Source organism: Macaca fascicularis, chromosome 13, assembly GCF_037993035.2.
Source record: "Macaca fascicularis isolate 582-1 chromosome 13, T2T-MFA8v1.1".
NCBI classification, from domain to species: domain Eukaryota; kingdom Metazoa; phylum Chordata; class Mammalia; order Primates; family Cercopithecidae; genus Macaca; species Macaca fascicularis.
The window spans coordinates 77065844-77135428 of record NC_088387.1 but is presented as its reverse complement, the minus strand read 5'-3'; the positions used below and the strand labels follow the sequence as shown (position 1 = coordinate 77135428).

The 69585-nt window shown below is 51.0% G+C and overlaps 2 protein-coding genes, 1 long non-coding RNA gene and 1 pseudogene across 9 annotated transcripts; 1 reads left to right on the top strand and 3 right to left on the bottom strand.

Moving 5' to 3' along the window:
* Positions 1–14785: 14785 nt before the first annotated feature.
* On the bottom strand, positions 14786–15994 carry LOC107127135 (uncharacterized; annotated as a pseudogene).
* Positions 15995–22098: 6104 nt separating this feature from the next.
* LOC102131263 (uncharacterized) lies at positions 22099–32703 on the bottom strand. 5 transcript variants are annotated; one of them, XM_074010904.1, is made up of 3 exons: positions 32298–32703; positions 28825–28971; positions 22099–25070 (listed from the first exon to the last, which is right to left on the bottom strand). In XM_074010904.1, the coding sequence occupies exon 3, from the start codon at positions 23395–23397 to the stop codon at positions 22840–22842; it is 558 nt and encodes a 185-aa protein (XP_073867005.1). In that variant the 5' UTR covers positions 23398–25070; positions 28825–28971; positions 32298–32703; the 3' UTR covers positions 22099–22839. The 5 variants fall into 5 exon arrangements, with proteins under 5 accessions (XP_073867005.1, XP_045225333.2, XP_073867006.1 ...); XM_045369398.2 differs by having other exon boundaries at positions 22099–23856; XM_074010905.1 differs by lacking the exon at positions 32298–32703 and adding an exon at positions 29792–29884.
* On the top strand, positions 22285–61486 carry SIX3 (SIX homeobox 3). 3 transcript variants are annotated; one of them, XM_065527115.2, is made up of 4 exons: positions 22285–27931; positions 35599–36409; positions 38077–38236; positions 60223–61486. In XM_065527115.2, the coding sequence occupies exons 1-4, from the start codon at positions 27877–27879 to the stop codon at positions 60337–60339; spliced, it is 1143 nt and encodes a 380-aa protein (XP_065383187.1). In that variant the 5' UTR covers positions 22285–27876; the 3' UTR covers positions 60340–61486. The 3 variants fall into 3 exon arrangements, with proteins under 3 accessions (XP_065383187.1, XP_045225330.2, XP_005576031.4); XM_045369395.3 differs by lacking the exon at positions 60223–61486 and adding an exon at positions 38615–39560; XM_005575974.5 differs by lacking the exon at positions 60223–61486 and having other exon boundaries at positions 38077–39560.
* On the bottom strand, positions 33663–34972 carry LOC107127134 (uncharacterized). The gene is made up of 2 exons (XR_012421760.1): positions 34693–34972; positions 33663–34341 (listed from the first exon to the last, which is right to left on the bottom strand). It is a non-coding gene; the product is annotated as an uncharacterized lncRNA (long non-coding RNA).
* Positions 61487–69585: the final 8099 nt, after the last annotated feature.

Sequence of the window (69585 nt, the reverse complement as noted above, 5' to 3'; positions counted from 1 at the left end):
GTCTCCTCGGCGCCGTGGGAGGGCTGCTCTCCTCTCCAGGGAGCTGAAGCCCCAGCAAGGCAGGCAGCCCAGCTAAGGAGGTGCAAGGACACAGGTGCTGCTGCAGCCAGAGACGGCAGGAATGCGATTCTTCCCTGAAGCCAGAGCCTGCCGCCAGACAGGGATGTGTCCTGTGATGACACACAGTTGTTTTTTTGTTTTTTGTTTTTTTTTTCTTTTAAGTTTTTTTTTTGTTTTTTTTTTGTTTTTGTTTTTTTTTTTTTTTTTTTTTTTTTTTTTTTTTTTTTTGAGACGGAGTCTCTCTCTGTCGCCCAGGCTGGAGTGCAGTGGCGCAATCTCGGCTCACTGCAAGCTCCGCCTCCCAGGTTCACGCCATTCTCCTGCCTCAGCCTCCCGAGTAGCTGGGACTACAGGCGCCCGCCACTGCGCCCGGCTAATTTTTTCTATTTTTAGTAGAGACGGGGTTTCACCATGGTCTCGATCTCCTGACCTTGTGATCCGCCCGCCTCGGCCTCCCAAAGGACACACAGTTTTGAGCATTCTCAGACCGTGGCTTCCAAGAGAATAATCCCTGCACTTTTTTCTTCTGGCCTGGGATATCATGAGTGGGGGAGAGGTTGAGAATAAATCATTTCTTTTTCTTTTTGAGACAGAATTTTGCTCTTTTGCCTAGGCTGGAGTGCAGGGGCGCGATCTAGGCTCACTGCAACCTCCGCCTCCTGGATTCAACGGATTCTCCTGCCTCACAGCCTCCTGAGTAGCTGGGATTACAGGTGCCCACCACCACGCCCGGCTAATTTTTTTTTTTTTTTTTTTTTGTATTTTTAGTAGAGACAGGGTTTCACTATGTTGGCCAGGCTGGTCTCGAACTCCTGACCTCAGATGAGCCACCCACCTCGGCCTCCCAAAGTGCCTGGATTACAGGCATGAGCCACCATGCCTGGCTGAGAATAAATCATTTCTAATACTGGGCAATAATAATTCCCTGACTGCAAATTATAGAAAGTTTCCAAATTTCCACGTTACTCTCATCTGCATTACCTCACCTGACCCTCACAATACTCCTGTGATTAGTATTCCTGCTTTATAGAAATAGGATGTGTGGTCTTTGGAGCTGAGGGGTGTGACTTTCCCAAGCTCAGATATCCAAGTGGAGAGGGGAATTAGAACATAGGTTTCCTAACTCTCAGTCTAGGCTGTTTAAAAATGCTAAAGGAACTAAGACTTTTTTAACCAGCAAAGGAAATGAGGATGTGCTAGAAAATACACGTTAGAGGCCGGGCGCGGTGGCTCACGCCTGTAATCCCAGCACTTTGGGAGGCTGAGGCGGGCAGATCACGAGGTCAGGAGATCGAGACCATCCTGGCTAACACTGTGAAACCCTGTCTCTACTAAAAAATACAAAACCAAATTAGCCGAGCGTGGTGGCAGGCGCCTGTAGTCCCAGCTACTCGGGAGGCTGAGGCAGGAGAATGCCGTGAACCCAGGAGGTGGAGCTTGCAGTGAGCCGAGATCGCGCCACTGCACTCCAACCCGGGCGACAGAGCGAGACTCCGTCTCAAAAATAAAAAATAAAAAAAGAAAGAAAATATACGTTAGTTTTATGTCAATCCTTTAGAAGAAAAAGGCTGTATAAGCAAACAGCATAAGATTTATTTTTTTAAGTTTAAATAAACCATAATTTTGTCTTCAATTTAACACCTCTGGAAACAATTGAACCAAGTAACCCCAGGCTAGGGAAGTGCCACATAGAAGGTGCTTGGCAAATTCTTGTTGAGAGAATGGCTGAATATTGACCTGAATTATAAATCGCCTTTGCTGGCTTTTTTCACTCATCTTAATGATGAAGAAAATATATTTTAACATGACACAGTTTCACAAAATGCTCTAATATTGGTATACTGCTATACTTTTTAGTTCAAAAGATCTTTCCTTTGGGAGGCCGAGGTGGGCAGATCATTAAGTCAGGAGTTCAAGACCAGCCTGACCAACATGGTGAAACCCCGTCTCTACTAAAAATACAAAAATTAGCCAGGCGTGGTGGCGGGCGCTTGTAATCCCAGCTACTCAGGAGGCTGAGGCAGGAGAATCGCTTGAACCCGGGAGTTGGAGGTTGCAGTGAGCCAAGATCGCACCACTGCACTCCAGCCTGGGCAACAGAGAAAGACTCCATCTCAAAAATAAATAAATAAAAATAAATAATTAAAAAAAAAAAAACTTTCGCATGGAGCATCTCAATTGATCCTCAAATGACCCTCCAAAATAGACAGTTTTATAGGTGAGAAGACTGAGGTTTGGAGAGATCAATTGTTTGCCCAGGGTCAGAAACATAGTAGGTGAAAGAACATTTTTAAATGTACTAATAAATTGGAAAGAAACTAAGAAATACTCAGAATCCAGAAGCTAGATGAAAGTGAAAATCCACAGAAATAAGTGGAGCACTAAAGTTCACCTTGGTCTTGAGGATATTTGCCAAACCAGGTAAACTTTAGTTTTTAGTTTTCACAAGTTCACAAGGCCAGAGGGAAAGGAGAAAAAGCCTAGTACATACCCAAGGTGGGGAGTATAGCTGATATTCCCTATCCATAAAGCTGACACTGGCCAGGCATGGTGGCTCATACCTATAATCCCAGCACTTTGGGAGGCAAAGGTGGGAGCATAGCTTGAGCTCAGGAGTTTGAGACCAGCCTGGGCAATATAGGGAGACTACCCTCTCTACAAAAAATACAAAAATTAGACAGACTTGGTGGCATGCACCTGTAGTTCCAGCTACTTGGGAGGCTGAAGTGGGAGGATCACTTGAGTCTGGGAGGTTGGGCTGCAGTGAGCCATGTTAGCGTCACTGAACTCCAGCCTGAGGGATGAGGCAAGACCCTGTCGGCCAGGTGCAGTGGCTCAGGCCTGTAATCCTAGCACTTTGGGAGGCTGAGGCAGGTGGATTGTCTGAGGTCAGGAGTTTGAGACCAGCCTGGCCAACATAGTGAAACCCCGTCTCTACTAAAAATACAAAAAATTAGCTGGGTGTGGTGGCAGACGCCTGTAATCCCAGCTACTAGGGAGGCTGAGGCAGGAGAATCACTTGAACCCAGGAGGTGGAGGCTGCAGTGAGTCGAGATCGTGCCATTGCACTCCGGCCTGGGCAACAAGAGCAAAACTCCATCTCAAAAAACAAAACAAAACAAAACAAAACCCTGTTTCAAAAAAATAAATAAATAAAATAAAAATAAATGATAAATATAAAGCTGACATCCAAAGTTATTGCACTATCAGTGTAAAGATGGAGGAGAAATAAACCAGACTGTACTCTCATGACAGGGACTATAAAGAAAATCATGCCTCTCCAACTTTCACCCTAAATAGAGGAAGACAATTATTCTGACAGTTTATAACCATAAACCAGCCCTTCCATGGGATTGCACTCAAATTCATACTCCCTGGGTCCAAGAGGCCCCAAATTAAGAATTTGAGAAAGTGAATCTCTAAGTTAATAGTAGGCCCAGGTACCTAGGGGATAAGGTGCTATCTCTCTGAAGGAACTTTAATCCAAACCTCAAAGAGTTCCCACAGATAAAATTTCAAAGATATGAACTCATAGTCAAATATCCTAAAGCACTCAAGGAAGCAAAGCACCATGAGCAAGAGCCAGCAGACAGCAGAACTGGATCCACAGTAATGTCAGGTATTGAAAGTATCAGATATAAATATAAAATAATATGTTTAAAATAAATTTAAAGAAATAAAAGGATTAAAACTATGACTAAGAAAAGTCTATTGAGCTGGGCGCGGTGGCTCACACCTGTAATCCCAGCTCTTAGGGAGGCAGAGGTGGGAGGATAGCTTGAGCCCAGGAGTTTGAGACCTGCCTGGGCAATATAGTGAGACCCCATTCTCCACAAAAAGGGGGAGCGGGGAAAGACAAAAAAAAAAAAATAGTGATAGGTGTAAGAATAGTCTCCTAAGGAGATTGGGAAATGATTCAAATGGAGCTTTCGTCAATAAAAAATATATGATCATTGAAATTAAAAATTCAATAGATGGCTTCAACAGAAGATTGGACATACTGAAAGGATAATGAACTAGAATATAGATCTGAAAAAAAATCCAGAATGCCACTCACAGCAAGACAAAGAGAGGGAAAATGTGAAAGAAATGTTAAGAAGCATGTAGAATACAGTGAACATATCTTACATGCATCTCAAGAAAATTACAGAGGAGAGGAGAGGAAGAATAGGGCAGAGGTGATGTTTTAAAAACAAGAATTTTTCACAGATTCTAAAGCCTCCAAAATGCCAAGAAGGATAAATGAAAGTTGAAATTAGATGGCAGAGTAGGCTCTACAAATTAGTATGACCTACAGAGATATTTGGGTTCTGACCTTGTTCAAGTCTCACATCGCGTTTAAGACCAAGCTGGGAGTGATGAATAAGAATTGTGTTCATGCACAAGAAGACTATATTATACTGTACTGAACTTTGTGGTCGTATTACATATTGTATAGCACCAAGATTGTACACAAAATTGGTCTTAGAAGGGGAAGATGGTTTTCTAGAAAGTCTAATATGACCTTTGCTCACTTAGAAATTGTCATCCACAACAGTGTACTCCTTTGTGAAAATTTGGTTCCAGAAAGTATTAGTCCGTTCTCACTGCTATAACGAACTACCTGAGACTGCATAATTTATTAAGAAAAGAGGTTTAATTGACTCACAGTCCCACAGGTTTAACAGGAAGCATGACTGGGAGACCTCAGGAAACTTACAGTCATGGTGGAAAGGCAAAGGGGAAGCAAGCAGTGTCTTCACATGGTGGCAGGAGGGGCAAGGGAAGTGCCATACACTTTTAAACCATCAGATCTTGTGAGAACTCATTCCCTATCATAAGAACAGCATGGGGGAAATCTGCCCACATGACCCAATCACCTCCTACCAGGTCCCTCCCCCAACACAGGGAATTACAATTCAACCTGAGATTTGGGTGAGGACCCAGAGCCCAACCACATCACAGAAGCTTACACCTCTGTCTTTCTCTGCTGTGTACTCTCACTATACTGACTCCTATCTGTATCATGTAGATAAGCAAACCTCATCTGAATTATCTGTGTGATGTACACGTCTGGTTTTTCTACCAATTTGAACCCACTGCTGATGTCTTCAATTCAGGGGCCATGTACATGCCCATACACATCACAGTGCAATTGCAGAACACAAAAGACAAAGAGAAAATCTGAAACACAGCCAGAGAAGGCTGGGTGCAGTGGCTCATGCCTTTAATCCCAGTACTTTGGGAGGCCAAGGAGGGCAGATCACCTCAGGTCAAGAGTTTCAGACCAACCTGGCCAACATGGTGAAACCCAATCTCTACTAAAAATACAAAAATTAGCTGGCCATAGTGGTGCACACCTGCAATCCCAGCTACTTGGGAGGCTGAGACAGGAGAATTGCTTGAACCTAGAAGGCGGAGTTTGCAGTGAGCCGAGATTGCACCACTGCACTCCAGCCTGGGCGACAGCAAGACTCTGTCTCAAACAAAAAGCAGCCAGAGAGAAAAAAGTATTATTTTCAAAGGAATGATAATTAGAGTAGTGACTGCCTTCCCAGCAGCAACAATGGAAGCCAGAAGATAGTGGAAAAAATACCTTCAATGTGCTGAAAGAAAACACTTGGCAACCTGAAAGTCTATACTTAGAAAAAGTATATTTCAATGCATTTCCGGACAAACTAATTTTTTTATTTCAACAGAATCTCACTAAGAAAAATTAGAAAATCCTGAAAGATAAACTTCTACGTCTCAAAAATTGTGAGACACAGCCAAGGCAGTTCTTAGGAGGAAAATTCTAACCTGAAATGATCATATTAGAAATGAGCTAAGGATCTGACTCAAGGAGGTGGGCAAAGCAAGGGATCTGACTTCAGCCTGAGTCCTTGCCACAATCTGAGATAACTATGTCTGAGAATACTTAGAGGGGTTGGAGCATAAGTAGTGACAAACTGATGGAAGCCCACACAGTAAGAGATGACACTGTATTTTCATGTTCCCCAAACATTTTGGTTCTGGGAACTGGAGTGGCAAGGATGGACATAAGGAGAACCTGAACTTGAAAAATGGGGGCAGAAGTAGAACTCTCTTGGTCTTCCCTCAGGGTGAGGGGCCCTTAGATTCTGCCTGTGTCCTGGCCTCTCTGAGTCCAGGTGTCCCGCTCTGCGGGAGCCAGCAGAGGCCCATGAGAGTGGAGGCAGAATGATTCAGAACACTCCCTGAATGCAGGGTACAAATATAAATGAGGCACAGTTCCTAAAGGGTGAAATTCCCTTTTTGAGATAAGGATTGCACATAAGGAAACTAAACATCTTTTCACTACACTCAAGAAAACATCTATCTACCTCTGGTCCTTTCTAAAGAAGGATGTGACTTTACTGTCTGCCTTTGGAGGGAATCCACGAGTGGATGGGAATCATCCTGACGTAATTCACAACGTCTGGTGGCCAGAGTTGATGGAGGCTATTTGTTTAACACCCACTCCCCTGGGCTCCTAAATCTTGTGTCTGACACTGATTGACCATGTGATCTTGAAACAAATTGCAACACTTCCCTGGGACTCCCAGTCTCAGTCTGGCTGATGTTGTAACTATAATTGAGCTGGAAATGTGCTTTGCTGGGAAGGTTTATGAAATACAGGATGCTGGCCAGGCTCGGTGGCTCATGCCTGTAATCTTAGCACTTTGATAGGCCAAGGCAGGCAGATTGCCTGAGTTCAGGAGTTCGAGACTAGCCTGAGCAACATGCAAAACCCCGTCTGTACTAAAAATTCAAAAAAAAAAAAAAAATAGCTGTGCGTGGTGGTGTGCACCTGTAGTCCCTGCTACTTGGGAGGCTGAGACATGAGAATCAATTGAACCCAGGAGGTGGCAGAGGTTGCAGTGAGCCGAGATCATGCCACTGCACTCCAGCCTGGGCAACAAAGAGAGACTCTTTATCTCAAAACAAAATTAAAAGACAGAAAACAAAAAGCAAACAAAAACCATGATGCTGTTCGTCACCAAAGCCTAGCCTCCTTTGGGAGCCTGGCAGAAAGCCCCAGCTCTCTCCTGGCGTCCTGCAAACATTCCTTCCTGTCAGACCCAATGGTCTGATCCAACAATTTGAAAAAGGAGTGAAGTTAGGAAAATGTAATTCTTTGTGACCTGAAAGAATTCACATCCCTCTGAGTCTCTGAGTTGCAGTTGTTTTGCTGATTTGTTTTGTTGTTGTTGTTTATGTTTATCCCCTTTCTCCATAAAAATAAAGCGTTTGGATCAGAGGAATAATTCTTAAATTCCACTTCATTTACAATCACCTGAGAGACATTCAAATGCACTGTTGCCTGGGCCCCTTCCAGGCTGGTTGAATCAGAATCTCTGGGTGAGGGGCCCTGGCTCTGGTATTTTTTATAAGCTCCCCGGTGGATTCTGATGCATGGCGAGGGCTCAAAACCCCAGCCTGGGGGATGTCTGCAGTCCTTTCCAGTTCTCTGATTCTGTGACCGACGTATCTAGAAGGCTGCAGCCTGTAACCCGTTGGGATGCAGCACAGATGAGTTGTGTGAGTCACACCACATATGCTGTGAACACAATGCACTCACTTTGGTCAACATTCTGAGAGTCAGTATCCCAGACTCCCTCAATCTCTACAGAATTGCCCTCTGGTGCCCCTAACTAGAGTCAGAATCCTGACTTATAAGGTCACTCTGGTGTTTTAAGGCACAGGAAAACCAGACCTAAACTAATAACTGAACAACTGCTATGTACCAGGCACATACATCTATAATTGCTAATCCTTACAACCACCTTCCAAGACAGGTTATATTATTTTCAGTCTACAAAGGAAACAAGGGGTTCAGGAGGGTTAAGCAACTTTAATAAAGCAGTAGCTGGTGAACTAGGGCTGAGATTCAAGCTCAGGTTCTGGATCCAAACCCCATGTTCTTTCCATTATACTCACTTGGCCAAAGCTAGGGCCATGACTTGGCCAGGAGAAGATAGTGTTACCTAAGGCAAAACCACTGGGTTCAGCTACACCACTGGCTATTAAAGGTCCGAAGACCCACAGTCAGGTGTGAGCTGGGTCCCATGGCCCGCTCGGCTCCAGGCCTCCCTGTGAGGGGAGACAGTACCCTTGTCTAATACACATCAGGCTGCCAGCCTCAGTTTGTATTTTTACAGTCCACTAATTAGGCCATTTTAACTAATTTGTTTGCATTTTGTATGAGCAAGTTGGGCTTTTGGATTGACTAATGTAATTGCAGCTGGTTTCTGCCAAATACAAATTACTCAGTCTAGTGTGGGCTAGGGAGAAAAGCAAATATTTAATAGACATCAATACCCTGGTAGCTTTTTAGTGGAGCCTTTTTTTTCCCCTATGGAAAGTTGAAGTAATTTCTCCCGCATCTGATTGAACTTTCATGTTGGGGAATTACTTTTTAATCATTTTTTAAAAAATAATGAGGCAAATGCTTTAGTGGCTCTGTTGGGGTTTATCTCTGATCCATTTGCCCCTAAGCTTGGGAAACTCACGGGACTTTTACGCGTCCAGCCCTGGATCCCCACAATCCCTTTCTGCGTGGGCTACTCCAGCAACTGCCCATCGGTCTGCATCACAAATTGTCACAGCCGAAAGGGGCCTGAGAGATCATCTAGGTCAGTAGTTCTCGAAGTGTATTCCTGGGCCGGAAGCATCGGCCACACCTGGGAACTTGTCAGAAATGCATATTCTCAGGCCTACTGAATCAGAAGCTCTGGCGGTAGGGCCCAGCAACCTGCGTTTTAACAAACTCTTCAGGTGGCTCTGCTGGAGGCTGAAATTTGAGAACCACTGATCTAGTTCAAGCATTCCATTTTACAAATGAGGAAACTGGGGCCTGGCAAGAGTCTATGCTTCTGGTCACAGCAGGAACTGTGCCTGTTTCACTCATTGTGCATCCCCCAAGTTCAGCACAGGGCCTGGCTTGTGGTAAGCACTCAGTAAATCTTTGCTGAATAAATGAATAAGGGAATGAATAAGCCAGAACTAGAAACAACATCTCTGAATCCTAACTCACTCCACCAGAGCTTTCTCTTGCCCCAGGGAAGGATGGAGGCATGGGGGAAGAACTGTTTCTTGGTTCTTGCTTTGTAAGAGGCTTGAAACATTGTGTCTGTGGCCTGTCCTGTTGGAGGATGGCAGCTCTACCCCTACGATCTTGCTCCCGAGCCATGGACCAGTCTGGTTCACTGTCCCTTCACCAGTGGTTTCACCAAGCCCATGCCCCACTAGGAATTGTGTCTGCTGCTTTCATAGATCCTGTCATTGTGTGAGGCATAATCAGGCTCCCTGCCTGGGTCTTAGATTCCCCGACCAATAAGCTCAGCTCAGAGAGTGAATGGGGAGAATTCAAGTGAGATCCAATTCATCGAAAAAGAGATTTCTAAGGCGAGGGTCCTAGGAAGGTGGGTCTTCAGGTTCGGTTACTAGGTCCTATGAAGCCATGGAAGTGGGGGTTGGGGGAGGGAGAGAGAGAGGGAGAGAGGAGATAGAGACAGACAGAGAGAGAGAGAGAGAGAGAGAGAGTCGGTCCTCAAAGATTGCATTTGCAGACGTGTAGAGCCATGTTGCCTGGATCTGGGTGAGGTAACCCTGGCTGCCTCGGTCCCCCAGCCCTGGCCTGCTGACCCTTTCTGAAATGAGAAGAAGGGGAAGGCAAACAGTGTTCAAGAGTTTTTGAACAAAAAAGGAGATCTCCCAGGGCATGAGTAACAGGCTTCTGAGAAAATTCCTGGGTCCCTGATCCTGTTACATTCTATGAACTAACTAAGCAACTGAAAGTATCAATCCACATGGATCCAACCACTAAAGGAGCTTATGTTCTTTGAACCTCAAGTTCAAATGGCTCTCATGCCATACAGCTACCCAAGTCCCTTATCTTTGATTGTCTACATGCCTGTAGACCCCACAGAAGAGCAGGGTGATCTTTCCAATGCTGATAGCAAACTCTTTGGATACTCAATGCCTTCATAGTTATTGCCACACTTCCGTGAGACCTATCCTTAGGAAAGAACTTGATAAACTCATTCACTTACAGGTGGTAGACACCAGTAAAAGCTGCGATTTCCACCCCCTTGGAAGATTTAAGCTGATGATTTTGTACCTTAGTGCTAGCTGTTAATTCCTAACTTGTGGTTGACTAACCCACACCTTCTTCTCTGGGCCCTGCATATTTTGTATTTTTATCATGCTCTTTGGGGCTCCCAGTAGAGGGATAAAGAGATTTCTAGTTGCAGACAGATTCTTACTTTATGTGTTCTTGAGTTAAAGAGTTCTATTGTAAAGGATAACTTTACTAACAGAAAATTATTGGGCACCTACTGGGGCAAGGCAGTGTTCTAGATGCTAACGGTGAAAAAGACAGATGAGTTCCTGCAACCCTGGGTTTACATTCTAGATCAAGAAAATGGAAAATAAACAAGTTAACAAATAAGTGAAGAACATAATTTCCAAAGGCAAGAAGTGCTGGGTGATCTGAAGTAGAGTAACTTAGGAGCCAAGTTAGATGTGTTCCTCAGGGAGAGCCTCTCTAAGGAGGTGCCATTTGAGCTAACTGAACAGGAAGGAGCCAGCTCTGGAATGTGAGGGAAGAGCATTCCGTCTGAGAGAAGGGCCTGGGTAAAGCTCTGGAGTCAGAGGTGGACTTAGTGTGTTCAGAAACAAAGGCCTGTGTGGCTAGATGTGCATGTCCTTGAGAAGAACAATCTTAGGGGAGGGTTGGGGGCAGGTGGCAGACTGTGACGACATCCTTAGTTCTCTGGAATTGTTTTATGATGAAGGGAAGCAGGTAAATGGGCTGGAAACTGGAGGGGGTCATCAAGTTCAAGGGAGGAATCTGTTGTGGTGATCTGGTTTGTGTGTGGACTTTTTTTTTTTTTTTTTTTTTTTTTTTTTTTTGAGATAGAGTTTCATTCTTGTTGCCCAGGCTGGAGTGCAATGTTGCGATCTCGGCTCACCACAATTGCCGCCTTCCGGGTTCAAGTGATTCTCCTGCCTCAGCCTCCCGAGTAGCTGGGATTACAGGCATGCGTCACCACACCCGGCTAATTTTGTATTTTTAGTTGAGATGGGGTTTCACCATGTTGGTCAGGCTGGTCTCAAACTCCCGACCTCAAGTGATCCGCCCGCCTCAGCATCCCAAAGTGCTGGGATTACAGGCATGAACGAGCGCAGCTGGCCAGGTGTTCTTATGGAAGCGGGGTGGATGTTGATAGGGATGATCAGCACACATTCCTATGTGAGAACTCCCAACCATGACCCTCCTACCCTCTGCGGAAGGGCCAGGGAACTGATAAAGACCCCCACCTACTGCTCCTTCATCCCTGCATGCTGTCTATGCTGGCAGACACTCAGAGAAGACTCTCAACCCCCAATTCGTGCTGACTGCACACCACCTTGAGCTGCAGTAGATACTGGGGTCGTCTTGGAGCCCCAGTCCTTCCAGCCTGCTCTCTGCCGAGACTTTCCCAGCTGAATCCCATTATGTCTACATGTCCTTACCAACCTGGTCAACCCCAGGAGTTCAAGCCACCCAGTCCGTTTCCCAGATCTCACCCAACACAGCTATGTACATCCTAACCTGGCTTAGGTTCTACCCATGTCTTCCAACCCTCTAAACCCTTCCACTTAGGCACACTGGAAATCAACACAGCTCCTACTGCTTCAGCAACTTCCCTGCATGCTTTTCTCCTCTTCTCATATAACTGAAGCCCATTTGCTCTGAGGACTTGCCACCCTGTCAGGTGGAGGTTATTTTATCTCCCACATCTCCTAAACCAGTGGGTCTGGAGGTGAGATGGGGCTGTCTTGTTCCCATTACTACTTCCAGACCAATCTCCTCTCTCCTTCAGAGTCCTTAGCTATTGAGGACCTAGACCTCAATCACTTCCTCTCCACGGTATAGACCGTCACAATCTGGGTGGCCTCCCAGTGTCTTAGCCCCCTTGACTCCCTCACTTATCTCAGCCTTCCTCTCCCATAGTCCTGCCCCCAGACCATGCCATTACCAGAAACTGCCCCATCTCTGGAATCTGGACAGCAGGCACCTCACTGTCTGAGCTCCTATCTTTCGAGCTCTCTTATTCTCCAAAAATGCTTTGTTCTTAGGGAGACCTGCAATCCATTCATTGACCCCACCACATTCTCCCACTGTCCTTCACCTTCCTCTTTCGTTATTACCCTTCTCACCAGCTTCAATTTCATGACTCACCATTATCATTAGTCACCCCTTGCCCACTTAAGTCCACTACCTCTCTCTCCCTTTATCGTACTTGCTTGGCAAAACCCCAGCAATGATTAAACCCAACCTCTGACTCACTCTATGCTTGCACCAGAGCCCACAAACATTGATGAAGAATGTCACACCACGGTGCTGCTCACTGCATGCGCGTTAAATTCATGACCACAGCACTGCCCAAGCATCCTAACAAAATGTCCTCGTTCGCTCATTTCCCCGCTCTCTACAATTTCCCCTTGGTCCTTAATTCTCCATTACTCCCCACCCAAACTTTTAGCTTGTTTCACACTTCATTAAGACAAAGCTAATAGAAACAATGGGTAGGAAACCGGGTGCAGTGGCTGACGTCTGTAATCCTAGCACTTTGGGAGGCCAAGGCGGGCGTATCACCCGAGGTCAGGAGTTCGAGACCAGCCTGGCCAACACGGTGAAGCCCCATCTCTACTAAAAATACAAAAATTAGCTGGGTATGGTGGCACATGCCTGAATCCCAGCTATTCGGGAGGCTGAGGCAGAAGAATCGCTTGAACCTGGGAAGCAGAGGTTGCAGTGAGCTGACATGGTATCATTGCACTCCAGCCTGGGTGACAAGAGTGAGACTTAGTCTTAAAAAAAAAAAAAAAAAAAAGGGGTAGGAGGTAGAAATGCCATCCTTTTCCTGCCTGCATTTGTTCCCATTTTCTGCTTTACTGCTTGTTACAGTGGATGAAGTGTCCTCACTCGTGAAGACCCATTCCTTCATTTGTGTTCTGGAACCTGTTGCCTGCTTCCTCCCAGTGGATTTCGTTCCTGCCGTCCCCGCCTTGCCCCTCTAGCATTAGAATCATCAGTTTGTCATCTCTACTGGACCATTCAAACATCCCCTATAATCTCAAACAGGGATTAGCAAACTCTGTAAAGGGCCAGATAGCAAACATTTCAGGCTTGATGGGCCACATGGTCTCTGTCGATCGGCTTTGTGGTTGTAGCAGGAAAGCAGCTATGGATAATGTGTATAAATGAATGGCCATGGCTCTGATCCAATAAGACTTGATTTACAAAACAGGTAGCATGAGAATGAATTTGTTCCATAAGCCATAGTTTGCCTAATCAAGTGTAGTATGTAGCCTGTTACTGGGTTAAACAACCATGTGCTCTGTCAATAAAATTATGATGGAGGCTGGGTGCGGTGGCTCACGCCTGTAATCCTAGCACTTTGGGAGGCCCACGTGGCAGACTGCTTGAGCCTAGGACTTTGAGACCAACCTGGGCAACATAGTGAGACCATGCCTCCACAGACAATAAAAAAAATTAGCCAGTCGTGGTGGCGTGTGCCTGTGGTCCCAGCTAGTCAGGAGGCTGAGGAGGGAGGATCACTTGAGCCCAGGAGGTCAAGACTTCAGTGAGCCAGATAGCTGGCAGGGAGGGAGGTGAGAATGTACAGGGTCCAGGGTGATTTTTGACCTTCAGACATCGATTGCATAATCAATGTTCATTGATTATTGTGCTTTCATTGGGTCACAGCACAGACACGCACAAATCAGCCAGCTCTTCCCTGACTATGGTGGTGGCCTAGTCCATTTGGGCTGCTATAACAAATATGTTTTTATTTTCATGAATGTTTTGTACATGTCCATAAGTTATTTTGGATATAAATGGCAAAATATAGGAGATAGCCGTGTCCTATTTTTATTATTGGCTGTTCAATTGGCTGTTTCATTTTTTCCATTATTTCTTTTAAAAAACACTTGAACAGTTCTTTCCAAAATTGGTGGAGATTCTGCTATCTCTCACGTGATGATCACAACACCTGGATTAGGGGTTGGACTCCAGATGAGATCTGTGACTGTTCGGTTCCCTGGGATAGGGTTGGTTTTGTGTGTGTGTGTGGTGTGTGTGTGAGAGAGAGAAAGTGTGTGTGTACATGTGCAGGGGTGCTCTGCAAGGGTCTCACCCAACAAATAAAACAGCCTTCATTTTTAGCCCATAATTACAGTCTGCATGCAATAGTTAATGCAAGGTTGCCTTTAAAGACATTCTCATACACTCTAGACAGCTCTCTTTTACTTAGCCATTTCAGAGCACAGATTAGGAAAAGCTTCACTGAAGTCCCTTTGGTTGAATATGTTCTCTGCTTGGGGAAACCATGGCCACTATGAATAGAACCCTGTTTGCTGCCTCTTGTCACTCTCCAATAGTATCTCCAGGGCTAAGACACTATGGTAGAGAGTTGACATGTCTTCTCTTCTGTGATGTCTCGACCTGCTGAGAACAATTGGTGCAGGTATCCCAGGGCCTGAGTTAATCCAGGATCCGTCTCATCTCTAGGTAGTTAACCTGGGGTCCTCTGCACTCTGCCCTTGCAGGGGTAGTGAATGTCAACACTCTTTCTGCCCTACCATGCCTGGCCACTGGGAGTATAACTGATTTCTTTTCTTTATCATATCCCTTCTGGAATAACTAAAAGATTTCAAAAAGAACTCAAAACTGAGACACAATAAACACACACACAAATTGTGGCATTTACAATTTTAGATTATTAGATTGTTGAGTCTCTGTGTGCCCAAAGACCTGTACAGAGGGCTTTGGAGGAGTCACAGTAGGCCAGGAGTCAGAGCGGACGGTTTCTCAACCCAAGAGACAGGAGGTCAAACCTAAAAGAGAAGAAAAGCCAAGGATGATGTTAGAAAAAAAGAACAAAAACAGAAGGGAGCCTGGGAGGGGCCCAAACTAAGGTGTCTTGAAGGAGATATCAAAATTAGAGCTTGAGTGGGGCTTAAAGAGTCAGAAGTAAAACCAACGCATCTCAATCTGTAGCATCTTGTGAAAGGTAAACCTGGCTGGCACAGTTTTGGGGAGTACAATGCTTTTCTTTGGCTTCAGGAGACCCCCTTTCCCAACTCCTTCGACCTTCAAACATCGATTGCAGAATCAATGTTCATTAATTATTGTGCTTTCATTGGGACACAGCACAGACACGCACAAATCAGCCAGCTCTTCCCTGACTATGGTGGTGGCCTACTCCATTTGGGCTGCTATAACAAAACACCTTAAACTGGGTGGCTCATAAATAACAGCAATGTGTATCCCACAGTTCTGTGTACCGAAAAGTCCGAGATCAAGGAACCAGCAGGATCAGTGTCTGGTGAGGGCCCATTTCCTGGTTCACAGATGGTGCTTCACATGATGGAGGGGGCAAGGCAGCCTCTTTTATGAGGTTCTCCCTCCATGACCTAATAAAGTCCCAAAGTCCCCACCTTCTTACACCATCACATTTGTGATTAAGTTTCAACATATTAATTTGGGGAAGACACAAACATTCAGAACATAGCTGGTGGGCAAAGGCCGAATCCCCCTTGGGGCATGGACCAGGGGATTGAGAACATTTGGAAAGGGAGAACTGGAGTGAACAAGTCATGTTGAAGGGTGAGTGAGTGCCCATAGGCCACCATCCTGTGAGTAGCATGGCAGTGGACAGGCACACAGGAAGAAACTGGCAGGTCTTTCCAGTGGTGATGTGAAACTCAAAGCCATTGGAAAGATGGCCATGTGTTCTGAAAATGAATCACCAGGGAGAAAGGAGACTCTTCCACCCAGACATATGAGATACCTCTCACCTTCCCAATTATGGCCGATATTTGGGAGTCAGTTCCCCCCTCCACTGCCCCCCATGGGGGAGAAGTCATGGTGATTTTGAACCTTGGAGGAAAAGAATAAAGCCATTACTGAGAAAGCTGGGTGTATGAGTAGATTACACCTGCATGGTGGCCTGGTCACAGATTGCTCATACCTCAAATATCCTGAGTAGGAAAGGAAGGAGCAAAAATGGAATGATGATGATGATGATAATAATAATAAAGAATTAGCTGATATCAGATGTTTTCTCCTTGGTTTCTGCTTGCCCAGGTCTGACTGGTGCAGCTTATAATTAGTCTCTGCTTGCAGATGTGTGGTTCCAAAGACTTGTGGATTAAAGAGAAACTCTAGAATTTCTCAGTACCTGACAAGTTGTAACGTGAAAAGCTACACTTAGTCCATTAAAGATTTTTCAGTGACATTTGAGTGCAGCTTGAGAAATATGCCACCTTGCCATTTATCATTTTCAGGGCATGGGTGTCGGAAAGGAGTTTGCTATGAAGAACAAAACAAAATGGATTGCATGTGTAGAGAGGTGAGCTGGCGAATACTGATAAATGTACTTCACTGAATGTCAGCAAATGTCACTTGAGAAGCCATTTGCAGCTACCGTAACAGCCTCCCAAACCCAACAAAGAGTAGCAAAAACGGGCAAAATGAACTGGGCGTCTTGCTTCCGCATGAATAAGCAATCAGCCCTCTCAGAAGTTACACCAGAAAGTTGTTAAACTTGATAGAAGCAGCTTTTTCAACCATACTGACGCATACTATAGATTGCTACAGAGGGCTGGAGACCTTCTGAGGACGTCAGCGCTGTGACTCTGGGCAGAACTTCATAACCCCTTCTCTTCCAGGTAGGTGCCTTCCTTTTGTATGTGCAGCCACTGGCTGTCTCTGAGACATATTTTCTGGGTTTTCCTACACCAGCTTGCTGCTTTCGCTGTGTCTGCAGACCCCTCTACTCCCTATCTACTCCTAATCTACCCTCCCTTGCAGTGTAATCTGGGAGTGGCTGCAGATGTGACCTGGGATGCAGTCCTCACGTGCCATATCAAGAGAAGACTCAACAGAAACACCCTTAAGCCAAAATTTCAGTCTCTCACTCAAGAAAATAATTTTCAATGTGTCTCCTGGTTAATGTGAAAATTGGAGTAATGGACTCAGCTTCTGGTTCATTCTTGGTGACCTGGCCGAAACTTTCCCTCTATGTGATTTAGGATTTCTGGAAGGTGGGGGCCAGTGTTCTTCAGAATTCAGCTTGGGTTGAGATGTTCCTCTCTTCCTCCTCAGCTTAGTGAGTCTCCAGACTTTGCTGCAGAAAAGTAAATGGGAAAGAAGATCATATTCTCAGAAAAGCTCTCCAGGGAATGTGAGACTAATTAAAATAAAATTCCAGCTCCTCTTCATTTTCTAATCTCTGGGAGCTCCTCCTCCTCTTTAACACATACGAGGTCATCCAATACTTTTTTCCTCCATTATACCAAGAGACTTTAACAGAGTAGCCTGAATTTGTCTGGCCTTGTGAAATATACCACACACATGCACGCACGCACGCACGCACGCACACACACTGCCCACACAAACTGAGGTCAGTTCAGCTTTCATTGGTGCAATGCTGTGGTACAGGACTCAGATACAAGAAGCTCTTTGTTGAATGTACATCTCAGACTGTGTCCCTGAATGTGCTAATGGACACACTTCCCTCTTCACACTGTTCTGCCATATGTTTAGCCTGTGTACATTGGAAATGAACACATTTACAACCAGGAAAAGATGGGCTCTTGGGAAAGTGAGCTTCCCTCAGATGAACTCGGAGGGGTGGTGCAGGAAGGAGGGGTCGGAAGCTAGCTCCTCTTCAGTCAGACTCCTTGCAGAGTTCTTAATTCTCTTGGTGTTTCCTCCTTTCGAATTAGGTGCTTCCCATGGAAGGGCCTTTACTTGGGTCTCAGGAACTCACAAGCCATCTGCTTATTATTGAAATTGAATTACCCTCAACTTGTTGACTTTCACATCAACAAGTTTAGTTTAGGAAGAAACAGTGGCATGTTTAGGAGAGAAAAAAGGAGAAGAAGATGAAAGTCAGATCTCTGGATCAGCGGTGGAGGTGAGGGAAAAGTGGAAGAGATCCTCCAGGGAGAATGAGATGTGCAATGTTCTGCTTGAGGCAGGACCCATAATAGAGCCTGGCAACACTTTACTCAGTTAAGGCACTTTCTGAAGAGCAAATCTCTGCTGTGTCCCAGTGTGGATTGCATGTCCCAGACCCAAAAAGCTATTAAAGCATAAAAACATGTTCTAAAGAACAGACAATGTGGGTACAGATTTCTCATTGTGCCAGTATTATTTTCTTAGTTGCTGTAATTTTAAAATTTGTGTTTTAAAGCTCAAGCTAATAAGCATCTGTTCCCTGGTGTGAAAAGAAACTGTTCATAATTGATTAATATCACACGAATCCTGTAATTGCTGGAGGCTAGAGCTATGTAAAATCCTACCTTCCTATTGTTTTGTCTTTAAAGAACAAAAACAAAAACCTTGTCGTATAGACAAGGGTAGCCAATATTGTCTCTGTCTTTCAGTGAGAAAAAGCAAAGCTGGTTTGGGTGAGGTACTTTACGCACTAATTAGTGGCAGTAGCAGGTTTCCTTGTTTTTAATCCAGAAGCTGTTTACAGTGGATTCTTCTCTGCTCTATTTAAAAACCTAACAAGCCCCCTTTAACCATTTTGCATTGTGGGATGTTTCAAACAAAATGTTAAATTGCTACCACAAGAGGAAGATTTGTTAAAATACAAAACTCCTTAGAATTGCAGTAATCCCCTCATTCTTGCAAGAATGTAAACAGGACATCAGTTCAGGGAACATTTGCCCATGGAAAAGTCTCCTCTGAGCAAGAAACTTCACCCACTGCATGGTAGCAATGGGCATCATTTAATCGGCTCTAGACATTCCCATCTCAAACTGAGCTACCCTGTCCTTGAAAGAGTGGAAAGATACATTAAAGTGGGAGATTAATAAGCAAATTTCAGGTTAACGCTGCAGGCAGGCCATCCTAAGGAGAAATGTTTAGAGGAATTTATTATCAGACTTCCATGTAACATATTCATTCATTCAAGTAGGCACTTTTAAATGCCTACCTTACGTCAGACCTGACATAATATCTTACCTGGATAGCAAGTTTGTTTAGAAGTCATACTCTTTGCCATCTAGAATCACACTCTCTATGCTCAGCTCAAACCCCATCTCTTCCAGGAAGCCTTCTAAGATTTCTCCCATGGTTGTGCCCAACCAGGACACCCATAAAACAGCATTGTTCTGTGCTGTCCTGAACTGGGTACATCTTTCTCCCCAACAAGTGTTAGTTCCTTGAAAAAAGGGTCTCTATCTTATCTCTGCATCACTGAGATAGTCTTTCCTAATCTACTCTTTAAAATGAGATTTAAGGCACTGAAAACCGGGTTATCTCTCACTCACACTGAGATCTAAACCACTTTGGTGTGAATACATGGGAAGCAGCCTTCTCCTCCTTGGCTACTGATAGTGTCTGGATTCAGTATTCAATGAAGGTCGTACCAACGATGTAGGTTGGGAAGGAAGTGGATGGGTCCATCTGGATAATCTGGGTGCCATGCAGGAAACATCAGACTGGTTAATTTGGAGGAATAGGAGCTGAATTATCCAAACAATTGTGTAGATGCAGCCTTTGCTGGCAAAGCCATTTTCCCCACCTCTGTATCAAATATGCTTTAGAGATTTGGGAGTTGACACCGCATCCAGATATAGTGGGAGAGAAATGGAGAACATTCACATTTTGCTCTACAGTTGCCAGCCTTGAGGCATCCAAGCTTATTTCCTACTAAAGTAACTTATACTATTTCCCAGTGGGAAGAGTTTGGTGTAGGAATCATTACATCTTCCCTCTCTTGTTTCTGCCCAGGTAGTCACAGGGGAAAGAATACCTAGCCTCGCCAACCCCATACAGCCAATTTTATTGAAATCTAAGATTTTGCATGAGATCTGCACATGTTAATGACTTGTGATGAAGAGATTTTCATTTTTAAATCAGGGATTCAGAAATTCCCTTCCTTCCTTGTGATGCCAATTATTTTCATGTGGGCCTTTCAGGGAAGAATCTTTAAAAGTTTCAATCTTTTAATGCAAAGAGTCCCCCAAGCAGGCAGAATACATCCTGTCAGAGCCAAATGTCAGGCCAGAAGAACCTGTGCTTCGAGTCACTTGGCAAATGCACAGAGTTTAACAAGCTCTATTTTTTCCCTTAAAAATACACAAAACTCACTTAACATAATTCATAGTAACCCTTTTTTATTTCAAATATTTCATTTCAGTTCCTTAAATTGTTGCCCTGCCCAATTAGGGGGGAAAAATCTGCTTTCATTTTAAGAAGCAAAATATAAAGTTTCTAAAAGTAAGGATAGCTGAAAAGTTTTTTCCCCTCTTAAACTGACATTCAGAAAAAATAAATTTCTATATTCATTTACTTCTGATGTGAGAGCAGCAATGCCACCTTTGTTCAAAGAAAGTTTTTGAAATGATACAAATCTCTATGTGCTTGTTTCTAGAATTAATACCCATCTGTTCACTGTAGCGGTGGGATTTTCTACTAGGGGAATCCGCATTGGGAGAAGTATCCCCGCCTTGGGAGCATTTAAGGAAATTTTAATATCCAAACAAAAGCAGTATTACCATCACTACCCACTCCCTCCCTTCGAGGAAAAACAATTAATAATTTGCATATGCTCATGACACAAATTAAAGACAAAGGGCCCCTCACAGGCCGTGGGCACTACACACCACTCCGCAGGCTGCAGAGTCCCAGCGCCGAACGGTTGTAGCTTCCGAATGAATAGCATTAAGCTGCACCACTAAAGCGAGGTGTTCTAGGCCCTCTGGCCCATTCCCATCAGAGAATCGAGTTTCCCCAATCAGAAACATCTCCCAATCTTTCCGTAAGCTTTTAGGGGGAAAAAAAGAACATATAGTTCCAAGGGGGGAAAAATACATATATACTTTGCCCTTTTTATTTTAATAGCCAAACATTGTAATGCTAGCTAAATAGAAATTCTTGTCTGTTAATAGGTTCCTTTAGTTTGTAATAAATAGGAATGCTAATGACTAAAATTTAGTATTTGGTATGCATTAGCTTTTGTGAGCTTTTCTTTACCGTCCTCATTGACATGCAATATGGCAAGCTTCCTTTGAAACATATTTATAAAATAACTACAGTATAATTAAACCAACAAAGCCATCTTTTAAGTAAGCTTAATAGCACAGGTTTTTTTTTCACCTCCGTAAAATTTACTTTAAAAAAGAAAAATAGTTATGCCTGAATCCCACTGTATATTTTATTCTGTGCATCTAATATTTCCTTTGCATCTACAATCTATGCATATCTAATTCTTTCTGACAACTATGATTATTAATAAAGTGCTTGTGAAAGATATGCTTCATAGCTTCTTCAACAAGAATAATGTTTTTTTGTTAATGGAAATTGTAACATATCTTGACAGATACAATATATAAGATGTGCTTTTTTCTTAATTGTTAATATTGCTGTGCTGAATACACAAGGAGCAGATCAACAGATATGGCAGGTAATAATCAGAGTGGATGCCATTTTATACAATGTAACTAAAAATATTTTAATGATATAAAAGCAATAGATAAATAAAAGCAATTATGTTTAATTTTGCTTTTGGTGTGCCGGCAATTTTTGGTTGTTGCTGCTGTTGCCAGTGCGTTCAGTAGAGTAGGAAGCTGGAAGCGCAAAGCAACCGGACCGAGGCGGCTCTGCCTTCTTGCAGCCTAAGGGTCCTGCAAGCCGCCCTTTCTCTCTCCGCAGCTTCAGTGATCCAGGCTCGCAGGGCCCGGCTGAATGTTAATTTGGGATACACAGGAGCTCAAGTTCACTGAGTTTTCCGCAGTTTTGCAAATCCTTTTCCCTCTCCCTATGCCTCGCGGTTTAAGACCACGCGATTTCCCAAAAAGAAAAACTCAAAAGATGCCAGGCGCCGGGCTGGAGTCACTTAGAGCCAGCTCTGGCTGCTCCTCCGCTTCCCCGACCCCGGCCGCCGCTCGGCCCTGCCCCTCGCGCCTCGCCCCCTTCTCCAGAAACTCCGTCCTCACCGCCTTGCCCCCAACCCACCCCCCGCGTGGAGAATAAACACAGTTGACATCACTCTTATAATCTTTATTTAAAACTGTTTCCAAGGTTACAAATTGCCGAGCCTCGTATGCAACAGGTTCCTCCGAAGCGGTATCATTACAGATTAACTGTAATGTGTAGGATTAGAATAAAAGCATAAGGGATTAGGTAAAGGGCGACGCTCGAGACATAACGCCCGAGCGCATCTCGACTGAGTCAGCCGAGGGAAACCGGGAAGGCGCAGGGTGTCAGGGCGCCATGGCGCCGCCAAGCCGGACTCGGTTCCTCCGCTCCCGCTCCCAGCCCCGGCCCCAGAGCGGTCAGGACGGCGGCGCTGGAAGGGCCAACGCGGCGGAAGGTTTTGCAGCCAGGCTTCCCGGGCATCAGGGGCTAGGGACGGGTCCCCGGAACTGGGGAAGATGAGGGGCTGAGAGGCCGTGGAGGCGGAAGGCGCGGGCACGCCACGGCCCGGCTGGGAGCTTCGGGAGCGCCGCGCCCGGGACGCAGTCTCCGAGCGGTATGAAGCGCAGGGAAGGCGGCGAGGGAACCCGCACACCCGCACGGGGCACCGGATTTGTCCATGTGGCTGACACTGCCTTCAAGGCCCAGGGGTGATGGGGCCCTTCCGGGCGTCCTCCTCACCCCCACTCCGCCGCGCCTCCCCTGTCCGGCTGGGGCTGGGGACAGCGGCAGGGGATGGGCAGCCGCGCAGGCCGCCCGCACCCTTCCGAGCCCAGGCCTCGGGCCTTCGCCGCCCGCCCAGGCCGTGCGCCCTATTGGACCACCTTCCCGCCGGCCTTCGCCTGCCTCTCTCGCGCCAGGAAGGCCCTGGAGCTCCCTCTCCCCTCACACCGCTTCCTGCAGGGCCAGGGCTCGCCGTGCTGGCCCCATTTGGACTCAGGCCTGCCCTGGGCCACGGCCTCGGGCCGCTGACGCAGCCCCGAGGGCTGTTTGCGTGTCGGAGTGGAGGGCGCGGGGCTGGAAAAACAAACAGGGCCGGGGCGCGGAGGCTCGAGGTGGGGGCCGAGGGGGCTGGAAGGAAGTGCGCAGTGTGGCGAAAGCGCGAACAAAGCCCTCTCGGGAGCCTCGTCACCCCTCGGTGACCCCAGGCCCGTCCCGCTGAGCCGCGGGGCTCCCGGGCCTCGCCTCCGAGCAGGCCGCACCGCTCGGTGGGCGAACACCAGGCCTCCGCGGCCGCCCGGGCCCGTGCTCCCCTCGGTCCCCACAGGCCGAGCCCACAGCCCGCCCCGAAGGCGCGAGGGACAGCGCGGCCGGCGGTGGAGCCTCACCCAGCCACGGAGCCCACAGAGCGAGACTGAGGAGGACTCCATGTTATTGTCCGTCGGGAAACCGGGCTACTCTGGGGCGCGCTGGAGCCACCACTCTGCCAGCAGCCGGGGAAGGGCCGATAGGGCTCCCAAGTGGACGGAAGTGGGCGACCAACTTCGCCGCGACTCCTGCTTCCTAAAGAAGGGCCTTGGTTGAGGAGGCGGCGGGAGGGGACTGTTGCAAACAGCTGTTCCTCATACATATTTCATTACACAATCAGATAATGCGTCCCACCACCTTCTCAATTATTCACAGATAAACATTTTCAAGACGTTTTGACATCTGTCTTAGTGCCTGCTATTAATTTAGTAATCACTGTAGTTAAAAATGTATGGGATTTTTGCCGTCGGAGCACCTCCTATCCGGCGCGCGGGCCCAGTGTGGGACTGTGGCTGGGAGCCCGGGCCCTCCGGGAGTGAAGATACCTTTGGAGGTGAGACGGCCTCTATAGCGCGTTGACACTGTTGATGGAAGGGATTAAAGGAGTATCAGGTTATTTTAATTTATTGTTGAAGATGATGACTGCCCCCACCCCCACCCGCATACCCTCCTCACTTTCCCACCCCAACCCTAGACCCGACAACACGGTTCAGCCCTTTGCCCCGGGCAGCGGAAATGGTTAGCTTCATCTAGGAGTTTGTGCTGAGGAAGGCGCAGGCAACCCTAGTCGGCGTAGACAGAGAGAACCGCACGCAATCACTGAGCACGATTTCTCCCAACAAAAAAACTAACAATAATAGCGACCCACGCTCAAGAGGTCTCAAACCTCCGAAGTTTTGCCCCAAGCCTTGTGGCCCTGGCAGAAGTGACAAGGGCATTTGGGAAAGACAGAGAAAAATAAACTCGCTCCAGTGGCTGTACACGGGGCATTTGGGGCTATGAGAAAACGAGTTGCTTTTCTGCTTGAGTGATAAATGTTGCAACAGGCATAGCTATGTAGACGCAAACAGTTTTTAAAACCAGAGAAGCGGAGTTTGAAGAACCTTGTAAGGCTGAAAATAATAGCAAACATTTCCAACTTCAGGATGTTGTGATTGTTGGGAAAACTCTAGATAAATTACCCACACGGGGGAAATACTCAAAGGTAAACGAGTTTGTGTTCTGAATCTCAGCTGCCGGGAATGAAAGTTACACTTTGAGTTTGAGAGTGATGTCTATTTGTTTCTCTTCCTTCTGTCACAGTCTCTTTCCCAGGTGAGTTAGCAGGTGGACTTTGATTTTTAAAACAAGGAATTTGGGAACAAGGAAAAACAAATCTGGTGAAAGAAAATGGCCCTGGAAGAAACTGCCCTTCCAACGAAGATTTAAGTGACTCCAAAGTGATTTTCACTCTTTATTGTTCAAAATATCCACAGGAACAAACTCGCTAAAATGTCCAGGAATTAACTATCTAGAAAAAGAGAAGGACATAGTGTTTGCCCCCAAAAGAGAAGAAATTCACACCCCCATACTCTTCTGTTTCTAGGACAACTACATCTGCAGAAACATGTCCTCTTGTGGTGTTTTCCGGGTGGTTCATTTCTTCTTCACAATGTGGACCCTCCTCTGCCCCTTGGAGGGTGGTCATCCGAGTTGCTGGCCCAGAAAGTCCTTTTCTTCCACCTTCTTTGTCTAAATGAATCTTCTCGGACTTACATTCCACTTTCAGATGAGAGAGGGAGGCTCAGAAGATGTGCTCAAAAGAGAGAAAGTTGAGAAGGGAGGTGAAGTGGAAGTGAGGGCACCCCTGCTCCCAGGGAGGCTGCCTCTGCTGCAGGAAACCCGGAGGTGGCCACTAGAACTGGTTAGGCCAAGGGAGCTCACAGTAAAAACAAGCCTATGTAGAGTAGTTTCTCAGGCCTTGCCCAAGAGCCACTCTGGAAACCCCTCTCTGCAACCCCCCACCTCTGCCCTGGACACGGTGCTCAGCCAGAGACCGGACAGCAGGGGGTGAGGACTTCCCAATATATCACACAAAAAAAATTTAAAATGACCTATGTAATTTGGTTGACTCTTAAGTGTGTTCTTTTGCAAATATATTTGACATACAGGGTACTGGGGTGGAGATGGGGGCAGGAGGGTGTGGATCCGTGTGAATGATCAAGTTTAGGATAAGAAGGGTGAAAGGGGCAAAATAAGGGCCCTTCAGCTTCTCAGGGCATGGTTAGAGCTAAATGTTCCTATTAAGAATTATGAATCTCCCAGCAGTGAGTGAGAACTTGCATGCGCTCCACCCAAATCCTTTTTCAGAATGCAAACCCCTAGGTCAAAAATAATAAATAAACAATAAAAACAATCTCGGTCAAAATGAATCTTTCCTGGATTGTTCTTTTCTGGGTATCTCCAACAGAGCTGAGAGGAAGGCTAAAAGGTTGGCTCTGGGTGGATAAGGCCTTGGTTCTTTCTAGTGGCCAGGACTTGACCTGAAACCTTTCCCCCAGTCGGCTCAACAAAGTTTCTCCCTCCGAGCCAACGTCCCTCTAGCAGGAAGCCCCCTTGGCCTTGCAGCCTGCGTCCTCATTCTGCGAACTCTCCCCGTTCGCGGCTTCCTGTACATCTGCCCTTGTGGTTGGGGTCACTCCTCGCGGGCACTGTGGTTTTTGTCTGCATCTGGACAACTGGGTGTGCACCCGTTCATTCAAATAATTATGCCTGTGGACACTTTATTCCTCAAATTCCTCTATTAGTGTTCCTTTAATTCTCCGATGTGTATTCGGGTACAATTGCCTGTACGTTCCAGGCATAGTCAGGTGACTCAGCTTGAGTCTGAGCTCAAACGTGCGCGACCCCATGTCTGCATGGGGAGGAGGAGGTGTACACGTGCAAATGCGGGACTTTGGGTGGAGTGTGAGGTTGATATGGCTTTCGGTCCCAGGGCGCTCTAGGCCCCTCTTAAATACTTTCATCTGCCCAATTTCTTAACCTTTCAGGACAAGGAGGGAGACCCTCCGCGATCCTGCGCCCTGCCACCCTTTGGGAAGGATAGGACCATCATCTAGGACGTCTCGCGGTGGACTGTGGCTGGGCTGGGCTGAATGGGCGGGCGGAGGTCTCCAGGTCTCCTCCTTGCTCTCGATTGCCCCCATCACCCAAGCCACCTCGAGGTCGAGTGCGCCCTGGGGCTCTGTCTGGGGAGGTCATGGTGTCTCGAGGCGAATGATATGCACGTTTTGGGGCAAAACTCTCCTAGGCCTCCCAGGAGCAGCTGTATTTGTAACTTGGAATTGGCCTGGGCCCGCCTCCCTTGGCCCCTCCTCCAGCCCCTACCTCAACAGGCAGCGCTCAGCGGGCTGCCAGAGTGCGCTTCCCGGACCACCCCCAAGCACCCTGGGACCTCACCACCCCTCAGGGTCCCTGGGGCATCCTAGGGGCCTGGATCTGGAAGAATGGGGGCCAACAAGAGTGGCCAGGGCTCTCCTGGGGGCGGTTTTGCCATGTATTCCTCCGCTAGAATTAGCCTTTCGGGGCCGCGCGCCTACAGGTTTCAGAGGCCAGCGGGAACGCTGGCCACGGGTGTGTGGGGGTGAGGGGTGTGGTGTGTGTGCACGTGTTCGCGCGCGACTGGAAGCGGTTCCTTGTGCATTTCTAGAATCTTGTAGATGTGTTTTCTCGTGAGAATGATGCGGACTTACCGCTAACTTCAGGTCAGTTTGTTTGGAAAGGGAGAATGTCAGTCCGATGGTCGGTGGTTGTGTCTCTCATGAGCATTCGTACGTACAGAGTGAGGCCACCTCCCCTCCCCCATGCAGTCTCCCAGACCTGGTCAGAGGACCCAGGCCCCAGGTCGCTGAGGCCCTTGCTGTGCGCCCTGGTGCTCTGATCCTAAAGCCTAAGCTACGCCGTGCCCACTTAGGGTCAGGGTGGAAAGCCTACGCGGGAAAGGGGGACCTGGAGAGCTACCCCCACGTCCATGGCAGGGTGGAGTCCCGACCTTGGCATATTGGGCCTACCCACTTGGCATCTCCCTGCCCCGACCCCGTCTGGGATCCGTATTGGCAGTGCCAAGGGAGGGAGGAATGGTAAGGGAGTTGGGTCGGTACAGGACGGAAGTGAAGATGGAAAGAGAGAAAAAATAAACAAAACTAGGTAGGGACAAGGAGATGGGTGAGGCTAGGGTAGGGGTGGAGTTGGTGCTGCCTTGGAGAACAGCGGCTTTTCACCCTGCTATAGGGAGTTGTGTTTGGCTGAGCTGCCCCCCCCCCAATAAAGCTAATGATGTAGTAATTTAGGAGGGGGAGAGGGGCTGGGCAAAAGGAGAGAGGGGAGAGGATGGGGAAATGCGCGCCCCAAGAGCGAAAGCAAACAGCTGTGGAGGCGCTGCCCGCGACTCAGGCTTCCCAACAGGTTAGCTATACTGGGATCCACCCGGCATTTCGCAGGAAGGGGTGGGGGGAAGACAGAGCGAGAGGGGGAGAGAGCCTCACAAGAGGACAGAGGGAGGGAGGGAAAGAGAGCTGGGAGCCAGAGAGCGCACCGCGCGGCTTAAAAGGAGAGACTTACTAATGAATATTTATCCGCCGCTGCTCGGTGCTCCCGGCTTCCCTTACCTTTCTGCAGGTAAGATCCTCCCTGTGCCCCAGCCCCGGGGGCCCTCCTAGCTCCTCAATCGGGGTGCCTGTGGCTGGGCGGGAGGGCTCTCCGTCAGTAGGGGTGGGAGGGCGGCTCTATTCTGCGTTCACTCTGGGTGCCCGGGCATGCGACCCTGCACGACTAGGAACCGCGTGCGTGGGCTCCTTGTGTGGAATGAGCGTGAGCATGTAAGAGTGTGTTTGTGTGTGTATGCGAGAGAGAGACAGACTATGCGCCCGCAAGCAAGCGCGCCTGTTTCTGGCGCGCTCTGGAAACATTTTCCGACTTTTCACTCGGACGCCCTGGATTTCTCGCCTTTGCCTTTCTCTGCTTCCCCTCCCCCTTCTCTCGCCCTCCCCTCCCCCACCCCGGTCTACCCCACCCTACCCCACTCCTACCCCGGCTGCTGAGGCGCTCTTCTGCCGGCTATTGTACGGCTGGCGCGGGCTCCCCTGGGCCGCATCCCAGGCCTCTCATACAAGATGAATAGTTCTGTTTCCGCCGTAAACCCCCACACAAAGGCTGCCCGGCCACCGGGTCCCCTGTCCCCCTTCCTGGGGACTTCGGCTTTTGAGGTGCTGCGGCGCGTTGTTTCTCCCTCCCTCAGGGCGCCAGGGCCCAGACCAAGGAGCTAAGAGTGATCGAGACTTGGGGGTACCGGGTGGAACTCCTTGGGGGCCGCCCGCCAGGCTTCCTGGGCTGCAACTCGGAGCCCAGAGACCCCCAGGGGAAGGGCGCCTCTTCCCCCACCACCACCCCAGCCTTCGCCTGCGGGAGGAGCACGGGGAACCCGGCCCAGCCGAGGGGGAAAGAGGGAGGGGAAAAGGAAGAAGGTCGGGGTGGGGCTGACCTTATAACCAGAATTCTTTAAACGGACTTACCCGGCCACCTGTTGAGAATCCATGTGGGGTCGGCAGGCTCCGGAGTTGCGCAAGGTGGACACACAAAACCAAAAGCCGGAGTTGGAAAAAGAAAATTCTTTTTCTCACCGGCCGTCAGGCTCTCAGCTCCGCGCTAGGATCGGGTGGCTGTACAACCAAGATCGACTTTACCCTGTCCCCCAACGCCCCCCTCATCCCACTGCTCCACGGCTGGGAGGCTCGGGACTCAGAGCTCGCGGACTTGGCGCTCAGGGCCAGCACCAGCAGCTCGGCTTAAGCCGGGGCAGGCTCTCTAAGCCCTGCTCAGAAGTCAAGAGCAGCAGCTCTGCTGCTCCTCGCCGCCTTTCATGCCGCGGCCGCTCCTTATTCTTGTGCCTCGGCCTCTCCCGGCCCCCTCGGACAAAACCCCCAGAGCCCGGCCACTCTCTTCCCGCTAAATCCCCTTCGGGGTCAGTGCTCTACCAGCACCGGGCCGCGCGCCTCTCCTGCCAGCCGTGTGGCTCTTAAAGAGCTGCACCCCTCCTCCGCCCTGCGCGATCCCCCGACCCCCGCCTCCCCTCCCCTCTCCTCCGGATCTAGCCCCCCACGCCGACGCCTGAGGTCCCTGCTGCCCCGACCGATGCCTGCGGACTCCCAGCCCCCTCCCCTCGCCTCCTCCCCTGAGCAGCCGGTGGGCCTGGCCTCGAGGCCACAGGGCTGAGTTCTACCCTCGCCTCAGGTCCCCTTTCTCACCAGCAGCGCCCACCCCTCTCTTCCCCGCCCCTACTTTAGCCCTCTGGGTCGATCAAGGCCCGGGCACCGCCTGTGCCCAGCTCAGAGGTGATGCCTAAAGATTGCCAGTTTAGGGTTAAGTTAGGGGGTTATGGGATGGGAAATGGGGCAGGGCACGCTAGTGGAGCTAGGGAGAGAAAAAGGAAGAGGAGCAAACGAGATGCCCTTGGAGGGCCCTCCGTATCCCAGGGCCTACCTGGCCTTTTGGCTCCTTCCCACGACCTCCAGAGATGCTCACGCTGGCATGGGGTCCTGAGGTTACCAACCTGACCAGGCCCACTGTATGTCTGAAGGATCCTGGGCATGTTTGTGTTTGTGTGTTGGGGGATGGGGTCCAGAAAGTCCTGAATGTGGATCTGGAGCAGCCTGCTTCCCAAGCCCAGAGCATTAATTCCCCCCAAAAGTAACCCTTAAGGGCCCAAGAGCTGTGTATGCAAGGAGGGAGTGAAGGACCTTGACCTCCAACCGCTCCAGGAAAAGGGCATCAGAGGAGAGGAGAGACAGGAAGGGAAGGAAGGCTACTCTTCCTGAGCACTGAAGCACAGTTTCTAAGAGGGTGTCTTAAATTTACGGGCCAGCCATGTCAGCTGCCCCACTAAGAAAAGGTGAAGTAGATGACTGCTTTGGTTTCCCTTGCTTCCAGAGCTCTGGCTCTCTGCCTCTCTGCCAGGCTGCCAGGCCAGACTTGCAGGGTGGTCCTGCCTATAGTACTTTTTTTGCTAGGCCTCCCTGGCACTAGAAGCCAAAGAAGGGATACCTCTGTTGAGAGGGAGTGCAGGACAGGCTGTGGTCCCCTGCCTTCCCTACTGCCCCTTGTCATAACATGTGACTGGGCTCTGTGAATGGTGGAGGCAATGATGGGTTAGGGAGGGGAGCTGCCCACCCTTTCTCAAATCCAAGTCCTGGCACACCAGGTCTGGCTGTTCAGAAGGGGAACCTTGGGAAGAAGTGTGTGGCCTCTAGGTAGTGGAAGCCAAGGAAACTTGAGGTGATAGGAGGATGGAAGGCTGACCCTCAGCCACCCCATTAGTCCAGATGCACCTTTAAGGAACTGGAGTGATTGATTTGCAATTGGTCCTCTTGGGAGAGGTTGACAGTGCACTCCCTGGGCTGGATCCTTAGACAGCAAAAGCCTCTCCCGCCACCAGCCACCCTCCCCGCACTTCCCCCAACCGGTACGGCTCTCACCTCCCAAGTCTCCCGCCCCTCTTTCTTGGGGCTGGGTCACTGCAGGCATCTAGGCTGGGTTTGTGCCCATCTTCCTGGGCCTGGCAGTGGGAGGTGCCGTGGTTCAAGACAGAGTCAAACTTCCCTTGTTTGAGAATGTGGGGGGTGGGGATGGTGGAAGGGCCTTTAGAGGGCGGCGGGGCTCATTAGGCGGAGCAGGGTGCGGAGAGGTGCGCGCCGCCGGCCCCTGAGGCCGCCTTTGAGCCGTCGGGGCGGCTTCATTAAGCTGCGCTAACAAGGCGTACAAATGCCGAGCCCAGCAGCTTTCTTGCAATGCCCGGCCTTAGCAGGGCGCCGGACTAATGAGGGTCACTCAAAGGGGCTGATCAAATATTCAAATTTCCCCGCACGCCAGGAACTTTTATGCATGGAGAAAGTTGAGGCAACTGAGCTGTGTTTACTGTCCGGGGCGACAATTGCTTGGAGCGCCAGTCCCCGGAGGCTAAGGCGGGGGGCGGGGGTGCGGGGAGGGAGCAGTTGTTGTTGTTGTTTTTCAAAGGAAAGTAATCGGGGTCCTTGAAGGGCTTCGCTGCCTCCCCGCCTGCGTGCTGCGCTCCCCTGCGCCCTCCCAGGCCGCCCGCGCCAAGCGCCTCAGTTTGCAGCTTGCGGGGAGGCCCAGACTATGGGCCACCCGGCCAGCCCCCGCCTCCCGACATCCTGGGAGCCGGAAGGGGCGTTGCCCCCACAGGGCAAACCTTCCCCCGGCCTCCTGGGTCGACTGTTTAGAGCCAAGCAAGGCCAAGTGGGTGCAGCTGCCCCAACCCTCCGGATCCTCCTCTCCCGGAGGCCTGCAGACCCGTTGGCTTTCCCTGTAACCCAAAACAAGGAGAGAGTGGGAGGTCTCTCGGGCGTTTTCCAGATGTGGTTTAGACTTTCCTAGTGCTGGGATTGCGGCTGACATTTGTAAATAAATGCCAGTAGGTCCGGGTACAAGGAGAACACTCTCTAAACCCCAAAGACATCTTTTCTCCCTGCCCCACCTGAAGGGATCTTTTCGATCCCCGAGGCCAGGATTGAAGCGGGGATGATGGCAGCAAATTTGTTCTGCACAGGTGACCCGGCCTGTACGGGCGCCAAGTCCCAGATCCCGCAGAGTGGCCAGAGAGCAGAGAAGAGACGTAGGGGATCTGCAAGCTGACCTATCCACCCGAGACTCTCCGCTCTGAGCGACCCAGGGTGCAGGCACCCTCCACACGCCACCTTCTCTAGCAGTCCCCCAGGGTGCCTTCCCAGTCCTCGCACTGCCCTAGAAGTTGCTTGGTTCCCAGACCAGCGAGGAAGGCGGCGTGGGCCCTGGAACCCAAGGTCCCTCTGGCGCTCCACAGCCCAGCTTCCCACCCAAACACACACTCAGAACCCCTCGACTGAGACCCTATGGAGCCTGCGCCCACAGCCCGGCCAGGAGCCAGTACGGCCCTCCGCTCTGGGACCAGCCACCCCGCCTCCCTGCCCTGCTCTGCGGACTCTCAACTTACCGGCTCCAGGCGGCGAGAGTAGTGCTTCAGGCCAGAGTCGAGAGGCGCTGGCGGCGGCTGGACCGCGAGGTGGGCTCGGTGGGCGGCGCCGAGCTCGGCTCTGCTGGGAGGCGCGGACAGCGCGGGATGCCACCCGCCCCACCGGGTCCCGGCGCACAAAGCTACACGCCTAGCTGCAGCCCTCTGCCCTGCTTGGCGCTCCGGAGCCGCGGTCACCACCCGAGCAGGCGGGGTGCGACGGGGCGGCAGGCTCTGGGGCAGAGGCTAGGGGGAGGCAGTGGGGGTGTCGCCAGAGTCTCAGCCCCACTTGCCTCAGTTCTCCCTGAGTGGCGATGGTTTTTGATTTCAGCGCTTTCGCAGAGCCCGCAGCACCTGCCCAGCCTCCCTCCGGGGCTGGCCCGGCAGTGGCAGGGAGAGGCCAGGTCGCCCCCACCCGGAGGCGGGGGTTTCGGGGACGGGGAGGGGACTGACCGGGTTCACCCGCCCGCCCGGCGCCTGGGTCCCTGGCTCCGGGGGATGCAGTTTCGGGGTCACGAGCTGCTTTCAAAAAGTTGAACACAATATTCGGAAACCCACCCGTAGGAATTCTCCCCCCACACGCGGCACAATACCCACTCCCCTCCCCTTTTTCATTCCTTCCTCCCCCGCTTCCTCCTCCTGCCCCTTCCCCCTCCCACCCTTCAGCCTATAATCCTTCCCCTACGAGAGAAAGGGATCGGGAAGAAAACATGAAGTGTCTGTTTTTGAGTCCCAACCTTTGGGCTCTTTCTGGGCCCTCAGTGAACGACCGCCCAGAGCTTCTCAGCTGCATTGGAGGAGGACTCATGGCCGGGAGGGGAGGAAATATATGTGGAGTGGAGAGAGCACTGAAATGGGGCTTGGCAGGAGTGGAGAGAGCACTGAAATGGGGCTTGGCAGGTCTTCCCTTTGGAGGAATATTTTTCTGCCCCAGTCGTCGTGTTTAAGACCTGCTACCTCACGGCTGCCTCTGGCTAAGTGAGCCAGTATTGGCCCCTCGCCGGTCCCAGGGCCTCCCTGCCGCCGGAAGCCTCCAAGGAGGCTTGCACTTGCCGGCTTGCTCTTCCCCTCGGCCCTCAGAGGCCTGGCACTGCGGGAGTCAAGGCCTAAGCAGGGCTCCAGCTCGGAGTTTAGGGGCTGGGACACTCGCAGCCCCAGTCACGTTAGGTTTCCCATTTAAATTCTCTCTCAACCTCTCTTTCTCTCTTCCCTCATTGAGATCACCAAAGTGGTGTGGACCCGGCGCCTTGCCCCCAGATCTGCATCGGAATGCAGAAAAGATCTTTTTAAAAAAAAAAAAAAAAAAAGTTTTGAATTCCTCAATGATTTTTCTTCTGGAAAGGCAGCTTAGGATAATTATTTCAGCTTTATTGAGGGCAGATTAGTTGAAGTCTGGGCGCTGCGTTTCAATACGCGTTGTACACGGGCCGACAATGTGGTCATTGTTGGCTACTGTGTGTGAATCTATTCAACATATACACTTTTTAACACCAAACCGAGTCCTGTCTAAATATACACAGCGCTCAGGGAAAGACGTCTCTGACCCCGACAAATCTGCGTAAATCACACTTCCATAGTTACAGAAGCCTCACAAAGGGAGGCCCGGCTCAAGATGCTGATTACATCTTCTTAAAAGCAACATACCTAAGAATAAATACCCATGCCTGGCCTGGGGGCTGTAGTGGCCAGAGACAGAGAGGGCCCTCTGTGTTCTATGGGCCTTTTGGGGTGTGTTTTAGGCTTTCAATGTTACTTTCCCTAGAGAAATTAGGCAGTTTTAAAATAATAATGGTAATTATTATTATTTTACAATACGAGCAAACAAGCAATTTCAGGCCTTATTCACTTCATCCGGGTGGCTGGCCTCCAAAGTTTGAGTGCCCTCTGGGGCTGGCAGGCAGGACCAGAGATCCTTCTGTTGTGTGGTGAGGAGTGGGCATCTGTGGGACTTTTCCGGGTCCAGAGGGCTCTTGGGCTTCTCGGCTCCCGCAGCTCCTCCACCACTCCTCACAGAGGCTGCTGAATTCTGGGAGGAAACAAAGAGTTGAGTTGCTTCTTAAGATGGAAAGAACTGTACTGTTTGGACTATTATTTTAAAATGGGTGGTGGGGGAAATCGAGGCTCCTTGGCTGGGGAGGGAGTAAAGAGAAGCCTAACTGATGAAGAGGGAGCTGAGGTGAATGTGGTCCATGGGCACCGATGGGGGAGGCAAGAGCGGCCTCCAGCACCCTGGGAACTGGGCTTAGGCTCCCTGGCGCCAGATACCCTCGGAATCCGGGATCCCTGGCTGGCGCCACGGCCCGCTGGGCCAAGGTCGGTGCTTGGTGGGCCCCATGATCTCATCTCTCCTTTCTTCCTTGCCACTATTAGTGCTCACATAGGCAGAAAGAGGCGACTCGACGTGCAAACCATGTGCAAACCGCGCCCGCTGGGCTGGTCAGCCGTCTTTCCTTGCCCGCCGACCTGGCCTGTGTGGAGCCTGGGGGACCCTCTTGCCTCCCAACAAAATCCCCGCTCTAATTGCACATCCCATTCAACAACTCTGTGCCCAGGGCTTTTCGAATTTCTGGATCAACTTCTTTGGGGAAAAGGGAAGAAGGCGGCTCAGAGACAGCGATAGAGAAAAGAAGAGAGAGAGGAAGAAGAGAAGAGAGAGAGGGGGAAGTAGCGAGATTAAGAGTTGCAAAGATAAAAAAAATTCTCTTTATCCCCCCCTTCTCCCTCCTTCCCTGCTCTCCCCCTCCCCCCGCCCTCTGGCTAAGTGGTAAAACCGTCCTTACGTTCTCGGTATTGATTGGCAGGGCTGACAGTGATTGGCAGTGGTTGCCGTGGCAACGCCACAACGACACGCCACAGACCAATAGAAAAGCGAAACAAAATGTTTCAATGCTGCACTCACTGTGGATTTAGGGGAGATATTATGAGGCTGTTGTCATTAGGGCGATTGCGGTGGAATCGCTGAATCTTGACTCGGCGGTGGTTGGCTCTCCCTCTCCTCTCTCCCTCTCTCTCTCCGTCTCGGGTTCTCTCTCTGCGCGCGCGCACCGGGCCGCTCTCCTTCCTCCCTCTCTATGTGGCTGCGCGGGTGTGTGTGTGTGTGGATGTGTGTGGGGTGTGGGTGTCCTTTACGCCCTTCCTCCTCCCCCTCCTCCTCCTCCTGCTCCCCCCTCCTTTCCTTCTTCTCCTCCCCCCTCTCCTCTCCCTCCTCCTGGTCCTCATCGCCCCTCTCCTCCTCTTCCTCCCCTCTCTCTTCCTCTCCCTGAATTTTCTCCTCTCCTCTCAGGTCAGTCCATGGTATTCCGCTCCCCCCTAGACCTCTATTCCTCCCACTTCTTGTTGCCAAACTTCGCCGATTCTCACCACCGCTCCATACTTCTGGCGAGTAGCGGCGGCGGGAACGGTGCGGGAGGCGGCGGCGGCGCGGGAGGCGGCAGCGGCGGAGGGAACGGTGCGGGAGGCGGCGGTGCTGGCGGAGCAGGCGGCGGCGGCGGCGGCTCCAGGGCCCCCCCGGAAGAGTTGTCCATGTTCCAGCTGCCCACCCTCAACTTCTCGCCGGAGCAGGTGGCCAGCGTCTGTGAGACGCTGGAGGAGACGGGCGACATCGAGCGGCTGGGCCGCTTCCTCTGGTCGCTGCCCGTGGCCCCCGGGGCGTGCGAGGCCATCAACAAACACGAGTCGATCCTGCGCGCGCGCGCCGTGGTCGCCTTCCACACGGGCAACTTCCGAGACCTCTACCACATCCTCGAGAACCACAAGTTCACCAAGGAGTCTCACGGCAAGCTGCAGGCCATGTGGCTCGAGGCGCACTACCAGGAGGCCGAGAAGCTGCGCGGCCGCCCACTCGGCCCGGTGGACAAGTACCGCGTGCGCAAGAAGTTCCCGCTGCCACGCACCATCTGGGACGGCGAGCAGAAGACGCATTGCTTCAAGGAGCGGACTCGGAGCCTGCTGCGGGAGTGGTACCTGCAGGACCCCTACCCCAACCCCAGCAAGAAACGCGAACTGGCGCAGGCCACCGGCCTCACTCCCACACAAGTAGGCAACTGGTTTAAGAACCGGCGGCAGCGCGACCGCGCCGCGGCGGCCAAGAACAGGTTAGTGGCGGGGCCCGCGGCCTGGCTACAGCCTCAAAGGCCTGGGAAGGGGAGAGGGGTTGAGAAGGGGCTAGTGGAGCGGCCGCTGAGCGTCAGGGAAGCCGTGATTCCTGGCCAGTTGGAGAAAGTTTCCGCTTGTCCTGGGCGCGCGGAAGAGGGGGCGGGCGGGCTGTGGGTGTATTGATTGCTTTGACCAAGAGGGGCTTTCGTCAGGGCGGAGAGTGTGTGCTTGCGACCCGAGTGCCCGCAGCCCCTGATTCCGGCCCCTGGGAGCCTTAGCCCTGCGCTGCACCCGTGCCTGCCTCCTCAGCCCTGTCGCCAGCTCGGCAATCCTCTGGAGCCTGGAGACAGGGAGGGAAGGAAAGCACTCCTTGCCATCTGGTTCTTATTTCTGTGCATTGCAAAACCCCGAGAGAAATCCAGGAGCGTCAGAGAGGGGAAAGTTAACCTGGGTCCCTATCACAAGGGGAAAAGGCCGGAGGCCACTGCACAGCGGGCCTGTTTCCCGCAACGCTGCACTTTGCCTAACCGGGAGCAGGAGAGCCGGGCTGGGAGCGGAGAGGCCTAGTGTGTGTGCGTGTGCATGTGTGTGTGCACGCGCGTGTGCATGTACTCACCCTCCTGCCCCAGCCACGGAGAATGCCTTTGGTCCTCTAAGTTGGGAAGCGGGCAGGAGCAGCCTCGTTGCTGGCAAGTTGGCCACAAAGTCACAAAATTGTATAGGGCTTGACCAACATCACAGGAGTTGGGCCTGGGGGAAGGAGAAAAAGAACCAGAGGGAAAGAAGTGGATAGGGGAAAGGAGTGGGGGGAGAAGGGAGAAGGAAGAGAGGAACTTGGGTGAAAGCCCTGATGTGGAGCCGTGTCTCTATCCAGCCAGGAAGGCCCAGGGCCTGGTGTACCTCAGGGAGCAGGACCCCCAGCTGCTGACAGCTGCCTGTGGGTGGGGGGTGGGTGTGAGTTTCTGGAGGTGTGTTCGAGTTTAGGCGGCCGGGACCTGAGCCCATGGCCCTCTCACCCCTGCTGTGGAGCTCACTTTTCGTCTGATGAGGGGAGCGCCCAGGGTCAAGCCAAGGCCTCCTTGTGGAGATAATTCCAGACACCAGGTCCAGGCAGAAGGTTCCCGGTGGAGGAAAGGGGCAGCTGGAGACTGCTCTGTGCTCCTCTCTTGCCTTCTCTTTTGCCCCTTTGCTGTCTCCCTGCTCTTTCCCCACTTTTCCACCGCCAGCTTTCTTATTTTCTCTACCCTCGGTCCTGCGCTCTGCGCTGGGATCCAGAGAGCAAAGTAATACGGTTCTACCCGGAGACGGGCCGGCCAGTGAGGAACCCGCAGCTCCGGGTGTGTGTTTGAGGGATCAGGGACGGGGTTACTGAGGGAACTCGACCGGTCGCGGGGTAGCCGGCTCAGTCTGAAGAGCCCCAGGGACTGCGGAGGGAAGAAGCGCCTGGCTCTCCTCCGACTTCTGCTGCTCCAGGGCTTGCAGTATTTTGCCGCTTGCACCCAGGCCTCCCTAGACGGCCGGGCTCGGGTTCTGCCTCTCCTCCGAGGCCAGTCTCTATCTGAGAAGACTTGGGACGCTCCCGAAAGCGGAGTCGGGAGCGGCGGCTCGGGGGAGCCGGGTGGCGGTCCTCTGTGTCAGGGCGGGCGCGGCTCTCTTTCTCCCGCAGGCTCCAGCACCAGGCCATTGGACCGAGCGGCATGCGCTCGCTGGCCGAGCCCGGCTGCCCCACGCACGGCTCGGCAGAGTCGCCGTCCACGGCGGCCAGCCCGACCACCAGCGTGTCCAGCCTGACGGAGCGCGCGGACACCGGCACCTCCATCCTCTCGGTAACCTCCAGCGACTCGGAATGTGATGTATGATAGCCAAGGCCGCCCTCCTCCCCCTCCTTCCCCTCCTCCCCCACTCCTTCCCCTCCTCCTCCTAGCCCTCCTCCTCTTCCTCCTCTTCCTTCTCCTCCTCCATCCCCAGAACAAACCGAAATCAGGATACCCAACCATACACACATACAAGTCCACACACACTCCCACCCCAGCCAAAAATATATTAAAAAACAAGAAAATAACAAATTAACCACAAACTATCAACAACCCCCAACCACCATCTACCACTACGGCCACCCCAAAGGACCCCGACGCCAACAGACAGTCAAACGCTGATGTTGCGGGCAGACAACATAAAAGAGGTGACAATTGTATACTTTCTAGGACAAGCACGGCTTCTCCTTTCGGTTCCCATGGACCCGGCACCCCACCTGCATGACGATTTATTTGTATCTGGGAAAATATTCTCTCTAGTTAAAAATGATTTAAAGAGTCGACTATACAAAAACCAATCACCACCACGAGGACAAGAGGACAAAAGCAAAACAGACAAAAAGAAAAAAAAAATCGCCATCTCCGTTCCGAATTTGTTAAAAAAAAAAAGAGGGGGCGGGGGGAAGAACTCCTGGAGAGGGAAATAGCAAATGTTTCTCGCCTTTTGTTGCTCTCTCTCTCTTTTTTTCTCTCACTCTCTCTCTTTCTCTTCCTCTCTCTGTTTTTAAGTCCAAGTATTGGTCAAACAAAATGCAATCTTCTGTTTTTTGTTCAGCAGACAATCATTTTCTTCGTAAGCACCTTTTTCTCTCCACTCTGTCACTGCCTGTGTGGGTACTGGTTATAAATGTGGAAAAAGAATAGTTATGACTGTAACAGATTTTTATTTTTATTTCAAAATTTTATATGAATTATGTATATCTTAATGATCGGTCATTTTCCCAGTTTGTAATATATGTGTAGAAATTGCCTGTATATGATATTGCTTTTTTCTCCTCTCCCTTTCTCTTTCTCTCTTGTCCCTCTCTCTGTCTTCCTCCCTGCTCACCTGTCTCTTTTCTTTTTGGGATTCTCCTCCCACTCAGTGCTCCTGGTGTCCTCTTGGCAGTCAAGAAGAGGCATGGTGGCCTGGGTTAGGAAGAGGGACCCCATCGCTAGCAAAAGCGGAGAGTGAGATTGTAGTATTCTTATGCAAAAGCTATTTCCAGTATTTCTTAGCAGCTTCAGAGGTATCTCTCACTCCCTGTAGGGCGCTTTTACTGTTATCTTAAACTGCGTGTTTATCTATATGTAAAAACTTTCTAAAGCAAATACAGTATTCTCCATTTTCTTATCACTCCCAGAGACTGGTGTTTTTGTCCGCCCCTGGCCCGTAGCCGCGGGGTGCTCGGCCTTCACTTCCACTGCTGCTCACCTGAGCTGGGGCAGAATTTCAAGGCTGGATGTCAGCCTTTTTTTTTTTTTTTTCTTCCCCCGAGGGCATTGGGAAGATCAGAACAGACCCTCCGGAAAGGAGCCAAAGCTGGATCCTGAGCAAAAAAGCAAAGAGGGTTCGAGGGTTGGGAGCGGGAGGCTACCGCCAGCTTCTTCAGAGTGAGATGCCAGACTCACTTCACCGCAGTATGCATTCAGCCGGAATTGTAGCCTGCCAAGACCCTGTGGGTCTTTGGGGGTGTGCTGGGCGTCTTTCAGTTGTTGTTGCTTTGTTTTTTAAAAGAAGAAACATACAAGGTCGCCAAACCCCAGCATCCATCCCGAGTAGAGCTGACAGGTTTTGTCGTCTTTTCTGGGGGTGGGGTGAGGGCGGGGGACAGTGGCCTGAGTGGGGAAGGCAGGAGGAGTGAGGGAAGAGTCCTCTTGAGAGTTTAGGGCCTGGAATCAGGATGGACTCCCCTCCTTACCTCCTGAGTGTGTGTCTATGTGACAGTGTGATTTGCCTTACGACTCTCTGTCTCCCTGAAATTTCCTTCCATCTTTGGGGTTCAGCTGGAACCTCTTGAGCCCCTAAGACATTTCAGAGTTGGTTTACATTTTAAAATGAAAACCAAAAAATCACCACCTCTTACTAACCATGTTCCCACTGGCCCCAGGCCTCCGAGCCCTGGGCAGGGCCCCCACAATTCCCTGGGATGGCTTGGCTGGCCGTGCCTCTGCCGCTCTGGGCCAGGGTGGCCTGCACCCAAGGCGGAGCAAAAGAGGTAATTTCAGAAAACTTGCCTTTACTTGAAAGGCCAATTTCCAAAGCATGGAGAATTAGGGGGGAAACGTGCCTGGAATTTTGCGTCCATTTCCAAACTAATTTTGACTTCCGATTTCCTTTTGTCCCCATCCCCAGCAGCGCCAGGGGGTTTAGGAGGGCCAGGCTGGGCAGAGAGGCTGTCTGGCCCAGAGGTGCCCTGAGTGTTCCAGTGGGACCTTGCATGTACGGGGCGTGCATTTGGCAGACAGGGAAGGTTCCTGAGCGCGCCCCTACTTAGAACCAGAGCATCCAGCTGACCTTCAGAGCTCCCAAGTTCTGTGGCCTGGCACATGGTGTCAGAATCTCTGTGTGTGTTCACTGCTTGGGAAAATGTTCCTTGTCCTGCCACATTTCAGGCAATATTGACCCAGGTGGTAGGAATTTGGGAAAAGGACTGCCTGGATTCTACCCAACTTGAGCCTCTGTTCTGGGATGAGGAGCTCTGTCACCCACCTTTGCTTTTAGATAATCAGTCACATACTTCACACAGAGCTTGGGCCTAGAAGCCCAAAGAAGTGCCTGCCTCAGTGGGGAGAGTCTGGATGGACCCTGCTCAGCCAACTGACCAGAACTGACGGATGAAAGGCAAGAAGTGGCACTGCTGGAGGGTGACTCCTGGAAGGGCCTGCCTAGATAGAGGACATCAGGGAGCAGGTGCCTCTTTGTCTAAGGGACAGGAGACAAGCATGGAAGTTAAGATGATTTCCTATCTCAACACACAGTGCAGAGAAAGCAGATTTGGGGCATCCAGTGCCCACTCCTTCTGCATTGCAGGAAACTGTCCATCAGACTCCACAGCAGCCTTTAGTTTGGAAGGCCTGGGCCTTACTGCGTGTCAGCAGCCTGTTGTCTGTCTATCCTGCTACCTATCATGTATCACACTCTCATCTCCTGTGTTTCCATCCAGGTCTGCACGAATACCAATACTCTATGCTTTGTACTTTCTGACCTTGCATATAGGTTCCCTGCAGGAAAGATGCGTGTGTGTTGTGGGTGTGTATATGTGTGCAATTCTGGATGCTGGGCTTTCAACACTCAATCAAGGTCTGCATACAAAAGGTTATGTGTGTGTGATGTTTGGTATAAATGTGTGTATAGTGCATTGGTGTGTGTCCAGTATGTTTTCATGTATATTGCATAACATATGTATTGGTGTATGGCTTAGGCAGTTTCCCTGTCCTTATTTCTGCAAGGAGTGCATATTGGGGGGCTCCAATACACCTACAGGGTACTTGGGCATGTGTCTTGTGGGTTTTGGTTCTAGTGTAGACATATGTGGGTTCCCTTGTTCTAGGCTCTCCCTAGATACGACTGCCAGGCTGCCCACCTCTAACAGGCCTTCCTGTCCCTTTAAGACACAAGGGATCTCAATGGGTATTCATCAGCTAGAGGGCAGAGGGGGATTGGGCTCTTTGGCTATCCCAGTCCATCCTTTATTCTGTTTGATTTACTGGGGATATTATGGTTGATTTGGCCTCTGCTCCTTTAAACATTGGAGTGAGAGAACAGAGGCCCCTTTCTGGCCAGATCTTGCCTTTTACCAGCTGCTGGCCTAGTCTCTTTCTGGGTCCCTCAAAGCCCTGGCCAAAGCGGTCAACACCCTACAGGCCACTCAGACAGAGCTTGAGGGCAAGGCCAGGCTGAAGTTCCACCTGCAGAAAAGCCATCTCAGTCACTGTGCACAGCCCCCACCTCCTGGGAATGTCGCAGGTTGTGCCTCGGCCAGGAGAATGTGTGCATTGGTGTGTGCTCTCTCGTAGGTCTTGTGAGCCTGGGTCAGGCCCAATATGCAGGCCTAAGTGCTAACCATCTGTCCCCTATGTCTGGGCCATGCAGCAGCCAGTAGGCTGGCTTCTCTGCTTCTGGCCTTCCAGTGAGTCCTCACCCACTACCCTGCACGCAGCACACTTCTGCCTGGCATCCCAGCGGAGTGCTCTGGCTCGGAGCCTCCCTGCGTGCTTAAGCCTCCTGTGTACCTGAGTCACCTACCCTAAGTTTCGAGAGGCTTGAGGAATAATAGCTAACTTGGCTGTTTTCTCAAAGAAAAATAATGACAATCCAGGATTTGCATTGGAAACCTGAACAGGCAGAATGGGGTGTGAAACTGGGCAAATCTGTATCAAGATCCTTGACCCCTAGAAGTGCCTGCCTGAGGGAAGAGGCCCGTCTACCCCTTCTGGCTTGCTCACTGTCCCCCCACCCAGCTCTCTTCCGTCCCTGCCCCCAGCCCTGGCCCTGAGCCCCCACCTGGCCTCTCTTCTTGCCCTCCTCGAATCCTGCGGAATTGACTGCCCAGTGCCAGTGCAGTTGATTATCCCCGGCGAGACACACAACTGATTAAAATGAAATGACCCGGAAGCTGCCACGGCGCGGGGCGGAGATGCCGATCAATAGTGGGGCTGGAGGCACATGAGTCTGGCCAGTCCCGGCTGGGAATGGGGTTGAAGACGGAGGGCCAGCCTGGGGGGTGCCTGAGACTTTGGGCGTGGAGATGGTTCAGTGAGGCAGTGGGAAGGCCCGTGCCTGGGCTTGGCGAGGGGGCTGTGATGGTGGAGTGGCCCTCAGGTTCTTCTGCAAGGAGAATGGGACAGCCTGGTACATTCTCGACCCAGCGCATCACCCGGGCCCCCGGAGCTCGAAGCCCAGTCCCAGGCCTGTGGCGCACTGGATGCACTCGGCCTCTTGGAGCAGTCTCTTCTCCCTCTCTTCTTCCTCTGCCTCTGTGGCCCTGTCAGTCCCGCCTAAGCCTTTGTGTGGCCGTCACCTGGAGCACCGGCTGTGCCTTGGGCTTTCCCGGGCCCTTCCCTTGTCCTCTCCGTCCCCCCAGCGCTGGGGCTGAGATGCCCGGCCCGCCGGGACGCTCGACCTCCCGGTAGGCGCGCTGAGGCGCCCACGGCTTCCCACAGCTCCGGCCCTTTCCGGCCCCAGCTGAGCCGAAGCTCCCTGGCCCCAGTGTGCGGGCCCCGGTGGCCGTCTGGCCCGAGGGAGGGCGGGGGCAGGCGAGAGGGAGCCATGGAGGAGGGGAGCAGTACTAGTCCGGCTCCGATTTCTCCGGTCAGCTGAGCACAACTTTCCATTCGAGTGTATTCATGCAGCGGCTGATTGAGCTCCACTGTGCCGGGCGGGGCTCGGCGGGAGGGGGCAGGCACAGCCAGGCTGACAGAGGCTACACACACACACACAGACACACACACAAACGTATGTGCAATTCATCTCATCTACATAAACATGCCTTCCATGTTATATCACACCTCACCCCCCAGCGGTGCCATCATAAACACAGCCGAGCCCCTTCCTTCAGGCACCTACCTGCCCTCAGAGCAGTTTCCCAGCACCCACAGACCTGCTTCCCTACACAACATAAGGCCTGCCTTTCTGATTTCCCCCTTTTGGATTCTACACCGGTCCTCAGATACAAACACAAGAATCCTTCATCTGCCTCTCCTGCAGGCACACACTCCAGGATGCACGCACTCCAGATCTGCAAGACGCACGCACAAAATGCCCAGGCTCACAATCACACCCTCCTACAGAGCTACCCAGATTCACACAATAGAAATACACATCTGCATAAAATGGCATTAGCACCAATAGACATTTAGTGCACAGCCTGTTGTACATACACAGTGTGCTGGGGCTCACCAAAAGTTTACACACAAGAAACGGAGCAAATGAACAATAAATCCAGTCAGAGAACACAGCCACTACACAGTCACCACCACAAACACACAGAGGACAGACAGAGGAAAGCTTCGGGCACACACACATACCTGTGAGCCAACCCAAAGACATGAGATATGTCACCCAGAGGCATGCCAACCTCCAAACCACAGAGTTTGACTCTAGGGACTCAGAGACCACCCATTCATTACACGTGCGTGCACGCATACACACACACACACACACACACACACACACACACACACAAAGGCTAGGGCCCCAAAGATGGGTAGGGAACTAGATAAGCATCTTGACAGAAGCATGCCTGCTGTTGGGAGTGAGCAGGTAAACAGAGGCCTCTGTGTTACAATCCACCCCTAAATGCCCATGATATGCTGTTTTGCAGAGCAAGAAGGGAGAGTGAGGAAGAGGGAGATAAATTATCGAGTGGGGATAAAGGCAAAAAGGAAAAGCAGAGAGAAAGGAGAGGGGAGTTGAAACAAAAAGTGAGGAGAGGAGAGAACAGGCAAGGGGCGGGAGCCGGAAGGGTCTGAGGGAAGATGGGGAACAGCTTCCCAGGCTTCGGTGAGGGAGGGTCAAGGCTGGTTGAGGAGAGGGTGCCACTGCAGCAGGAGAGTAATTCCTTCTCCAAGAAAGTGCCCAGGGGAGCACATTGACTTGTGGCTGGCTGGACTTGGGAAGTTAGCCGAATACTGGGGGTGCACAGCAGCTTGGGGCTCAAGAGCACCCATTCCCCTTGTGGGCTGGGGAGGTCATGCAGCTTCCTCTGCACAGAAGAGGCCCACTCAAGAAAGCACTCACCTTCCCATGCCTCCCTTCCCTGGACTCAGCGGCAGCTTCTCCCCTCACACTACACACTCTTAGAGATGCCCCCAATACAATTCCATTCATAAGACACACATAGTCACCGCTCTGCGCGCGCGCACACACACCTCTGCCTTCTACAGTGGGCACAGGCAACCACCCCCTTCTGCACAGGGATGCAGTAAGGGACAGAAGCACATCTCCACTCCTAGCAACAACTCCCCACTTTTTACAAATGAACCCACGACTCTAACTGGTTTCTACACACACTCTTTTTGGAAAAGAAAACGACTTTAACCTGCAGGAGTCTAACCCGTCAAGACGTCGAGGACTTTACAGAATGTGCTGGCAAGAAAGGAGGGCACAAGCAAGTCACACACACACGCATGTGCCAGGCTCTGCCTACACTCCAACCCCGCCAGGCTGCTCACGGCGGGCTCAGTCAGGGTGGAGCCCCTCTCTGCCTGAGGATGGAAATGGCTGTATGGCTGAAGGAGCTACAGACCAGTCAAGCACTGGCTGTTCTCTCTCTCTCTCTCTCTCATCTCTCTCTCTCTCTCTGTCTCTTTTTTGAAAAGATGAGGCTTGGCAAGAGGGGCGAGTTCCCTGGGGACTTCTCGGATCCCTGAAGGTGAATGCAGGAAGAGTGTGCGGGGCCCAGGAACCGAAACAGGAGGTCCGAGGGACCGACGCAGGGTTCAGATGCGAGAGGGAGCGCGGCGGGGCGTGGGGACGCGGTCCCCGGGGCAGGGGTCCAGGATCTGTGGACGCGGCCCGGTGGGGCGCGCGCCCCTTGGTCCCCGCTCCGCCCTCCGGCCTTCGCGGCGCTCTCTCCCTGGGCCTTTGTCCCCACCTCTCGGGCTCGGACTCCGTCTTTCTTCTTTCAAGCCGCTGGGAGGCGCTGTGGCCGAAGCTCCGGCCTCTCCCAGCCTGATGCCCTGGTCCTCCGGCCGCGCTGTCTTTCTCCGAACCCGGTCCCCCGGGGCTGGGCTGCCTCAGGCAATGGCCCGGCCTGTGGCTGGGGGCGGCCTGGAGCCCTTACAGGCCCGCACTGGCTTTAGTTTGTTGGATTTTGCGATACTTACCATCATAATTAATTTGCGACCTTTCAACAGAATTTCTTAGCAAGGCCCCTTAACGACTGGACGCGCTGCTAATTCCCGGCGTGTGCGCCTCTCCCTCTGCAGCCCCGGACAGGTGCAGCCGCCTGCCCCTACCTCGCCCAGGACACACTGGCGCCGCCCCGCCAACCTGGACTGGGAGGAAGGACAGAGGACCGACGGACACGTGTACATGTGCGGGCGCACGGAACTCAGCCCCGGCCACCGCTGCCTTTCCCCTGTGTGTCTGAGCTGAAGCGGCTCCGCTTATATCGGGAGGTGAAACGGAAGCTCAGAGAGGGCCATAATTTGGCCACTGTCACACAGCCAACCTTCACCTCCACCCGGCTACACCTGCACACTCGATGACCCTCTCTGTCTTCCTCGCCGTGCGCTCCCGATAGCCGGGGAAATACTTTTCTGAGATGCCCCTCTGGGCGCGCAAGATGAGGCAAAAGCGGGAGAAGGGAGTGGGATAGGGTGGGGAGCGGGCGGCCCTAGACTCTGCCCTTCTGGGCGCGCCATCGCTCCCACCACCAGCACTAGGACTTTGCAGGAACGCGCCTCCTTCGCGCTGCCTAGGAGGACCAGACCCAAGAGAAGCGCTCAGCAAGCAGCTACATGCAGGTGCCCCTACCAAGCCCGGAGAAAGAGCGGGCATTTCAGGGGCCTCCCCTCCCACAGCGGACAGGCCTCCGCTTAAACCACCAGTGCTTCCCAGTGGGCTGGGAATCGAGGATGTGAAGTGTGTGGATACATGTGAACGTTGTTGAGTGTGCAGTGAGATTGTTGTGCAGATTCTCATGCACTGCAAGAGAAATGTTTACCTTGTACGGATGACGCGTCTACCTACAGATGAGCCTGGGGGCTTGTCCAGTGCTTGTGGGCGTGATGCAGAAATATCAACTAAGTTCTGGAAGAATGGAGAGGAGAGGGACAAGCACAATTTAGCCCTGTCCTCAAGTTTCTCATGAGCCAGTGGGAGGGACAGTTGAGGTCACCACTTAAAAACAAACCAACCCCGTGGAGTTGCACACAGTGTTTCCCGGTGGCGTGGCAACTTCGCAATTAATTACTACAACTTTGGCGGTGGGGATAGAGAGGGCTCCTCTGAGCAGATGGCACTGACCCAGAAGGATGAATGGGATTGAGTGGAGGAGATTCTAGGCAGGAATGGCAGGCGGGAAGGCATGGAGGAGGTGTCAGGTCCAGTGGGGAGCAGTGCAGTGTGGCTCCACCGCCCCCAGAGTACCGTAGTATGCGGCCTATGAGTTTTTGAGAGGTTGCTAATTGATTCTGAGGGAAGAGGGAGTAGGGATTAATTACAAGATCAGGCAAGTTGTGTGGCCTTGATCCCAAGGGTACTGGGGAGTCAAACAAAACTGTATGAAAGTGGTTGGGTGCGGTGGCTCACGCCTGTAATCCGGGGACTTTGGGAGGCCGAGGCGGGAGGATGACGGGGTCAGGAGATCGAGCCCATCCTGGCCAACGTGGTGAAACCCTGTCTCTACTAAAAATACAAAAATTAGCTGGGGCTGGTGGCGCATGCCTGTAATCTCAGCTATTTGGGAGGTTGAGGCACGAGAAGCACTTGAACCCAGGAGGCAGGGGTTGCAGTGAGCTGAGATTGCTCCACTGCACTCCAGCCTGGAGACAGAGGGAGACTCCGTCTCAAAACAGACAGACAAACAAACAAACAAACAAAAAACTGTATGAAAGCTTGAATGGGAATATCCAGCGTCCTGCTGAAGGACTTTAGCTGGGGGCAGTGAGGCTGTAGACAGGAAAGCCCTTAGGAAACTATTCCAATAGGCAGGACTGAGCTAAGGCACCAGAACGTGTTAAAGGCATTTCCAAGGAGAAATGGTGAGGACTTGATGACTAGTTGCAGACCTACAGGCTGCCCTCCGATGACCTGATTTCAGTATTTGTCCCCTTTTCATGGATCTGTGACTTGGCCCTAGATTCCATTCTCTGACCTCAATTCCTCCAGAAGCATCGTGACCTCCAGCTTCACGTGCGCTCACAATTCACATGCTCACACGTGCTCCTTAGAGGGGTCTGTCGGTGGACGCCGCGAACCAATAAAACCCATGCACTTTGTTCCAAAACCCATTCCCTACCAGAATGGGAGTCCTGTAGGGCCAGGTCTCCTCCCATACCCACCCATTTCGGCCTTTGTTCTACTGCACAATAACAGCTGGCACTGGGGTGCGGGAGGACGGTGAAAGCTTGAGTCCCAGGCCGCAAGTCCTCCAGGAGTAACGGGGGTGACCCGAGGAGAGCAGCGTACTGGGTGAGTGGGAGCGTGGCCCTTGAGAAGGGTACCGAGGGTCAGAGGTGGTGCAAGGGACCCAGGACGCACGCGCCTCCGAAACCCTGAGTATTCGTCTGAGCGCCGCTGCAGGCTCTGCGAAACTTCAACGCGCGCAGCCTCCTGCACATCGTTTTCGCGCGACCTCTTTGCCTCGGGCTCCAGGGGTGAAGCCAACCCAGAGCGGGAATGTTCCATTTGCACTATTGGGACATTCAGGGAGGCTTTTACGGGCTGCCGCGGCGCTTCCACGCAGAGGAGGCGACGGCTCCCAGGCAGCTTGGCGATCTTGTTATTGGACATGCGAGGGTTTAGAGACCCAGGGAAATGGAATGAGTCAAAGTCAAACTCAAGTTGCTCGGCCCCTAGTCCTGCGATCCTTCCATTTCACATTGCACCCCTGGGCCGCCTTTCACATCCGCTCGTCGCGAGCTTGGGGTGTAGGTGCGACCACCAGTGCGTGTCTGCGTGCGTGGCCTCTGGGTGATTCCACGCCCGCAACTGTCTCCGAGTGTGTGGGAGCGTGTGTGGCAGGTACTCGGGAGCAGGACAGGGAAGGAAGCCTCAGCTTCCAGACCCGTTCTCGGGTGCTGGCGGGAGCGGTGGGTAGGAGCAGAAGGAGGTATGTGGGGAAGGATTGAGACAGACAAGGGCTCTGCGCCAGCAAAAGAGTCCAGGACGCGACCCCGCATGCCGGGCCAGCGGGAAGGCAGGAGAATGGATCACTTTCCCCGGGGATGGGAGAGCAGAGGAAGGCTGCAGGTCGGGTAGCTAGATTCCATGATGCCCTCAAGAAGTTGCCAGACGCCGGTTGGGGAGCTTTCAAGAGCCAGAGACCCAGGGAAGTCCCCTCTTCGGCCTCCGAGGACCCCGAAGTCTGGCCGCAGCGCTCAGCCTTGGACCCAGCGGTTCCGCGGCCGGACGCCCCTCGGCGCTGGCTGTGCGCACCCAGGCGCAAAGCACTGCAGGTTGGAGGCGGAAGGCAGCGCGCTCTGGGCTCATTGGCGGGTTTTTGCTGCCACCTCGCGGCGGTGGTGCGTAGCATGCCAACCCTCCGCGCCGCGGGCGTTTGCCATGTACGCGGGTGGTTTGGGGGGCCTTGCCCTGCCGCGCTGTCCTTTTCTGCTCGGGTTTTCACAACACTTCTTCCACCAGGACAGCCTCCTTCTCCTCTTGAGGTCTGCGATGGACTGCGCCCTGTCTTATGCCAAAGTCCACCATTTTGCGTGGGTAGGACCCTCCATCCTGGCCTGTGGGATTTAGGGTCACCTTTCTAGCTCCTTTCTCTTGCTTTACTACTTGATCCCATAGCTGTCCACCTGGACTTGCAACAGGTCTCATGCTAATATTTCCCTTCTGCACTATTAACTTCCTGTCTTGCAGATAGATGCCTCCAGATCTCCTACAGAGGGCGTATGGGGCTGTCTTCCACCGTGATAGGCTGTCCGTGGGAAGCCATGCCACGCTAGCGCCCTCTCCTCTCCACAACCGTCTACTGAAGGCCTTCCATGTGCCTGACGCTGCCACACCTTGGAGACAGCCAATGGCAGCCTAGACCCTGCCCCTGCGATTATAGTTTAGTGCAAGCAGAGAAACACAATACCCACATTATCATTGAAGCTGCCATATGGAAGTATGGACAAAGTGGGAGCCCGAGGAGGGCCTTTGAAACAGATCTTGATGGATAAGTATGAGTTTTCCAGGCTAGTGAGGAGGGAAGGACAGTCAAGGGACTGGGAAGTGTGTGTCCAAAGACACTTGGGTACAAAAGAGCATGGGGTGCTGAGAGAGACAGCTGTTTCCTGGGGTGCTCCACAGTCTGATGGTGAAGACATTGCGTTGCTCTGGACAGCATAGCCAGCCAGCTTGGGCGAATGTATTGATAAGAGTATCAAGTGGCAGCCGTGAGAGGAATATTTGGAATTGCTTCTTTTCCCATTTAAATAAACAAGGAAACCAAGACTCTGGCTAAGTCTCTGTCCTTAAGTACACAGCTAGTTAGGGGGCCGATCGCTCTATAGAGTCCACCATGGTGCCTAAGGGAGGCTGGGTTCCAATGCCGGGCGGTCTGGAAAGAGGAAGGTGGTGGTGGTGGGGAGGGGGCAAGAGGAGCCATCACAGGCTATTTTCCTTTTCTCAGCTACAGTTTTGCTTGCCTGCTTCTCTCTTAGGCAGCATAAATACTAACCCTTACTCTCTTCTCTACAGATGCAATCATTCTAAAAGCTTTGGGGTTTTTTGTTTGTTTGGTATATTTGCTGCCAAAACTATTTGGCAGCAAACCTGACCTAAACAGTATGAAGCTATTTATAGTCTTTATTTATCCTGCTTGGCATAGATATCAGATGTTTCACTGCAGAAATGCTGATGTGTTGGATTACAGGTACTGCTCTGGACCCTCTTGGGTGGTATCATGTAATACAGGATATACGGACCATTATATCTACCTTTCTAAAATCTCCAAAACTATGAATTTCCCAAAGTTTTTGGAAAGGGATTGTGGTCCTTTGGGATTGAGCCTGGATTGTCTTTTGATAAAGAGGTTCGTGGTGGGAGAGGAAGTCAGGAGAGAGTGGGAATTTAAACAATGTAATGAGATAAACCATGATCGGTAGTTTGCAGAAAGAGTAGGTCAAGTTGGCTGTGGGACAGGGTCATAGGGCCAGCCCAGCAAAGCTGCTGGCATCCTGGAGGGCCTCAGGCCCTAGGGTCTTAAATTTCTTTTTTTCTTTTGAGACAGGGCCTCACTGTGTCACCCAGGCTGTAGTGCAGTTGTATAATCACAGCTCACTGTAGCCTCACCCTCCAGGGCTCAAGCAGTCCTCCCACCTCAACCTCCTGAGTAGCTGAGACAAAAGGTGCACACCACCACGCCCAGCTGATTTTTGTATTATTTTAGAGACGGGGATTCACTATGTTGCTCAAGCTGGTCTCAAACTCCTGGGCTCAAGCAGTCCTACCTTGGCCTCCCAAAGTGCTGGGATTACAGACATGAACCACCGTGCCCAGCCCTTAGATTTCTACACAAGCTGGAGAAGGTAGATAAGATCCTGGCTCCAGGCATTTTTTCATGGCCATTCTCTCCGAGAGTCAGACTCTCCCCTTGATGCCAGAATTCTCCCTTTCTCCAAACCCAGGGAACATCTAACTCCACCCCTCCAGGTCAGTCAGGTAGGGGCAGCCAGATGCTCCCTCTATCCCCTGGAAGCCCTGGGGGAAAATCCATCTCTATCAGAAAGCCACAGGTAAGTGCCTAAAATGTGAAAACTTTACATGAGAGAGGCAGCTGCGAAGGAGGAAGAAAGTGAACATTTATGATTGAATGCTTCCTAGGCATCCAGCAGTGCCCTAGGTTCTTACACCAGCTTTTTTTTTTTTTTTTTTTTCCATCCTTGCAGCATCTTGGGAGATCAGTATTTCCATCCTCATTTTTATAGTTGAGGGAATTGAGGGCCTGTGAGGTTGTAGGATCCTTGCTAGTCCTCCTGCTTCCCCTGAAGTCCCCCTGCAGTAGGGTAAGGAGTTCTAGTCCAAACTTTCCTCTTCTCCACCTTCCAGGACAGTGGAGAACTGGAGCCCTGGTAGTGTGTGTTGGAGGGGAGAATGTGGGTCCCTTGGAAGGGGGTGGCTGGGGGCCCTGAGCTCTGTGGGATAATCTAGACTAACCCTGTGGTGCTCCTTTCCCAAAGTTCCATCACAGACGAACAGAATGGTGACATATTCCCTTGTCCCTCCAGGGAAGGCTGCTCCCTTCCCAGTGGGGCTCACCTCCATCTGCAGCTGTTCAGCTCTTCCTTCTGTGTCAACACTCCCCCCTTGTCTCTTTGTGAGAACTTTGGCTGTATTGTTGTTGTTGTTTTTGAGATGGAGTCTCCTTCCATCGCCCAGGCTGGAGTGCAGTGGCTCCATCTCAGCTCACTGCAACCTCCGCCTCCTGGGTTCAAGCGATTCTCCTGCCTCAGCCTCCTGAATAGCTGGGACTACAGGTGCACGTCACCACGCCCAGCTTATTTTTGTATTTTTAGTAGAAACAGGGTTTCACCATGTTGGCCAGGCTGGTCTTGAACTCGTGACCTCAAGTGATCTACCTGCCTTGGCCTCCTAAAATGCTGGGATTACAGGCATGAGCCACCGCACCCGGTCGGCTGTATTGTTTTCTATGTTTATTTAAAGTATTGTAACACTAAAAACCTGCAGTGATGAGAGTTTGGAACTGCACGCCTCAGGAACATCTGGGCTCCTGAGTCACTGGAGAACAGCTTAGAGACAGGGTGGGGACAGTAAGCTGAGCTGGGAAGAGTGACTCAGAGATACCAGCATCATCATGACCTGTCCAGAAGTAGAGGAAACAGGGACCCTGCAGATGGGCCAGAGGGAGCTGGGAGTTTTCAGGTAGCAGGAGGAAGGATGCACCTCAGGTGGTGGGGGAAGTTACAGTGCAGAAAATGATGCCCTCATGGAGCTATCCTGGCCACCAGAGAGCCCCACACCACATTCTGCCTGGCTTTACTGTGATTGCGGTGCACGGGTTATTTCTCCTGTTAGACTGGGGATGGGACTGTGTTAAATGCACCTTTGTATTGCCCACAGCACCTAACACAAAGCCAGACTCTGTTGAATGGATGGGTGAGTGAATGAATAAGCACCATAGGCTTAAAAACCAGGCAGTGCTGGGCGCAGTGGCTCATGTCTGTAATCCCAGCACTTTGGGAGGCCGAGGTGGGCGGATCACGAGGTCAGGAGATGCAGACCATCCTGGCTAATACGGTGAAACCCTGTCTCTCCTAAAAATACAAAAAAGTTAGCCGGATGTGGTGGCATGTGCCTGTAGTCCCAGCTACTTGGGAAGTTGAGGCAGGAGAATCACTTGAATCCAGGAGGCGGAGGTTGCAGTGAGCTGAGATCATGCCACTGCACGCCAGCCTAGGTGACAGAGTGAGACTCCATCTCAAAAAGAAAAGAAAAGAAAACAAACAAACAAAACAACAACAACAACAAAAAAAAAACAAAAACAGGCATTACCAGCCTTCCACAGAATATGCCTACAGAAATCTACAGATGACCCTGATGGGGCATGCAGAACCCAGAGCCATGGAAATCACCTAAAAGGAGGGGATGGGAGAGAACCTGAGCAGACTGTCTGTTGCCTGGAGCAACAGGAGGACTCTCTGGGGTCAGCTGAAAGGGAAGCAGTCAGGGAACTTACAAGGGGGGAGTACCACTCGGGCAAGGGCAGGAGAATAACAGGCAGTGCCCTGGAGGAACACTGCATGCTGCAGAGGAAGGAGGGCGGCCTTGGTGATGATGTCACCATGAAGCACTTGGAATTGAGACAGAACATTCTCACTTGGGGTCAATTTGTACCCTAGTACTGAAAGTTATTCCCTGGTGCTATCTGTACTCATCATATTTTGACAAACTTTAGAGTAACCCTTCCATCTCTCCCTGCTTCTTTTTGATTTTAAACATCAAGCATTTGAACACGAGTCTTCTTGTCTATTTATCTCAGTGTAAAGAGGAACAACTGGGCCGGGTGTGGTGGCTCATGCCCTCTCTTGGTACTTGATGTAGTCAGTTGCCTGACTGCAAACACAGGCCTACCCTGAGTAGAAAGAAAAGAGAGTTGTGACAGTTGCCTAGAAGATTTCTCTGTGGAAGCAGCAGGTGTTTTTCTGAGTGGAAACTTTGTGGAGGGAACTAGCATTTAATTAAAAAACAGGCCGGGCATGATGGCTCATGCATGTAATCCCAGCACTTTGGGAGGCTGAGGTGGGTGGATCACTTGAGGTCAGGAATTTGAGACCAGCCTGGCCAGCACGGTGAAACCCCATCTCCAATAAAAATACAAAACATTAGCCATGTGTAGTGGCCAGCACCTGTAATCCCAGCTACTTAGGAGGCTGAGGCAGGAGAATTGCTTGAACCTCGGAGGCAGAGGTTGCAGTGAGCCAAGATCGGGCCACTACACTATAGCTTGGGCAACAGAGTGAGACTCCATCTAAAAAAAAAAAAAAAAAAAAAGGAATAACTGATGTGATCAAGTTGACCTTCCCATGTTCTCCACATAGACACATGCTCAACAACTGCCTCTAGAGAGGAAGCAGGCCTGGTGGTGGCAGCTGTGGAGTGGGGTGATGGTGGCTGGGATGGGGGTGGAGCTAGGGAGTGGGAAGCCAGGGGTCTGTCTCCTGCCCATGGGCTCCTCCTATCTGGCCACATGGTAGATGAGCCCCTTCTCCTTGCCTTCGTTTCATTTCAGGATTCCTGGCCATTCTCTCTGGTTGCCAGTCCCACACCAAGCCTCCCAGACATTGATTCTCTGCTGCTCTGTGGCACAGAAGACCACAGTGATGGGCTCTGCAGACTTCACCTTGGAGTCCCCCTTTCATCCCTGCCCATTAGTCTCCTCCTTGGTTGTTTGGTTGCATTTTTTCTAATGCCAAGGGGTAGGGGCAATGTATGGTATCTTCGCTTTTTTACATCTAGCACGACTCTGGCTTCCCCTCCTTCCCCCTTCCTGCTGCCTTGTCTTTTTATCCATCTCCTTCTTGCTCACAGGATGGACACTGCCTTGTCCCTAGCAGCTCCAGCAGCCCCCTTCTCCAAATGCCCCCTTTCTCTGGGTGGCCCCTTCCATCTGTCCTGGCCTTTGGATGTTGGTTCCCATAATGCAGATGAGAAGGTGGAGGCAGAGAGAGGGAAAGAAGCCGGCCAAGGCCGAACACTGAAGCACCCTCAGGGCCAAGGCAGGTATTCTCCTGCGGGAGCGAAGGGCCCCTGGGAGACCCGGGATGTCCGTGAAAAAGGTCTCCATCCCTGGGGCCCTGCTAAAGCTTCCCCGCGGAGGCCACATCTCTCCCGCACGTCTGGGGCAGTGTTTCCCAAACTTATCTGAACATGAGGGGCACCTGAGGCTCTCGTCAAACGGTCACGGTTCTGAGTCCTTATTGCGTTGGAATCCCCAGGTGCTGGAGGTGATTCTTATAACAGGAAGGATGGGAAAATACTGCCTGAGGGCCTTGTTCTTCAGTGCAAGGGTGAGGGAGGGGTCCTGGAAGCGCTGGTATCTCTTGGGGACTCTTTAGAAATGCATTTTAGAGTTTGAGACCAGCCTGGCCAACATGGTGAAACCTCGTCTCTACTAAAAATACAAAAATTAACAGGCGTGGTGGTGCTGGCCTCTAGTCCCAGCTACTTGGGAGGCTGAGGCAGGAGATTTGCTTGAATTTGGGAAGCAGAGGCTGCAGTGAGCCAAGATTGCACCACTGCACTCCAGCCTGTGATGACTCCATCTCAGAAAAAGAAAAAGAAAAATGCATTTTAACAAGATCCCAGGTGATTTGTAGGAACAGGGGCATCTCTGGGTTGGAAATTCTTCAAGGTAACACTGTGCATTGGGGGGAAACGCAGGCCTTGTAACCTTGGTCCTGTTATTCCAGCAATCTGAGCTCTGGTCTTGCTCCTCTCTGAATTCGTGGTAATAACAGTTGGCACTGGTTGTGATAACCAGATTGGTTGTGGGGCTGGAAACATTTCACCAAGTTTAGAAATGTGGACTGCCCCTGGTGTCTGGCCCTTGTCCTTGGCTACTACTCCTTTCACTCTGGCCACCCCAGGACTCCCTATCCCGTCTGTCTTCTCACAGGTGCTGACCTCCCCGCCAGCCCCAGCCGCAGTGCTTAGGCTGGCTGCCTGAAGGTAGGGCTCTTCAACTCTTGCAGATAAACTCTTGAGAAGATGGCCAGCCTCTGGGGGGGTCTCCGCCTTGGCCACAACCACAGCCCCTCCTTCCCACCCCCACCTCTGGTCATGGAAACCAGATGCCCCAATCACTCAATGGACAGATGCTGAAGAAGAACTTGGAGAATAATCACAGACAGAGCCCCCTTCCCAGAGGGCAGACCCATTGCCAAGGCCTCAGCCCAGAGGGACTGTGCTGGTTCCAGAAACAGCCCACGTAGAAATGGTTTGGGTGATGGGCTGGCCTTGTTAGGGTGGCTGGACAGGGGCCAGCTGCTAAAACATCATGGGGATGAGGAAAGATGCCTGGAACTAATGTGTATAGATAGAAGTATCATTGTGCCACTGGGCCAGGCATTCCCCACCCAGCTTGCCTGACTTGCGGATGAAGGACAAGATGAGGCTGCTGCCAGCTTCCCCAGACGCCCAGACCCCATAGCACTTCCTGGCCCCAGACAGTTCCTCCTCTATGCAGATTTGTCCAATCAGAGAGGCCCCAGGCGGGCCTCTGGAGGCCCATGGTCTGCCCCAGCCTCTCTGTATTTACATCCTAGACCTTCCTGGCCTGACTCTTTCCATTTTATACTGCACCTTGTTTGCTTCCATAAATATCCTCCTGTGTGTCAGATCACATGTCCCCCCTTTTTTTTGGTCTCAGAAAATAGGATTGTTATATTTACGTTACTTCATTGAGTTTTATTTTGTGGAAGGCAGAGGTAAGAGCATAAGTAATGAGTTCGTTGGGCCTTGCTTTCCAACCCATTGTAGATTTCTTATTTTTTCTTTTTTTTTTTTTTTTGAGACGGAGTCTCGCTTTGTCGCCCAGGCTGGAGTGCAGTGGCACCATCTCAGCTCACTGCAAGCTCCGCCTCCTGGGTTCATGCCATTCCCCTGCCTCAGCCTCTGAGTAGCTGGGACTACAGGCACGCATCACCACGCCCGGCTAATTTTTTGTATTTTTAGTAGAGACGGGGTTTCACCATGTTAGCCAGGATAGTCTCGATCTCCTGACCTCATGATCCACCCGCCTCGGTCTCCCAAAGTGCTGGGATTACAGGCGTGAGCCACCGCGCCCGGCCCTATTTTTTCTTTCCTGTTGTAAATATTAATCAATCTATGATCATGTATAATAATAATGCTTATACTTTCACTTAGTGGCTCTGAGTTCTACTGACTTAAGTCCCATACACTCACCAGCCTGGAATTCCTTCCAATGGGGATACCCCACAGCTTTCTGGGGCACAGCCTTGCTTTCTCTCACAGTCTTGCTTTCTCTCTTAACCATGTCACTGTTGAAAAGAGCTGACATCATCTTGTTGATTCAAGTAGGCCTCCTGGAAAACATTATTCTGAACAGTCTCACAAAGATCTATAAAGAGGTTTTTTTGTTGTTGTTGTTGGATTCTCTTTCTGTCACCCGGGCTGGAGTGCAGTGGCATGATCTCAGCTCACTGCAACCTCCACTTCCTGGGTTAAAGTGATCCTCCTGCCTCAGCCTCCCAAGTAGCTGGGGCTACAGGTGCCCGCCACCATGCCCGGCTAATTTTTGTATTTTTAGTAGAGATGGGGTTTCACCATGTTGGCCAGGCTGGTCTTGAACTCCTGGCCTCAAGTAATCCACCCACTTCAGCCTCTCAAAGTGCTGGAATTACAGGCATGAGCCACCACACCCAGCCAAGAGTTTTCAAAAATTGTGAACCAAAAACCCAGCACCTTAAAGTATGTGAGAAATTTAACATTCTACAATTAGACCACCTGATCGCCACACGGGGGATACTGTGATCCTGGGAGAGCCTTGCCTGGGAAGCCTGGATTGTTCTAAACCTTTGAAGTGACATCCCAGGTCCACACTGTAGGTTTCCTCTCAGCTCTGGGTCTGGGGGCCTTCGTCATGGCTGCAACTTGGCTGCAACTTGCAAAGAGGTGTCTTAGGACTGGGATGCCAGTGGCTGAGGCCCTCCTGAGGGTTCTTTTTCCCTTTCTACAGCCACACATTGGATTCTCTTTTCGGGGCTTGGCAAGCTCTTCCCTGGCTACTTCCTCTCTTCCTCCTCTCCCCTTCCTTCTTAAGTCCCTACCCTCTTCATCTTCCTCTTTTCCCTTTTTCTCCATTTTCTCTTCTGTCTTTCTTTTTTTTTTTTGAGATAGAGTCTCACTCTGTCGCCCAGGCTGGAGTGCAGTGACATGATCTTGACTCACTGCAATCTCTGCCTCCTGGGTTTGAGCAATTCTCCTGCTTCAACCTCCCGAGTAGCTGGGATTACAGGCACACACCACCATGCCCAGCTAATTTTTTTTTTTTTTTTTTTTTTTTTTTTTTTTTTTTTTAGTAGAGACAGAGTTTCACCATGTTGGCCAGGCTGGTCTTGAACTCCTGACCTCAGGTGATCCACCCATGGCGGCCTCCTAAAGTCCTGGGATTACAGGCGTGAGCCACCGTGCCCGGCGTTCTTCCCTCTTTTCTTGCCCTTCCCTCATCTGCCTTTCTGGAGGGCCCCACCCAGTGTTCCCTCTCCCTGGGGTCTGAGTTCCGTGTGACAGCCCCCTGCAGGTGGAGGAGCCAGCTCCCTGTGTCCTCGCCTCCCCGGTGCGCCAGCCTCCCTGCCTGGCTCAGCCGCCTGGGCAGATGCAGGCACCCCCTGCATTGTTTCCCGTCCTGAAGACGAGCAGCTGCCGCACTAATTGCCACCAGCAGGGGGGCCGGGCTGTGCTCGCACTCCTCCTGCCGATTAGAGGGCGACCCGGAGGGGGGACAGTTTTCAGGAGCCGAACGAGCCGAGCCAGTGTTGAGCATTATTCCAGGAATTTTAAACACTCGTTAAAGGCTTTGCCATGTCTCACTTCAGTACACATCATGCTCCAGTTACTGCTCGGAACTGCGGGGGCATCAGCCCGGGCAGCACTTATCAATATTTTAGCACGAGAAAGGCAAATGATGTTGAAACATTGAACTATATTTCCATCTGTTCAAACTGAAATGGAACAAGCTTAGCTCAGGAAATGGGATCTCTCCTCCCCAGCTGCCTTGGAAGCAGCAATACTCACCGGCCTGGCCTTGGCCCTTGCCTCAGTTTCCCCTTCACTGCTCTTGATTAGTCCCCAGTGTTCATACCTTACGGGCATGATATTGAATAGGTGTTAGGTTTGCCGGTACAGCAGGAGTGGCGGCACCTCAAAGAACCTGAGAGGGATCCCCACTCTTGTTAAAATGTGCCTTCCTCATCGACTGACAGAGAACAGTGGGGTCAAATGCGATCTGTCTTAGTGCCAGGGGACATCCTCTCTATCTCCTGCACCTGTTTCAGTGCCTCCAGACTGTCCGTCCTGCAAGAAGACCCAGGATGGCTGGCTGGATGTGAAAAGGAAAACACTGACCATACTTAGGTGGACGAACACTATAAATACTGCATACAAATAAAGCATTTATGGTAGACTCCTATTTCCCCTGGAACAAAACAGAATTTATTGGCAGGAAAGAACCTCAAAAATTTTGGCATTCAATTGTCAGAGAAGAACAGAGAAGTTTCCACAGTGTGGAAAGCAGGGTGGCTGATGTGGGTGGAGACGAGTCATCTCATGTGATTTAGAGGACAGCCCATGGGATGTCTCCAGCAGGGCCCCCAAAAGGCCTGTGATTAACAGTATTCAAGGAAGAAGGAACCCTTTTGTCCCCAGCCCTAAAGCAGAATGGGGATTGCTTCTTCCCATTTCCCCTCAGACTGTCTTTTGGCAACCTCTCCCTTTGAGGCTGTGCAGTTTAATTTGGTTCATCTGCAGGGAAATAGGGGTGGGGTGGGGGAAGGGCATGTGGTAAGAGATGAGCCCAGAGCCTGCATTCCCCAAGACTCACCGTGCTAAGAGGGGTCCTGGGAGCTGGTCTCAAATCCTAGAGTGTGGGATATATACTTTTTGTTTCTGGCATCAACTGAAGAATAATTGCAAGACATTCGTCACCCAGGCCCCCATGTGGGCAGCCAGGCTGGTGACAACTTGCTTTTTGGGGAAGAGGTTTCCACTGTGACAACTGTAGCAGCAGCAGAGAGGCTCTTGTCTGTCACAGGAGATCAAGGTCTGCAAAAGCCTAAGAACCCACTGATTTCATCCCTCTCTCTGTTTGCAGACAAGGCCACCTACATCCCAAGCCAGCTGGAGGAGCAGCTTCCAGTCTTCAGAGATGGGCCCATCGTCTTCAGTTGGCCTTGGTAGTCAGGACAGAGGACAGAGGGATATATTGTAACATATATTGTAAAATTGGAGCCACATACACGGGATAAATGACATCACAAATAATCATCTCCGAAAAGAAATCTGACATCCGACGACTCAGAGGCCAGAGCCATTGCTGACGCTCCTGGAGACTAACATTCTTTGCAAGCATTTGTGCCTCAGTGAGGGTGGTGGGGAGCCAGCAAAGTGATGGGCTCTGCAGAAATCTAGGGGGCTGCCTAGATGATTTACAAATGCAGACCCAGTACATCAATAGAAAAATGTGATGTGTTCATTCCTATCAAGGGGGAGTGCTTTTTAAATTCGCCATTTCTGAAAGACTCAGGATTAATGTCAAAAACTGTATGAAAAGACCCAGCCTCTCACCTCTCTTTCTCTTGACCATAGAATGCGGGTCTAGTGGGGTGAGAGCAAAGGGGGCACTTCAGAAGAATTGTGAAGCAAGCACAGACAGGGTCACAGAGAGCCCTGGTATAGCGGAGGTCAACCCCCACCCTGGTGTCCTCATACACATTATCGCACTAAGGAACTAGGCAGAACTCTAAGAAGGCCTGGTGAAAGACAGAAGACACGGAGAATCAGCACATTGGCTATGCTGACATATGTGAGCCCGAGTTGGAAGACGGCATGAATTAAGACTGAAGCCAAGACCCCCTCCCTCAAAAACAGCACTTATAGATGTTAGAGGGCAGAAAGGCAAAGTCAGAGGAAGCCTAAGGTTAAGTGAGTACTTACCCTGCACCGGGCGCTATCCAAGGTACTTGACATGAATTCTTAAAGAGCTTCTGCGATATAAATATTATTATAAAACCCATTTGACTAATGGAAACCTGAGGGTCACAGAGGTTAAATAATGCACTAAATGACATACTTGAGGTCACTGAGATAGAGAGTGGCACATTCAGAATCGGAAACTAAATCTGTAACACCAACACCTCCCAGGCTCATGTTCCTTTTATGCCACATGCCATGTGTAGCCCCAATGTCAAGGGCTAGGGGTGGGGAAAAAGAGCAGACAGAAGGTAGGATGAGACTCCCTAGAGGTCTGAGGGAAGGAACATCCTGGTGTAGGAATGTTGTGCGGGCAAGGTTGCTGAGACATGTCTGTCCACAGCCTGGTGAATCTGGAAGTGTTGAATAAAGAGTTTGTTGTTGTTGTTGTTGTTGTTGTTGTTGTTGTTGTTTTTAACAGGAGTCAGAAACCAGAGGGATCCCTAAGAGGGCCAAGACAGCTGCAGAGCAAGTACAGGTTACCCTGAAACTGAAGGTGTGAAGGTGCAAGTTCAGAGCGCAAACCCAAAGGCCACCACACAGATGGGGGACTAATGGGCCACCAACGTTCCTGGGACTCAGTGTGAGTGTAGGCAGCATGGACAGGGAGTGACAACATACAGTGAAGGTGGGGGCAGGCCATGTCCTGGCTTCATGAGACAGGCTAATGTTGTTTGCATGCCCAGCTATTTACAGTCAGGAGACTGAACAAAGGTTCTTTAAACTGTGACTCTGCAGAGGCTTATACCAGCTATGTACAAGAGCCCTTCTTCTTGTATGCTCTGCCCACTATAGACACTCGTGACTGAAAAGATCCCAGGTAAGAAGGTAATGAGGGAGACTAGGATCCATCTAGCAACCACATGTGCAGAAATGACAAAGAAAACAGGACCTAGAGATTGGAGAGAGGGTGGGTGGGGTTCTTTTGACTTCTCAGAGTACAGAGTCACATGGTTTCCCAGAAAGCAAGTTTCACAGGATGCATGCATATGGACATGAAGGCAAGAAGAGTCTTGATCATAAGGCTGGGCCTCCAGGAACCTGAGGAAAGCTGCCCAGCCATGCCTCATGGAGACTGGAGAGTGAATGTTTAAAAATCAGAAGGTCATTCAAGACTGAGGACATCTCTGGAACCAGGTTTTAAGGCTGTCCTCTTAGCAGGTGGGTTTTGTCCACTCTTCAACTCCACCACTGAAATCATCAGACTTTTTCCTGTAGGCACCAGAGTCGCGGGGCCTATGACAATATTTCAGATCTTGAAAATACGTTATGGGTTCAAATATGAAATGAGAACTATAAAAATCCCATTGATACACATTTTATTAGTATACCCAAAGTTTGTTAATTTAATATTTGTGCTGGATGTGGTGGCTTACACCTGTAATCTCAGTGCTTTGGGAGGCCAAGGTCGGAGGATTGCTTGAAGCCAGGAGTTTCAGACCTGCCTGGGCAACACAGGGAGACCCTGCATCTCTACAAAAAATAAAGATAAAATTAGCTGGGCGCAGTTGTGTTTGCCTGTTGTCCCAGCTACTCGGGAGGTGGAAGTGGGAGGATTGCTTGAGCCCAGGAGTTTCAAGTGCAATGAACCATGATCCCTTCACTGCACTACAGCCTGGGCAACAGAGCAAAATGCTGTCACTAATAAATAAATAAATATTTAATATTTGTAAAATATTTGAAATCAGATTGTAAGTTAGGATCTCATATTTCCCAAATATGCCTAATGATTGAGACATCAAAGCCAATCATAAATGAAATGTGTCAAGATTCTATAGACAGGAAATTGTAAGCGGGAAACTTAATGTGAGTGTGGTAACAGCTTAGTGTGTTTGATATGCAGCCTCTGAAGCTCTTCAAATTGGCCTGGAGGAGATTCAGCAGCTTATGTGAGTCAATTCAGCATTGTTTATTAAGCACCTATGATGTATCAGGCATTGTTCTAGAAACTTGAGTGACATCGATGGACCCAAAAAAGATGTGTCCTCATCTCTAAAGAGAAACATGAAAAGGAAACAAAATCAATAAGTAAAACATGTAGTGTGTTTGAAGGTAACAAGGAATAATAAAAAGTGAGGTCAGATAAGGGGACCAGGAGAGGTGGGGTGGGGGAAAGCGGTGGCAAGAAATGGAGTTGTCAGTTTAGGCCTCTGTTAGAAAGTGAGATGTGAGAAGAACTTGAAGAAGGTGATCCAAGGAAATATCTGGAAGGGATGTGTTCCAAGAAGAGAGAACAGCTACAGTGAAGGCCGAAGATATGCCTGCTGTGCTTGAGGAACAGCAAGGGGGCCAGCGTAACTTGAAGCGTGAGGCACAGAAACCATGTTGGGTCAGGGTGCAGGTCCCGCCAAGCCCTTCAGGTCATCACAGGGAATTGCCTCACACTCAAGGAAACTGGGGACCCTAGGAAGTTCTGAGCAAGTGAAATGTGGGAGCTGCCATTGGCAGAAACTGGGAGAGCTGAGGGTGAGAGTGAGGCATGTTTGGGGTAGGAACAGGAGCAATCAGGATTTCAGGTTGGACATGTTGAGTCTGAGCATCTGTGAAACATCCAGATAGAGAGGTTGAGTGGGCAGTTGGGCCTATGAGTAGGAGTTCGGGAGAGGTGGACAGGTTTGAGTTGTCGGCAGATTTTATAGAGATGATGTTTAAGACCACAGAGTGGGATAATCTCACTAAGGGAGAGTGGAGAAGGAGAAAAGAAAAGGAACAAGGCCGGAGCCCTGGGCACTCCGACTGTTATGGGCCGGGGAGAAGAGAGATGAGGAACAACCAGCAAAACAAGCTGACACGTGACCGGGGACGCAGGAGGAAAACCAAGAGAGTGTTGTCCAAGAAGTCAATGCAGTACAGGAAGGCCAAGGGCTGCCATGATGAACATACAGGAATGCATGTGCAGGGATAACAGGTTTGGACATATGAAGAACTCAGCAAGTGATAACTTTTTTTTTTTTTTTGAGACAGTGTCTTGCTCTGTCCCCAAGCTGGAGTGCAGTGATGCGATCACGACTCACTGCAGTCTTTACCTCCTGGGCTCAAGCAATCCTCCTGCTTCAGCCTCCCAAGTAGCTGGGACCACAGGCATGTGCCAACACACCCAACTAATTTTTAAATTTTTTTGTAGTGATGGGAGTCTCACTATGTTGTCCAGGCTGGTCTCAATCCTCCCACTTTGGCCTCCCAAAGTGCTGGGATTACAGGTGTGAGCCACTGTGCCCAGCCATCATTGTTATTTGAATTACTGTATGAGTAGTGTTATGTGAGCACTGCATGAGCGGAGGAAGGTGGAAGGCCTGGCAGAGAAATGAGCTGTTTGCTAATCAGATTATCATGGCTAAGAATCTACAGTTAACCAGAGTCTGATGGAGGGGCATCCTTGCTTAGCTACTCGCAGATTAAAGCAATTCTGCCCTGAGGAAAAGGTCCCAGGTTTAGGGACAGGACCTTTCTGCTCCTTTCAGCCCCCTGCATTCCCCACGGTGGGGAATCTGCAGGCAGGACACAGTTCTGCTGGTGCTCGGTATTGTTCCCCGGTTTGAGCTGTCAGATGATTCCCTGGACCCCTTTTGACCTCTGCCTTTGACCTGGGGATCAGGTGACGTGTGACTGGAGGCAGGTCTGCGCATCCTCTGAGGTGACACCTCACTTGAGCTCCCCCTTGTCTCTGCCTGTCACCAGGAGAAAACAGCCTCTGTTGGGTTTTCTAAACACTCATCAGCTTGGGCGGTGACCCAGCCACAGACATTCAGACGGGGCGTAGACACCGAGGAGCGGCTGAAGCAAGGGGAGGCAAAGGTTCCAGCAGCGCCTGGGGAGGCGCTCCCAGAAAGTCAGATTCTCCCCTGAGGCCATCTCTGGAGCTTGGCTGCTGTGTGGTTGTCTGCCAGGCTCTGGGGACCCTGCAGTGGTGACTCATGGGCCATTTTTGGGACCCAGACAACTGTAGAGATCATCAGACGGTTTGCTGGCTATCTCACGAGGCTGCGGGCAGTTCGCACATGCCCGTAAGTGCTCAATGTGGGATGCCTATGAAGCCAGGCACGCACGACTTTCTCTCACTGCCACCCGATCCTTAACCCTGTCAGGCAAAAGCTCCAGCAGGGACGGCGCTCTCTCCTCTCAGCTCTTGTTCCTGGATATATTCACTTGCTATAGGATTTTGTGCTTTTACTGAGATGCTCCTTGAAGCAAGGGAGCTTCACAGTTAAGAGTCTGTGTTTTTAACATGCCTTGGAGGTGATTCTCATGTGCAGCCGGTTTGGGACCTTCAAGTGTACCCAGACCTTCCTGCCTGTAGTCTAAATGAGTCCCCAGGTGGGACAGGGAGCGAGGTGGGGTGAAAAAGTGCCAGAAAACCCCTCTGCCCCCAAAGATGCCCTCATCTAACCTGCCAATCCCACCTTCAATCCCACCATGAGGGATCACTCAAGTCTTTGGGGCTGAGTGCTGTCCTCTCCAGAACCTCTTAGAAATGCATGGTGGTTCACCCCTGTAATACCAGCACTTTGGGAGACTGAGGTGGGAGGATCACAAGGTCAAGAGACCAAGACTGGCGGGGTGCGGTGGCTCACGCCTGTAATCCCAGCACTTTGGGAGGCCGAGGCCGGCGGATCACGAGGTCAGGAGATCGAGACCATCCTGGCTAACACGATGAAACCCCGTCTCTACTAAAAATTAAAAAAAAAAAAAAATTAGCCGGGTGTGTTGGCAGGTGCCTGTAGTCCCAGCTACTTGTAGTCCCAGCTACTCAGGAGGCTGAGGCAGGAGAATGGCATGAACCCGGGAGGCAGAGCTTGCAGTGAGCCGAGATCGCACCACTGCACTCCAGCCTGGGCGACAGAGTCAGACTCTGTCTCAAAAAAAAAAAAAAAAAAAGAGAGATCAAGACCATCCTGGCCAACATGGTGAAACCCCATCTCTACTAAAAACACAAAAATTAGCTGGGTGTGGTGGTACGCACCTGTAGTCCCAGCTGCTTGGGAGGCTGAGGCAGGAGAATCACTTGAACCCGGGAGGCGGAGGTTGCAGTGAGCCGAGATTGTGCCACCGCACTGCACTCCAGCCTGACAAGCGAGCTAGACTGTGTCTCAAAAAAATAAAAAATAAAAAATAAATGAAGCTGTCTCTGTAGAGTCCATTCTTCTGCCCCAAGGATAGAGGCTGCAAAAACTGCCCAGGTCACCTGGGCCAGGACACATCCTGCCTGTGAGGTGGGCTGACCTCATACCTGCCACATACTGGGAGCCCAGAGTCCTCCCACTCCTGCCCAGCCCAGTCCAGGGCCACCAGCTCTTAGGTTCTGAAGTAGCCCTTTGAGAGGGAGAGGGTGACATGCCATGTCTCTCTGTGCCCTTCCTCCTGCCAGTCTTCTCTCCACCCTAGCATTTAAGGCAAAGGAACAGAAAGCCATTCTGTGCCCCCACCTGGCACTTTCTCCAGGCAGTGTCAGGGAGTGGGCTCTGCTGCCTGGCCCCTCATGCCAAGCAGGATGGAAGGAAACTCCAGAATGGCACTTGGGGATTTTCTAGTGTCCTGGGCCAGATAGTCTCCTGCGAGGACTAGTGGCTTCTTTGAAAAGCGGCGGCCACTGCTTTACACAATACCTCCTCTTCAGGGCATCCCCTCCCACTCTCCCATATGGAGCTCTGAATCTGCAGAGGACAGCTTATCTTGGAAAACCTTTAGGGTGGGAAACTCATCACCTTTCAAGGAGGCCCAATCCATTTGCAGCTGTGTTAGAAAGTTCTTCCTTCTACCGACTCAGAAGCAGTCTGCTTGCTGTTTGTTTCCTCCTTGTGTCACGGAGCAAAGCCTGGGCTTTTTCCAGGAGTGGTGGGGGCACCAAATATCCTATTGTCTAAGTACCCAAAGAGTGCTTACTCTAGGGTCCTGCTCCACGAGAACTCTGTAGCTGCCACTGACCACAGGATGCCCATTTGGACAATGAAGCCCCTTTCTAATGGGAGGATATTTTCAGGATTGTTGTCCCTAGTGAGCTTCCTACTCCTCCCCTTCCTGTTGCCCCTGGTTTGCCCTCAGGCTCCCGGCAACTTTACTGCTTCACTCAGCCATCACTCCAACTAGCTTTCTATAGCTCCGTGCCCCGGTGTTCAGTCCTAAGTGGGGCTACTGGATATTTGAGCCTCTCACTCAGCAAGCCTTGGAGCTCCTTCCCTTAAGCCCTACTAGCACCTTTTCCCCCATGAACATAGGGCCTGGGGCCCGGCCACAACTGCAGGCACTGGGGCAGGGAGTGGGCAGTGCACAGGTATCCATGGCAAAGGGCCAGCAGGCTGTGTCTGTGGAAACAGAATCTGTAGCCTCCCTCACTGATCCTCTCTGAATCTCCCAATTCTGGAGGGTGTAATTTTTTATCATGAAATATATACAACATAAAATTTGACATCTATCTTAGTCCGTTTTCTGCTGCTATATCAGAATAGTTGAGCCTGGGTGATAAATAAAGAAAAGTTGTGTATTTGGCTCACAGTTCTGGTAGCTGGAAAGTCCAAGACCAGGTCTCTGATAAACCAGGGTGACACCAACCAGGGAGCCTGGCATTTTGCAAGAGACACTGTCTTAACCCAAAGCAATGAATCTATAACTGGGGAATGTCAGGCATCGGTAATGGACAAAAGAGAGATTTGGGGTGAAGGGTCCTCAAATCATACCTCTTGGTAGCCACCTATTTTGATAGACTCAGAAGCCCCAGATTAGGGAAGGTGAAAGTCATTTACTCTAGTCCCTCTTCCAGTCCCAAATCCTCTTGAGCTCACCCAGCCTCTGCCTGATCATCTCCAGTGACTGGGAACTCGCCACTCCCAAACCAGCCCAGCCATCTCTGGACTCACCTCTGAAGAGTTCTTTCTTCCTGACTCAAAGTCTCTCCCTATAGCGCCCTCTATGTGTCCCTTATCTACCCCTGGGGCTTCCTTAGGATGAATCCCATCCCATTCTTTGAAGTAGTGAGGTACTCCTTGAATTGGAGACCAGTATTCAGTCACTCTGGGGCATTCTCTTTTCCAAGTGTAACATCCTGGCTTTGGAAAATCTTCCTTCTAGAACCGTGTTTTGGTCTGAGGTGTCCCTTGCCTAGACCTGACCACAGAATCTCAGTCCAGCCACAGCCACAGCCACAGGGGCCTGTTTCACCAGAGGTGGCTTGGTCCTTCTCCTCTCCTAGTCCCAGTGCTGAGCCCCAGTGCTGAGGAGGGTGTGGGGGAGGAAGGGAGAAACACCAGCCTCTGTTGAGTGCCGGCAGTTGTGGAGTTATGTTCTGTGCTAGGCTTTTGCTATGGTCTGAATGTTTGTGAACTCCCCAGTTTCTTTCTTTCTTTCTTTCTTTCTTTCTTTTTTTTTTTTTGAGATGGAGTCTTGCTCTCTCACCCAGGCTGGAGTGCAGTGGTGCGATCTTGGCTCACTGTAACCTCTGCCTCCCAGGTTCAAACGATTCTCTTGCCTCAGCCTCCTGAGTAGCTGGGACTACAGGTGCGTGCCACCATGCCTAGCTAATTTTTTTTTTTTTTGTAGCTTTAGTAGAGATGGGGTTTCACCATGTTGGCTAGGCTGGACTTGAACTCCTGACCTCAGGTGATCCACCCACCTTGGCCTCCCAAAGCGCTGGGATTACAGGCTTGAGCCTCGGTGCCTGGTTGACCTTACCAATTTTATCTGGGAAACCTAATCACCAGTATAATTGTATTAAGAAGTTGGGACTTTGGGAGGTGATTAGGTCACGAGGACAGAGCCCTCATAAATGGGATTAGTGCTTTTATAAAAGTTACCCCAGAGAGATCTCTTGCCCCTTCCACCATGTGATGAACCAGAAGGGATCCTTCACAAGACGTTAAATCTGCCAGCGCCTTGATCTTGGACTTCCCAGTTTCAGAACCCTGAGAAATACATTTCTGTTGTTTGTAAGGTTGGCGTTTTGTTATAGCTGCCTGAGGGGACTAAGATAACTTTTTGCATGTATTATCCCATTTAAGCTATTAGTCCCACTTTACCGATGAGACTGAAAGAACTTAAGGTTCTAGGACGCTTGACAAAAGTTTTGTGTAAACAAGAGTCGCTACAAAAATCACTTTTCTAATAGCAGCAGCAACAGCTTCCTATTTGCTCAAACTGGGAGGTAAAAGCAGAGGGAGAAGATGGTCTTTATATTCAGTTACCTAAGGGACTTCCTGAGCTGGGAGCGGGTGAGAGGGATTCCAGTGCTTCAGAGGAGCTGCTGGGCTGTGGGCAAGACCCTGGCTGCTGTGGATCTACGCAGTCCCCAGCCCTGGCTGAGCCCCGCCTCTCAGGCCCTGGAGGCAGAAAGCGTCTCAGTCTGGCCTCTCCCGGATTCCGGATCCAGCTGTCCTGGTTGCTGCCTAACTTTCAGCCCTGTGTCCAGCGTATCTGTGAACTGATCTGGGGCCAGAGCTCAGGGAAAGTCAGAGGTAAGGTGTGGTAGGGACCTCCCCAACCCCTACACACGCACACA

What these genes read in the sequence shown, in the direction of transcription:
- LOC102131263 (XM_074010904.1), bottom strand. Translation starts at nt 23,397, where the DNA reads ATGGAGTCCTCCTCAGTCTCGCTCTGTGGGCTCCGTGGCTGGGTGAGG.
- SIX3 (XM_065527115.2), top strand. Translation starts at nt 27,877, where the DNA reads ATGAATATTTATCCGCCGCTGCTCGGTGCTCCCGGCTTCCCTTACCTT. An exon ending in CTTCCCTTACCTTTCTGCAG is followed by an intron (nt 27,932 to 35,598) that starts GTAAGATCCTCC and finishes CTCTCCTCTCAG; the next exon opens with GTCAGTCCATGGTATTCCGC. An exon ending in GCCGCGGCGGCCAAGAACAG is followed by an intron (nt 36,410 to 38,076) that starts GTTAGTGGCGGG and finishes TTTCTCCCGCAG; the next exon opens with GCTCCAGCACCAGGCCATTG.